Source organism: Rhinatrema bivittatum, chromosome 2, assembly GCF_901001135.1.
Source record: "Rhinatrema bivittatum chromosome 2, aRhiBiv1.1, whole genome shotgun sequence".
Taxonomy (NCBI): domain Eukaryota; kingdom Metazoa; phylum Chordata; class Amphibia; order Gymnophiona; family Rhinatrematidae; genus Rhinatrema; species Rhinatrema bivittatum.
This window is the reverse complement of record NC_042616.1, coordinates 679,902,421-679,974,509: the sequence shown is the minus strand read 5'-3', so window position 1 is coordinate 679,974,509 and position 72,089 is coordinate 679,902,421.

Here is a 72,089-nt window from a genome sequence, read left to right as displayed (position 1 = left end):
GAGAATGAGGGAAGGAGATTGGGTGAGTGACTGACAGGGGAGGGGAGGGCATGAATGATTGAAAGATGAGTGAGAGGGTAGAAGGGTGTGGGGGTGTTCCCCCCCCCCCCCCCCCCCACACACACACACTAATGCACTACTAACTTAAATATGGTGAGGGGAGATTTATATTCGTATTAGTTTATTTGGTATTTGATGTCTGCTGTTTTTGAAATATTTAATTGATTCTTGGGAAATGTTTATAATCTTTTTTATGCTTATTAAATATTATATATTTTCTGTTTTGAAATGTTTAGTATTTATTTTTTCTTGATTTTGTACTATGAGGAATGGGTATATTTCTATTTTTACCCTTATTACATTGGCTTGTATGGTTTCCAGTTTAGTTTGTCTGCACCTTTCTGTTTTATACTTTATGGCCTTTTGGTTCTTATTTGGTGAAAGTCTCTGTTCTGCACTTGTGACAGAGGTGATGTAGTCTGCTAGCCGTAAAAATGCCTTGTACCTCTTGGGCTGAATGTCTTGCTGATTTGCTAAAGGCTGGGATCCATGATCAAAGGGGCTCCTTGGGTGCTAAAATGATGTTTAAGCCTGCTGGATACTGAAATGCCTGTAGCAAGTGCTGGGGGTTTGATTGTCCTGTTGAGGAGGGACCCCTTCCCCCGGCCCTCGTTGCAGTTGATGATTTATAATGTGGCACCAGCACAAAAAAGTTTCCTCGCCCCTGGGTAAGAGATACAGCTTGAGTTGATAGCAAAAAATTTCAAGTGCAATTTGGTCCTACCTAGTAATGTAAAGTACATGAAGTGTAGAAATGAGGGGTTTTTAATAGTCTTATTGTACAAAGATAACCCGTTAATGGAAGGCAAGTCAGACTTAATTGTATCCTATTCCAGACTTTCTAAATTCTTTGTGAACCTAACAGAAAAGAGAAAATGGTTTAAAGAGATTTGAAAAGAGCAAGTAACTATGCAGAGTATCATAAACAGGAATATCACTAACCTGTTAAATGTTCTGAGGAAAAGCACCTGTAAAAAGAAATAAGTTCTTTGAGAAGTTATTGCATGAGAAACTCTCAAATTGATATTTTAACTTAACTGTTTTAAAGCACTAGTCACGTACTAATACAGTAAATAAAGACCAGCTGAGATTCTTCCACTTTTAAGTGGATGCACATATACATTCCCTTATGTAACCCAACATCAATTCCCCTCTATCTTTTGTCTGACCTCTCAACCATTTTCCTACCACAGCCTCCCATTTCTGTCCCAAACATGCCCAACATCTCTGCTAGTAGGCAATTTCAGAACTTTCCCTCTTCAACTTTGCTTTTTACAAGAGCAATATTTAATGTAGCATTCCTTAATCCTACACCCAGGCCCCCTCTGTCTTACCAAATTTTGTAATAACCTTACAGCCACTGAGGCTAGTAATAGTTGTAAAAAAAAAAAAAAAAAAAAAGGTTGGCCTCCCTATGCTCATCAAAGTTTAGGTTTTTATGGTCTCTCCATGCAGGTCACCCCAGCCTTCTTGTAAGCTCAAATCTGTCCTACCAGGATACCAGGCCCTGGCATTGTTTGGGCCGCAGCGATGGTATCCATTCTCGGACCTGGGCGCTCCAGTCTATTTTTGTTTTGTAGTGAATTTGGTGAGGCCTTCCACCATTGACTTCAGTGTAAAAACCAAAAATGAATGGAATGAACAAACAATATTTTTTGTTCCAAAACTAATGAAACGAACTGAAGTACCCACATAAAGAACCAATGAACTGAAACATTTTTTGAGGCTCTAATTCCTTAGGTACATTGCTAATGAAGAGTGTGGCTGACTTTGATTCCTTTCAGATTTTAGTCAGTCTAAAAATAAATATTCCCGATAGTGTTAAAATAGGAAAAAAGATTTCATTATTGGATAGGCAGTGGTCAAATATTTGGTTTACCTGATGAAAATATTTCATTTGCTCTTTAGTACGGAAAATAAACATCATTGGTACGAGATCTAACAATGTTTCTGAAAAAGCCTCCAAATTTTGAGTAATGCTAGCAAGAGGCTTTTAGGTAGAACAAAGCTGGTATGTCTGGTTCAAGCATGTTTTACAGTTCTGGTGAAGGAAACTAATCTTGTAAATAGTCAGTTGATGGCAGAGAGAGAATTTTGTCCATCTAAGCTGCCCAATTTTTCTTTTCTATACTAAAGCAATATGGCTTGTCCCAGAAATACTTAGTTCCATAGCAAAATAATTAAAACGATAGCATCCTTAAAAGAAAACTAGTGATACTAGATGCAAAAGGGGGGGGGGGAACATGTGAGGTCCTATAGCCAAGTGTAGGTAAGGTGGCTTAGAAACAAATGGCATACAGATTCATCACCTGTCTATTGGCAGTGTAAAAATAAATACATTTGCTTTGAAGTGCCTGAAAAGTGGAATGTAAATCAAAATAAATGAGATTTTAAAGTGTATGTGTTTTGCAGATTGAAATTAAGTAAAAGAGCAATAGAGGAGACCAGGCCTGCTTATGGGGTTTCTGCTACTCCTTTCTATGAAGACTTGCAGAAGTATTCAGAAGATACAGTAAAGCATCATTACATAAGCCCCAGCTGAAGAGCAGTTTGGTACTGAAGTATGGTGCAAAAAACTTGGCCATGTTTATTCAGGGTCACCAGAGTTCATTCAGGGACTTAGTTTTTTTTGTTTCATGTCACTGTTGAAATTGGATTTCTGTGCATGCTGCTATTTCCTATTTTGCACTGAGTTCTTGTTTCCATGCTAAAACATTTCCCGTGTAATCATTGAACTGACAGGAAGGTGGCAGCCTGACTCCTGCTGTGCTCTAAAATTTCTGGCAGCTAAAACTGAAAAGATTAACTTGCCATGTACCCCCAAAAAGGCCGATACAGAAAAAATGCGCGGGAGAGCGGGCGCGCGATTCAGGAAGGAGGCCTATGCAAATTAAGGCCTGCGGTAAAAGGAGGCGCTAGAGATACTAGCGTGTCCACCAGAGCGCACTGTACTGTATCAACCTGAAAGTGAGGCTTGGAATCCATATTTCTCCAGTTTCCACATTGTCTTGCTATTTGTCAGGAAGTTAGTTCCTTAATCTTTCAGTGGTTGTGTAGTAGTCTTAAAGTGACCCTGCCCTTAATTTTCCATAAATATCTCTGGGGGTGCAAAGGAGCCAGCTCTGTGCCGATGCCCTGCATATTATGAGGACAGTATTTTATGAACCTCCCCAGACACTGTTTTAAGTACAGAGAACTAACTGTATGAATCCTTGTTTTGCCTTTTGCTGTTTGCAAATCTTTTTTTTCTGTTCATTCTCCTTGCAATTTCTTAAATTCTTTAGTTTGTTAGCTCTGTTTTGTAATTGATCCCAGTATTTCTTCATATTTAATCTGTAAGTGCATTTCTAGGATGTGTGATGTGACGCTTGTGTAATGAGGGGTTTGTTACAGAAACCACCAGGAGATAGCTTGTGGGTGAGGTATTTGCACAGAGGCATGTGGGAACCTATGGAAAGTTGCCAGTGTAGGGGCATGTGCAGATGGGCCTGAACAGTGCTTATCAGTACCCTCCAGTGTCCACAGGGTTAACCCTGTATGTTATGTGACAGTGTCATACCTGCAACAAAGAAAATAATCTACTTATTCTGTGTCATCCTGATTATCTAACATGTAAAATATACAATGGGATAGAGCTCAGATCACTAACTCTAAGGGATTCAATATTCTTAAGTTCCATACATTTTTATGATTGTATATCATTTGGACTTTTTTTTTTCTTTATCAATAAGGTTAAACTCCTTTCAGAATATTGAGTCATATGGTCATTTCATCCTATTTCCATTTAAGTCACTTTTTTGTGCATAAGAGTGGTTTGGTTTGTAATAGCAGATTTATTGGAGAATACCACACATTTTGATTTTATAATGCTGAAAATCTTGCATACCTGAAATGCTTCATGCTGTGTTATCCTCATTGTCTGAATAAACTGATTTTGTTAGCCTAAGCTTGAAACTTGAGAACAATGATGCCGCTCCAAGTTAAAACTTGGATCGGCATGTTCGTGGTCCTCTGTTTTACTGTTGTGCCATACAAGAATATACTTTGGCTTTTTTTTAATGATTGCCTCTGTAGCTCCAGAACTTTGTCTCCTCTTGGAAAGTGTTCCCGTGACTGTATGGCCTATAGTAATTACAACATGGAATTGTTAATCGGACGATCCTGGTTCAGTTCCTTCATCTACCAAGCAATTGGTTGACTCCCTTTAAATCCCACTGAAGCTTAGATTATAAATTCTTGAAGCAGAAACTTTGGCTTGTACAACTCTGTGTAAATGGCTGTTATATGTACTTAACGTTATTGTGATTGAGTCACAGCATTTGTTTTAGGCACCCCAGTTGATACCATAACAGCACAAGAAATTCTGTACTGGGTCAAACCAATGGTCTGTCCAAGCCCAACAATCCTGTCTGTCATGGTGTCCAGGTCACTTGGGTGGCCCAGAAGTAAGAGGTGGAAACACTCGTCTTTGGCTATAACTGATTGTCCAAATTTTGTTTAAACTCTGCTATACTACTAGTGTTGACCCCTTTTTTTTCTGACAGTAAATTCCATTGTTCATAAGAACATATGCCATACTGGGTTAGACAAAAGGTCCATCAAACCCAGCATCCTGTTTCCAACAGTGGCCAATCCAAGTCACAAGTAGTTGGCAAATACCCAAACATTAAATAAATCGTAAGCTACTATTGCTTATTAACTATAATTTATAGATAGCTTATTAAGTTTATTGATTTTTCTCTAGGAACTTATCCAAACCCTTTTTTAAACCCATTTATACTAACTGCTGTAACCACATCCTCTGCCAATGAATTTCAGAGCTTAACTATGCGCCGAGTGAGAATTTTCTTTGATTTGTTTTAAATGAGCTTCTTGCTAACTTCATGGAGTGTCCCCTAGTCATTCTATTATCTGAGAGAGTAAATAACAGATTTACATTAACTTGTTCAAGTCCCTTTATGATTTTGTAGACTTCTATAATATCCCCTCTCAGTAGTCTCTTATCCAAACTGAACATCCCTAACTTCTTTAGCCTTTCCTCATAGGGCAGCCGTTCCATGCCCCTTATTTTGGTCACCCTTCTCTGCACTTTCTCCAGGGCAGCTATATCCTTTTTGAGATGCGGTGACCAGAATTGCACACAATATTCAAGGTGCAGTCTCACCATGGAATGATACAGAGGCATTGACGTCCTCCATTTTATTTGCCATTCCCTTCCTAATAATTCCTAACACTGTTTGCTTTGTTGATCGCCACAGCACACTGAGCCAACTATTTCAATGTATTATCCACTATGGCACCTAGATCTCTTTCCTGGGTGGGTGGGGTGTATACTGGGATAGCTAGGAACTATCAAAAAAAAAAAAAGAGAGAAGTAACAGGGCAAGGTAGTTGTGTAATAAACGAGACCAAAAGCAGTTTATAGCCTGCCCAAAGGTTAGTGTATCTAAGGGCCAAGTTTGATACAGAGCAGGCAAAGGTGTTTTTGATGCAGAAAAGGGCAGACAAACTGAGTTACCAGGTGAGGAAGCTTACAGGGACCAGGAAACCAGCAGCAAGAGATTACCTGCAGGTATTTGGGTTGATGGCAGCAACCATAGAGAGTCCCAATACAGAGAGCATTGCTCTGAAGATGGAACCCCCAGCACGCAAAGATATGGAGAGAGGCTCTGGCTACCACCAAGGCCAGAGCCAGCCTACTTTGGCTAGTGGAAAGCAGCTTATTAGCAGGGGGTCAATCTACTTCCACTGGACTGGGTGATGGGTGACAGATACCAGCAGGTTAAGCTGGGGAGTGCATTGCGAAGAACAGGTGGTGCAGGGCAGATCATCAGCCAAGGAGAGGGAGGCCTCAACCTATTGGAGTTGAGAGCATTAAGGTTGGCGCTCAAATACCTAAGCCCCAGGGTCAGAGTGAAGTCAGTAAGTCCTTTCCGACAGCACCACAGCAGTGTCCTATATAAACAGGCAAGGAGAGATGCAAAGTTTACAGTTACAGGAAGAAATGGAACTGCTAATGAGCTGGGCAGAAAATAACTTGGCTGAGTTAACAGCCAGTTACATAGCAGGGAAGGAGAACACACAAGCAGACTACCTCAGCAGCATGCGCTAGACCATGGAGAATGGGAATTGGTGGAAGAAGCATTTTCCAAGAGTGGTAGGGAGGTGTGGAAGGCCAGAATGGACTTGATGGCAACAGGAAGGAATGCCAAGGAAGAAATTCTTCAGCAGGCACCAGGAACAGGGTTCAAAAAGAGTGATGACCTAGTCCAACCATGGCTGGTGGACCTACTGTACATATTTCTGCCATGGCCCTTAATAGAGAGAATACTGAGGAAAGCAGATCACGGGGCTGGATCATTCTAGTGGCCCCAGACTGGCCCAGCAGGTCATAGTATGCAGGCCTAGTGAGACTGAGCAGGGATGCACCTCTAAGGCTAGGGAAAGCAGAGTCTGCTCAGGCAGGGCTCAGTCAAGTGAGGGAAGTCAGATTGTTATCTTACAGCCTGGCTCTTAAGAGGGACAGGTTAGAGAAAAAGACTATTCAAAGTCAGTAGTATCCACCTTAAGATCTAGGAGACACTCTGCCTTCCAGGTGTATGGTAGTATCTGGAAGGCTTTTGAGGCGTGGTGCAAGGGAAGAAAAGTTTCCCCAGAAACAGTGAAAACAAAGGAAATCTTGCAGTTCCTGCAGGATGGCCTAGAGCAGTGATTCCCAACCCTGTCCTGAAGACCCCCAGCCAGTCAGGTTTTCAGGATATCCACAATGAATATGCATGAGAGGAAATTTGCATATTATGGAGGCAGTGCAATCAAACTTTCTCTCAATCATATTCATTGTGGATATCCTGAAAACCTGACGGGGGTCCCCAGGACAGGGTTGGCCCAGAGAGAGTGTTAGCCCTAAACTCTCTAAGTGCAGGTGGCAGTATTAGCCTGTCTTAGGGGCCAGGTGCAGGGGGGGAGGGGGGCTTTCTAATGGCTCACCCTGACATACCATGTTTCTTGAGGGCAGTAAAACACATGCAGTCTCTGAAGCGCAAGGTAATACCCACGTGGGACCTTAATGTGGTCCTTAGGGCCTTGTCTAAGGCACCCTTTGAACCACCTACAGGAGCAACATTAAAGGACCTCACTTTGAAGGCAGTCTTTCTATTGGTAATATGCTCAGCCTGAAGGATCTCTGAGATCCAGGCTTTGTCCTGAAGGGAGCCCTACCTGTCTATTCACAAGGATAGAATAGTTGATCATCCTGTCCCATCCTTACCTAAGGTGCTGACTGTTTCACGCAAACCAGGAGATTTTTTTTTTTATCAGCTCTGAGGAGGACAGAAGGACAGGCAGGGGACAGCCCTCGTCTGATAGACTTCCGAAGGATGCTGCTACTAAAGGTTACTAATAAATTTAGGTCAGACAGATTGTTTGTCCTGTTAGAGGGCCAGAGAAGGGGCCAAGCAGCTTCTAAGCCCTTTTGCATGCTGGATTAGGGAAGTGATAGTGGCGGCATACGTTGTGCAGGGGAAGCAGGCCCCGAGGACCTTGTGTGCCCATTCTACTAGAGCTCAAGCAACCTTGTGGGTGGAAAGTAGAGCTGCAAAGTCACAGGATATTTGTAGGGCAGATGCATGTTTCTAATGAGGCTATTTTCCAAACCATTACAGGCTAGACCTGTAGGTAGAAGAGGATCTGAAGTTCAGCAAAGTAGTGTTTGGGGGCCTCTTAAGGCCTCAGCCCACTGGAATTAGTTACTGCTTGGGTATATCCCACAGGTGTGGACTGGTCTGCAGGATGAAAAGGAAGGTGGAATTTATACTTACCAGATAACTTCCTTTCCTTTAGTCCTAGCAGACCAGTCAGAGTACCCTCCCAATGGAGAGAAAAAAAAAAAAGGGGAGGGGTTTAAAAAGAAATGCAGGACATAAACCTAATAAGCTAGGGTAAGAGGCTACTGAGGAACCTCCCAGCTATCCCAGCATATATAGCATGAGTGACAAAAGCAAAAAAGAAAAAGTAGAATATGTTCTGTCTCCACCTACTGGCAAGCTGGGGAATACCGCAGGTGTGGACTGGTCTGCTAAGACTAAAGGAAAGGGAATTATCTGTTAAGTATAAATTCTACCTTATTCTCAGTCTCCAGCAGATGGTGGACAGGTATCTCCCTACTGGGGAATGCTTTAAGTTTTAGAAGGAGAAAAAGAAGGAAACTTAATTTGCCCTGCTCTCCTGTGGTGATACCACATGATCCCTCCTCTAGTTGAGAATTCCTGAGGTGATTTCTGTGGTCCCTCAGATGAGTGCCTTGGTCTGGTAGCTGGTTTTTCAGCTGGCATGGATAGAAACATGTTGAAACAGCTGAAAGGCAGTAGGTGCAGGAAGCAGAGCACGGCAGTAACTGTTTATTCCCTCTCCCCTCGCATCCGGAGACCAACTTTCTCCTCAGCCAAAATGGGCTGAGCTCAGGTAAAGCTTACACACAAAAAAAAGGAGTTTTTTGTAGAGCTTCCTCTTCTCTTCCCCCCCCCCCCCCCTCCTGTCTCTGTCCTCGGCTTGCTGATTCGATGTTTGTTCGTTCCAGCCCCTGAAGGAGTTTAAGGGACGTGGGCAGCCTGGCAGGTTGAGCAGCCTGTTTGGGCTGGGCCCCGCTCTTAGGCTTTTCTCTGTGCACCATGTGGTAGGCCGCGGTATCATTAGGCTGCCCTCTTCAGGACCGTTGGTTTGTGCGAGTGCATCCAGCTGTGCATCTAGATGGTGTCCAAAAACTGGGCGCACATAGTTGGACTTCTGCTTGGGCGTCCAGTTAGTAGCAGCATCTGATTTCGGCATGCATCTGCCTGCACGCTCAATGTTTGGGCACTCATAAAGTACAGAGTTGTGCATTTAGATTTTGGGATGCCTAAGCAGGGGCGGATTGAGGGAAAATAGTGGCCCGGGGGATTTTTCTCCATACTGGCCCATGGGGACCCAATTACATATACAATATAATTTCATATATATGTACACACCCCTATATTTCGGCATGGTCCTCCCGTATCAACACAGTACTCTTTGTCAAAACTCAAAGAATAATAACCCCACCTATGAAAAAGAATACCACAAATATTACACCAGAATCTAAAATATCAATACACCTATCAGGAAAACAGAACAGGCTAAGCTACTACTGATCCCTACAGAGAAATCACATGCTAAAAGAATGCTTCATCTCAGTCTTTGCATGCAGAACACAAACTCTCACCAAATACAGAATAAAGCCACATAAAGTATAAATAGAAATGTGCAGACAAAAACTAAACTGTAAAACGTATCACGCCAGACTCTATACAGTGCAACAATGGAAAAACACAAAAATGTCACCATTCTTCATGAAACAATCAATAAAATCAAGAGATAAATCATGAATCATAATTATAAAATCATACTAAAAATAATTTCAAAAGCTAATGAATAGAATATGCAATAATTAAAGACTCAAGCAAATTTTGAAACCTTTACCAAACACCAATAAAATATTTCAAAGAGCAGACACATCACATACTACCCAATAATTAAAATGGTAATCAGTCAAGAAAAATGAACTTAAAAAGCCCCTTTTACTTACCCTCTCCAGCAGTTCTCCTACTTCTTTCCCTTGCAGACCACACAAGAAGCAGCAGTAGCTGCTGAAGCTGTCCTCATGGTCCTCTTCCTTAAGGACCACAACCAGTCTCTCTCGATCTCTCTCTCGAGACCAGTTTCTGTCTCTGACACACCAATCATCTCCCCAACCAGTATCTCTCTCACACATACCACCAGTCATCTCCCTGATCAGTCTCTCTCAATCACACAGTGCTCTCGCTCCTCTTACTTACACAAAGGATTTCAATCACACACATGCTCTCGCTATTTCACTTACACAGAAGTTCAATCACACATGCCCTCTCTCTCACAGCCTCAAGCCAGCCAAAAACATGCTCCATCTCTCTCTCGCACACACGCATTGACTCACATACACCGCACACAAGCACTCTGCCGATCTAAGGCCCCCAGCTGAACAGCTGGTGTCCGGTGGCGGCTAGCAGCACCGGTTCACGTCTTTGGCCCCCGCTGCTTGGTCTCCAGCGGGGGCTGCCTGAGCGGCACCCATCTTCATTTTTTCAGCCCTCGCGGGCTTGGTCTCCCGCGGGGGCTGTCTGGGAGGCACCGGCCCATCTTCTTTTCTTCGGCCTCCGCCGGCCTCTATTTTAATTTCTCCAGCAGGGGCTGGCTGGGTACAAGAGACGATTAGCCACGCGGTTGAGAACACGTGACCAGCTAGCCCGGCCCACCGGGGGAAGCCCGATCCCCTGATAGGTCAATCCGCCCCTGTGCCTAAGTGCGGGACGCCTGTTAAGCGTACTGACTGATGGCACCTATAGCTAAGAAACCTAAACACCTTTCTCTCTGTGCTGCCTGTCATTTTTTGGCATCTCAGCCTGGCATCCCCTCTAACTTGTGTTAGTGCTGCTCAGGGAGCATTGCCTTAGTCTGATTTTTGCTAAGCCCAGTTCTTCCCAGCCTGATGAGGGCCTTGGGTAAAGATGTGTCAGAAAGAGCCCTTGGCTTTGGAACTCCCTTAGCTGGTTCATCAGCAGGGGAAGGTAGCTCAATGGGCACAGGACAAGTGCCTCCTGATTTTTGGCATGGATCCTTTTGCCTTTTAATGTAACTTTTTTTTTTTTTTTTCAAGGATAGCAATCCCTTCAGGCATAGTCCTCAGGCCGTGACCAATCTTGCCAAGTCAGACACAGGTAGTGACTTCCCACATGCCTGATGCTATGGTTAAGCACCATAATACACCTAGATTGGCAACTGGTTTTCCTGGTAGGGATCCGGATGGCATGGATGATTAAGCTGATCCTTACTCTCTGGAGGATGGGGAAATTCCTTCAGGACTGGAACCATTTAGGACTATGTTGTAGTCCTTTCATAGCGATGTTACCAGCTCTGATTTCCCAGACATTAAAGATGCTGGGAGTACCTGGCACTGATTCCATGTCTGAGCAAAAGAAGAATCCCATTTTGATTTCCTTGCATAAAGCCTCTTGTTTTTTTCCCAGTTATGGAGGCCATTCAAGAATTGATTGATCTTGAATGGGGTGCCACAGAGACTAATTTCAAAGGAGTCGAGTCTTGGAAGGCCTATACCCCCCGGATCCAGTAGCGAGTGGCTTTTCTGAAAGGTGACTGACTTGTGCTTGCCATTTCTAAGTGGATGATTATCTCTGTGAAGGGAGGAGTGGCCTTGAAAGATGCACATAAGATTGAGGCCATCCTTAAGCAAGCTTTTGAAGCAGTAGCAATGACCATGCAGATAGCTTCTTGTTCCCTGGTGGCTTGCTCCTGTTTACTTTGCTCTCAGGAGGTCGATGAATTTGAATTTGGAGTGAATTCCAGGGCAGTTATGGAGCCAGCAGCTGCATTTTTGGCCGATGCAGGCTGAAATTTGGTCCACACCTCAGCCAGAGGAGTGGCTTCAGTAATAGCGGCCAGGCATTAGTTATGGCTGAGAAATTGATCGGCTGATGTGACCTCCAAAGCTAACCTTACGAAGTTGCCCTTTGAAGGCTCGCTCTTGTTTGGGATTGAGTTGGAAAAAATGGCCAATAATTTGGGCGAGTCTTTAGTGCCTCGATTGCAAGAGGATAAGAAGCAGACACAGTGCTCCTTCAGAATGAGAGGTTGTGCTAGGGGATCAAAGTGTTTTTCGATCTACAGAACAACAACCTTTCAGAGGATTCGGCCTTTCTGGTAGTTCTGTCCTTTTTGTCCCAGGCTGTCCAGGTGGGGAGCAGGCTTGGGTAGCAGAACATTCTGAGCCTCCAAATGAAGGTGTGCCGACCCACCCCAGGGAACAGAAGATAGTTGCCTCTTTCTCTTAACAGGTGGATGCTGAGCCACCATTGCCTACTCAGGTTAGGGCTTATTCCACTAGGGCTCAGCCAGTTTCATGGGCAGAAGTTGTGACATGGTCCTCCTTACATACCATTTCCAGCTATTATCTTCTGGATGTGAAGGCCCAGGAGGACACAGCCTTTGCATGTGTGGTTTTTGATTGGACTGCGGATGGCCTCCTACCCTTCTCAGGAGTAGCTTGGGTACATCTCGCTGGTTCTGGATGTATCTATCTAGCTGCTAAGAAATGAGAAATTACTACTTACCTGATAATTTCCTTTTCTTTAGAATAGACAGATAAATCCAGCTTCCTACCCTTGGCTGCCAAATGATTGTGCTATGGTGGTTCTGTATAGCTACATGTTCTAGGGGTTACTTGTGTTAATCCAGTCCCTAAACTAGTATTAATAGATTTTGTCTGAGCTCAGTGTTTCCTGTTGACTGAGTGCTAGAATGGTTGTCTGTTAATCAAGTTTTTGTTAGTCTGTCCACAATTGGCTTTTATAGATACTGGCAGGCTGATGTCACTACAGGAGCATATATACCGTGATGTCAACTTTGCTCAGTCTCCATCTGCTGGTAGTGGTGCATGATCACTGGTTCTGGATTCATCTGTCTATTCTAAAGAAAAGAAAATTATCAGGTAAATAGTAATTTCTCATTAGTTATCTGGGTAACCTTACTTGGATAAGTTTTCTGCTCCCTAGTTCACTGAATATGGACCTCTGCTACTATGATGAGATTACACCTAGAGTAAATGTGTGCTGTGTATGTCTGCTAGTACTTCGGAAAGTAGTAGTTGTACTGGTAGTAGAGTATTGCGGTAATGGGGAGCTGCATACATCTCAAATGATATAGCGGAACAAGAAAAAATATGGAGAAGGGAACATTCTTAATATAGAGGCTTTTTTTTATTATATTATAGTTTTTTCTATTCCTTTCCAAATTCCTAGTTTTCAATTTTCTTTTTAGTGGCTCCTACACACTGATCTTTGGTTTTCAATGTTTTGTCTATAGTGACTCCAAGTTCCACTTGCTTAGTGATAAACGCCTAGCATGGAACTCTGCATTAGAGGTAATTTTCAAAGGAGTTACGCATGTAAATGTAACATACAATTGTAGCATTTTCAAAACTCATTTACCCCTTTAAGTGCATTTAACATGGGTAAAACTTATTGACAATTCAAAAACATATTGTAGCAATTTTCAAAAGCCCACTTACACTGTTCAAATGCATTTACACATGTAAAACCCAGTTTTAAGCATGTAAATCCTTCTGAAAATTACCCCTATGTTCATATAGTTGGGATTAATTTCCCTATGTGCATTGCTTTACACTTGTCTACATTAAATTTTCTGCCATTTAGATGCCTAACTACCCAGTCTCACAAGGTCCTCCTGTAATTCCTCACAATCAGTGTATGCTCTAACTAATTTGACTAATCGGTGTTGCAAATTTGATCATCTCCCTCATTGCTCCCTTTTCTAGATCATTAAATGTTAAATAATACTGGTTCTAATAGAGATCCCAGGGGGCATTCCATTACATTCATTTCCATATGGAAAACTGACCATATAGTCCTACTCCTGTTTATAATCTTTTAATCAGTTACCCATCCACAAGAGGACATTGCCTGTCCCATGACATTTTTAATTTCTTGAAGTCTTTCAATAGAGACTTTGTTAAATGCCTCTTAAAAATCCAGATACTGTATCAACTATATGTAGCCCACTCAATGTCACGGGTCTCTGCTAAATTCTATTACCTTTTTCACCACTGTAGATATGTTGTGAGAACCAGCACATTAAACTCCCAGCTATTCATATGCTTCTTGGTTTATTTCACTGTCCTTAAGGCACATTTTATGTATTCTAAAGAAACAGACTGTGTTCATTATTAGTCCATGATTATACATTTCTGATATTACATGCTTCTATGGCTATATGGCACTTTGAAGTATTTCTCATTGTGGTTGACTGTTGATTTGTAGTCATAAATACATTGTGTGTATATAATGAGTGAGTTATTAATTTTGAATGTATTTGTAGCTTTAACAACTTTTTCTTTGATCCTTAAGCAATTACTTTGTCTCCCTTCCCCCAGAAGCTGTGAATGCTGCCTGTGCAGCATCCACAGCTGACTCCAGAAGCGAACCGAATCTGCATGAGCCACTAGACTGGCATATTTGCACAAATTTTTAATACAATGTCTTCTGTTTGTATTCATGTCGTCTTAAGCTATTTTGATGAGTGGATGTGCACCTTTTATTGTCCCCTTTTGATAGGGCATGCCAATGGCAGTGTCAGTGGCAATGGATGCAGCTATGTCAGATTTTTTTTCACTTTTTTTTTTTTTTTTTTTCCCCCCTGAATTTGTCTGCCTTCTCATATTTTTGAAGGCCTTTGTAGAGTAGATGTTTCCTAGGTATTAAATGCAAGAACTACAAATGTTAAATCTCAGCTACAAACAATAGCTTGTGTTGTCAGCCAGAATTTGTGCTGTTTAATCAGTCTGTTATCCTGGTCCACTTTAACTTGTCTATACTCCTTTGAGATCTCTGCTGTAGCATCTTTCATGCTGATACACCTAGTGTCACATAAAACATTCCCTACTAAGCCAGATATAGTAGTTTATAGTTTTTTGCCTCTGAGCCAGTGTCTCTGATTATTTAACTGCCTAAGCATTAGCATAAGACTAATGAATCTTCCTTGAAGATTCTGTTGGAAACAGGGCCGCATTGGGATATTGATTACCTCTGCTCCATATTATAAAGATAAGTGCATAGACTAGAATTGTTTGGTGTTTTCAATATATTTTAGAAAAAAAAATCAATGACAAGATGACCATGTGTGGTTGTTTCTTCACTAAAAACGTTTCCAAAAAATTAACAAAAAATGTATGTGCAAAAGATAAAATAGGGTGGGAAGGTGGCTTTGATTAGAAAAAAGGCACCGTAACCAGGGTTGGTACAGATGGCCATATATGAAGTAGCCATCTACTTCTACTTCTTTAAAAAAAAATTTTTGTTTTGTACATTGTTTTGGGTCATAGTGTTAGCATGTTATGCTATTGCTTAGGGAATGTTTTTTGTGTGAGTGATATCTAGTACATTCCTGGTGTGGAAACACCTTCAGAGTCTGGCATTAATGTGTCTGTGATTCTATTCTGCATCCAAAAAACTTCAGCTACATTTTGGGTATGCTTTCTTGGGTGACTGGATAAGCAACATTTTTACATTGACAAATATTGATAAATTCACCTTTGAGAGTTGTCATGCAAGGCTTTTTACCTGCAAAGAAAAAATTAAAAAAAAAAAGATTTCCTTTCAACTCTTCCTTTCTATGGTAAAGGATTCTATAAATGTACTGTTTTAAGTTTGGACTATTGGTTCTTGTGGATCGAATGTACAGCACTAATTTTGGCTGATACAAGTAACTGGGACTACAAAGTATCCTATTACATTTTTTTATTTTGTATTGCTTTGTATATTTTATAGTGGGGCTGTTTTTCTTGCTTTATTTTTAGCTGTTAACTATAAACTTTACCAATACAAGAGTACAAAACAGGATTCCAAAAGCTACCAAACAAAACAAAATCCACCTAAAACTTTACCATAATTCTGCAATCATAAACAATGAAGGAGTTGAAAGACCATTATACTGGGCTACATAGAGCCACAATGTCTGAGTAAAGCCCTATATTTAATCCTAGGTCAGTATGTCCTATGTAACAAATCTTGGGTTTTGTTTTGTTTTTTTAATTTTCAGAAATTGCATTTAAAATGATACTTATCAATTCCAAGCAATGTTTGTGTCTTTTTTTTTTTTTTATTAGAAAGATCTACAATTTTATGCTTTCATAACTTATAATTCTCCTTTTATCTATATTAGTTTGTTCAGAAAACTTATTTTGCATGCACTGAGCAGACAAAACACACTTTGGAACATCTTGAACACCAAAATGTTGTGGGCTGTAATTGTCCAGCACAGCTTGAAATTGAATTACAATTTCACAGGATTATGGTGGCAAGGGTTGGAACATATCCCTCATTGGAGAAGTGGTGATTATATTGCCAAGCTCACTTAATCCAAATTTTTTTTTTTGTTCATGTTAGATATAGTTTGTCCTTTAGGACTCAATCAAGCTCTGATATTAGATTGGTTGATGGAGATTTAAAAGAATTGTGACTCTGGTTAGGGCATTTCTGGCTCAGGATTCAAGGCATTAGGAAGATACAGTGATCTTATTTGCAATTTTGTCTTTTGTTTCTTATTACAGATTCTTTTGAAATTTGAATAGTGTATCAGTACCTGATTCCATGCTTTTTCGTTTATGGTGCTACCAGAGATGTAGGAGTGAAGCAATTGCCCAGTCCCCCTGAGGAAGGATTTTTCTCAACAGTCCCATGTCGAGGATTGTTGGATATTGATGGGACTAACATTAGCAAGCTATTTTTTCTTGTAATTACTTAGCTGTAGATAAGTACTGTTTTAAATGCAATTCTTGAACATTAAAAATAGTAATAAATTGTTATGGTAATTATTATGGACCTATGATTACATATAGGGCTTTACTCAGACAGATATTGTGATTCTGTGTAGCCAAATATAATTGTTCAACTCATTGGTAGTATTTGATTGCAGAATTATGGATAGATTTTAGGTGGATTTTGTTCAATTGCCTAACTATAAACTTTAACACAGAAATAGGAGGCTTGCTGCTCTCCAATTTTTATCCACACACAAAGAGCAGAATAATCAGACAGTCCAGACTTTGTAATGTTGATAAATAAAATTCCTTATTTTATTTTTTCATTTCTTCAAAGCGGCTACTCCAAAAGCTCAAGCATTATACAATAGTTTTCAACCAGGTCCCCCGACACGGACTGTGTTTCGCTTAGAGCTGCCTCGGGAGGGACTGAACAGTGTATGATTTCAACCACTACAAACAAATAAAAGGTTGTATATTAGTAACAACTAAGGACTGTAAACATAGGGCAAAGTAACATGCTAATGCCGGGACACATACCTTAAGTCAAGTCCAACTTGGAATCAGAGGAGAGCGGGCAATGCTAACAGATACGCTCATTTAAAGGGATGTATTATGGCGCGAAACAAGGGGCCAATCAGAGAGCCCAAACACGGATGACATCAACCAATCAAAATAGCATGCATAAGGCAGTCAGAATACAGTCAGATAAAACGGAACCATTCTATTTCATTGTTAAGCCCCATCGGGGCCAAACAATTCAATCAAAAAATCCACTTTTGTTCCCTTGTTTTTGTGTTAAAATTTCTGCAAAGTTACCACCTCGTGATGGCAGGGGAATGATATCAATAATGAAAAACTTAAGGTCTGATTCAGAATGCATATGTAAGGACCAATGGGGTACCAAAGGGATATAGAATTTTATTTATCTACAGATCCTACTGCTGAATTACAGGCATTTATTAGGGATATTTTCCAACAAGCCCTTGAGTTCCATCAGATCACCCCCCACGAAGCTGATTTTCTACAAACTTGAGTTTCCTTGTATTCCTTCTTTTTATGTTCTTCCCAAAATACATAAATCCTTGCAGAATCCCCCAGGCCGTTCAATAGTTTCTGGAATAGGCTCAGTCCTAGAACCACTCTGTTTGTGGACCTATTCATACAACCCTTTGTGCCCCTCAGTAGATCTTATATTAAGGATTCTAATCATTTAATTACTCTTCTTCAAGATTTTCCTACATTTCCTGTTGGTTGTTTCCTGGTCACTTTAGATATAATCTCACTCTATTCGAATATCCCTCAGGATGAAGCCTTGACTGTGATTGAGGAAACCTTGAATCTTTGTGTTGCTCCTGCCCATTTCTCGACTGCTTTTTGTTGACATTAACACAAATAGCTTTGACAAAGAATTATTTTCAATTTGATTCTTCCTTTTTCCAACAGGTTAAAGGCACAGCTATGGGGGCCACTATGGCCCCCAGCTTGGCATGCCTTTGTCAACAAATTTAAGGAACTACTTATTTATTCTTCATCACAGACTCTTTATTTATTTTTGGAAACGTTACATCGATGACGTTCTATTGATTTTGACAGGTACTGATGTTCAATTTTACATGCTTTTGGATTGGTTAAACTCGTGTAATAAACATCTGCAATTCAACTTTAGTATCAGCCCCCACAGTACAGCATTTTTGGATATCACTATTTCAGTTTCATCAGGTAATTTTTCAACTTTGATTTTTAGTAAACCTACAGATCATAATACCCTGTTGAAATTTGATAGTCATCACCCATCTCATTTAAGAAGGAATATACCAGTGGGACAACTATTACGGCTTCTCCATCTTTGTTCATCAAGAACTGAGTTTGTTGAACAAGCTAAGCAGATGATCTCACTGTTTCAAGAGAGGGGGTACCCTCAGAGTTTTCAAAAGGCTTTCAAAGGCACACTTTTTGTTAATCGTGACCTTTTATTTTTGCCTCAATCCTGATCTTCAGATTGGTATATAAATTGCATTTTGCCTTGTTCCACTCATACTAGTGACCTCACAACTATCATTAGACATCACTGGAATATTTTATCATTACACGAGTGCTTAAATTTTCCTTTAAGATTTTCTTTGACGCAGACGAAACCTGAGGGATATTTTGGTACATTCAGTCTAATACTATTTCTAATTCTTTACATTCTGGCTTCACACCCTGTGGACATTGCTCAGTGTGTCCACATGCACTTTCTGGCACTACTTTTCAACATCCTGTTACTCAACATATATACAATTTGAAATTCTCTACTACATGCTCCTCGCTTGGGGGGTCATCTATGTTATGTGCCCTTGTCCCAAGCTGTATGTGGTCAAAACTATAAGGTCAATCCAAACCAGGATAATAGAAAATCGGTCTAATATTCGCACTAACCGTGAAACGGCCCCTTTGGTACCCCATTGGTCCTTACATATGCATTCTGAATTGGACCTTAAGTTTTTCATTATTGATATCATTCCCCCGCCATCACGAGGTGGCAACTTTGCAGAAATTTTAACATGTAGGGAACAAAAGTGGATTTTTCGATTGAATTGTTTGGCCCCAATGGGGCTTAACAATGAAATAGAATGGCTCCGTTTTTATCTGACTGTATTCTGTCTGCCTTATGCATGCAATTTTGATTAGTGGTTGTCATCTGTGTTTGGGCTCTTTGGCCCCCTTGTTTCGCGCCATAATACATCCCTTTAAATGAGTGTATCTGTTAGCATTGCCCGCTCTCCTCTGATTCCAAGTTGGACTTGACTTAAGGTATGTGTCCTGGCATTAGCATGTTACTTTGCCCTATGTTTACAGTCCTTAGTTGTTACAAATATATAACCTTTTATTTGTTTGTAGTGGTTGAAATCATACACTGTGTTCAGTCACTCCCGACGCAGCTCTAAGTGAAACATGGTCCGTGTCGGGGGACCTGGTTGAAAACTATTGTATAACGCTTGAGCTTTTGGAGTAGCCACATTGAAGAAATGAAAAAATAAAATAAGGAATTTTATTTATCAACATTACGAAGGCTGGACTGTCTGATTATTCTGCTCTCTTTCTTGTGTGTGGATAACTATAAACTTTAGCCATGATCTTTATCAACATTCAGTAAAGAAATGTGCCTATATAAATTAAGGTTATCTCATGTGGTGGTCTTCAAGTTGGGCAATATTCTATAAAATGTACTTAATTTTTGTTTTTGGAATACATAAAGAGTTTCTGGTCGGTAGAAAAAGGTGACATTGTCCCTGGTGAGACCCAATCTGAAATTGTGTAATAGTTCGCCTGCACCTTCAAAAGGATATAAACCAGTGGGAGTCAGTCCAGAGAGTGGCTACTTAAAATGGTCAGTGTACTATTTATAAAGCATTTAAGGACTGGCATAAAGATCTCAACATGTAAAGGAAATACGACAGACATTTAAATACCTAAGTAGTATCAACTTACATAAAGTTCCTTTCTTTCAGGGGAAAGGGGACTCTGGAAGGAGGGGTCAATGGATGAGGGTAAAAGGGGGTTAGACTGAAGTAATCTTAAGGAAGCATTTGTTTACGCAGAGGGTAGTGGCTTCATGGAACAACTATGGCCCATTTTGACTGCTTATCCATATAACTCTACAATCCCTACCTCTCCCTCAGAGATCCCCCTGTGCTGGTCTCATGCTTTCTTGAAATCAGATGTCCTCATCAGTTATAGGGCTTTGGGAAAGTAGTTAGTGCAGTATATGACATTAGCAAGTAATAGAATGAGATTATGTAAGCACCTTAGCAAAATGAGTGTGTGATTTGAGCATTGTTTCTTCTCAAAGCCAGTTTGAAAATGCTAATTGAGAAGAAATCTTTGTTTTGGAAACGTTGTTACTAGTACACTTCCTCTGCTCATGCATATTTACAGCCACCTACCAACATCTCTATAGGTAAGCACACTTGTTTCAACCTGTAGAAAGAGATGCTAGGTGGTGTCTCATGCAAAGTTTATTTCAAAATAGCACATGCATTTTATATTGCATAACTTGATAATGGTAGTACAATAGCATTAAAAATGAAACAATTCCCAGGTACTGAAATTTAATATTTGCCTCCTGACAACATTTTAATTATGAAATAACGTGTGCTGGCTAAATGTAAGTTTTAACAGTATACCTGAAATACATTAGTGTTTTCCCCATTCCCTCTAGTTCACAAAGATGAAAAATTAAATCAATGTGAAAATGGTAAAAATATTTAAAATACATTACAAATCACAATAAAGGAAAATAGGTCCCATTATAATACAAAATCTAATACATCTTAAATTTACATAATACAAAGCAATCTAAAGACCTGTACTAAAAAAGAAATCTATTTCCTCTAACACATTTAATAATCACATATATAAACCAGTAAAAACTGAAATAGGAATAGCAGGTACTACTAGTAAACTAAACCTTGCATAATATGGGTAGCCAGGACATACACTACTTCCACATCCGCCCTTTTTAGAAAGCTCCAATAAAACACAGACATCAAATTGGAATCAAACAAGGCTGCAGCTTCATTATATAATACAAACAGGTGCCAGAGTCCCCCAAATACATAAACTTGAACTCCCAGTAACCATCCCCGTCCACCCAGCAAGATGATCACCAGCCACCTGGCCAGCAAGTTCCTGTATGTCTTATGCTCCTCACAGCAAAGAGCCAAGCCAATAGACTCCCGCCACCACCAAGCAAGGAGTCCAATGTAGACAGTTGTACCCAGTGGTCCTCAAAAGTAGAGTCCATGATCAGTCAATTCAGCAGCAAATTGGGTAGACGTTGAACTCCAATCTGCTTGGGTCACCTGCCACAGGCACAGATATGAAATAATCTGTTTCCCCCTAAAGATGCAGCTGAGATTCTTAGCAAAACTTTTCCAAGGCCTCCTGAAATGAATTAAGTTATAGGTCTAAGCCAATAAACAATAAGTGGACCCTGTCTCCTCAGAAGAAACCTTGCTCTAAATCCCCAGACTATTCATGACTAATGTGATGACCTCTCAGAAGATTAAGCCAAGAGCTAATCTGCTAATTGGCTTTTGCTCGCCTCCTATGCCATATTAAGTTAGTTAATCTCAGCAGGCCTTGCAATAATGTCAGACCATTATATTACAGCAGCAGGTAACAGTATAGAGAGAAACATTAAATCTTTGAACATGGTGATGAATTTGCAGCCTGACATTTTACCCCAATCATTACCCCCTAAGTGAATAATCAACACTTGTGGTTGACCAAACTGCTCCAATGAGATCAATTCATCCCAAAGCATTCCCCTGCGACCCAGTTAACAAATGTGCACACCTCATTGAGTCAAGTTAAATTGAGACCCCTAAAGTTGTCTACATTTGTCTGTATGCCCAGACAATAGGAATTTCCAACAATCATGCAGAATCTAGAAAAAACCAATTAGATACAGCATATAAATTAGAGGTCCTTGATGGACATAACCCTTGAATGCATCAGACCTTCACCAGCCAGTCCTCTGAATTACCCCTCCAGATAGGCCTGCAGAGGTTGCAGCACCGATCCGAAACAAATGTGACCCAAACCTTTTCAACGTCTAGGCCCAAAGCTGCTAAAGAAGACCACAAAACCATTTCGAATTGATGTTTAGTCAGCGGACAACGGTCTGCATGAACCAGAAACTGAGCATTGCTCGGGTCATGAATCTGTTAAAAACCTTAAGGAATTAACTATTGAACACATGTGCAAACCAGACACCATCTGCAAAATCACTAAGCCTGCCTCCCTTGATCGTTTTTTGATCTAGGTATAAACAGTGTGATAGACTGCTTAGTCAAGGTCACATGATTGGCCAACAAGCCAGTGGAATCCACCCCATTGAACACTAGCTACAAGCTCACTAACTCTAAATGCTCTGAAAAAGACTAATACAAAGGTCACACGAAAGACAACATTCATAATGTGATGTGCAAATGCTTGCCAGTATATCCCATAACTTCAGAAGAATATCCTGTGTAATGGGTAAACGCTTATCAACAGTGTTCCATATCTCTGGACCATCCAACTAGCAAATGTCAAATCAAAAAACAGCCCAATGGAAAACCCCATCCATGAGCTCACATAAAGGAAAAATCTAACAACTGTTTACGTGTCGCAGCCTTGGTACAACCTTCCTTTCGAGGACGCTAGGGTCAAAAGACACCACCTTCTTGGCACCATTCACATAACCTGGCTGGGGCTAGTGATGCTCGCAGCAGCTTCCAGGCTTCCGGGAACCAAATTTTCAGAGGTACCGAAGCTCTGACTGGATCCACTTCTTGAACAAGCTTCCAAAACAGGACCCACTTGGAACAAGAGAGAATCAGCCAAACTATTAACACCTGGAACATGATGAGCCCAAAGAGTCACGTTTAATGACATACAGCAAAGAATAAGCTTTCACAGCAAATCTGATATCTTGCATTTTGCCAATCTTTTGTTAACTTCAACTACACCTAAATTGTCACACCAAAAAATGACTCTTATCCCACAGATGGGTGCCCCAAAGGAAGACTGTGACCACATTTGGGAATAGTTCCAGGAAAGTAATGTTTATAATACTGGATGATACCCAATCATCAGGCCAAATGGCTGTGCACCAGGAGCCTTGAAAATAAGCACCAAAACCAAGGGTTCCTGCTGCATCAGAATATAGTTCTAAATCCTGATTAGATAGCGCAGACTACCATAATGGAGCACCATTAAACTGATAAAAACTTATCCCAAATGTGCAAGTCTTCCCGCATCCTTGAGGTAATACGAATGTGATAACTTAGTGACACCAGACATTGTAAATGAAAGCCTACATAAAAATACCCTATTCGTTGGAATTACTCTGCTAGCAAAGTTTAGACTGCCCACTAAAGATTGCAATGTTGTAATGACAACTTCAGCAGACTCAAAGCTGCTCCAACTAAAGCCCGCATACATTCAATCTTATCCTCTGGCAGGTGAGAAATTATAGCAATAGAATCTAACTCTATTCTTAAAATACTAATTGTGTACATGGATTTTACCATGTGCCAAAGGGATATTGAATTTAGAGACTTCATGAAAACATTGCAGAAGAGTGGTAGTCATCCGAATCAACCTTACCCACAAACAAAAAAAATCTAAATTATCGTAGACTCTGAAAGTTGTTCCACCACTCAATGAATAAACATACTAAAAGCCTTAAAAGTAGGCACATGCTATTGAACATCCCATTGGCATACATTTATCAAAGTAAAAACTCATTGAATCTGAAACCTAGCAAATGAAAACTGTCCGGGAGAATCTGCAATAATCTAAAAGCTGACCCACCTTATTTCCACTGGATCTCTATTCTAGATAGAGATCCAGCTGCCCTTCAGTGTCCTTTATTTTTGCACTCATTGGGCCAGATTTTATAACATGCGCCTCGGGCATAGATTGTTTGCGCAACCCGGCACGAACAAATCTACGCTCTATTTTATAACATGCACGCGCAGCCTCCCGCATGTTATAAAATCCAGGGTCGGTGCGTGAGTACACAATTGTGCAACTTGTGCACGTCGAGCCGAGCAGCCTTCCTCCGTTCCCTCCCGAGGCCGCTCTGAAATCGGAGCAGCCTCGGAGGGAACTTTCCTTCTGCCCCCGACCTTTGTAGAAGAAGTTATGCCTGCCTCTGGGCAGGCATAACTTGCGCGCGCCAGCTCTCCATGCCCCGGAATGCCCATTTTTTCAAGCCCCGGGACTTACGTGCGCCGCCGAGCCTATGCAAGATAGCCTCGACACGCGCAGAGGGAGGCAGGGGTGGGTTTTCAGGGGTTACACGCGTATCCCTTTTAAAATCTACCCCATTTTGTGAAGCGAAGTAACTTTTCAGAAATGTAGCAGAAAGGATCAGAACTCCAATCCCTATTAAGTTGCCAAACTGGAAATTAGGAACGAGCTGTACCCCTCATGTTTTATACATTATGTACAAGGTTACAAATTAACTCTCATTCACTGGATCTCATTTGGCCATGGTAATTATATTGCTGTAAACAAAATTAATAAATCACCATGCACATAAATTATGTAGATAATGGATGAAAAGGTTATAAGATATCATACAATAATCTTTCAGTGCCACTAAAATGATTTGGCATTATCTGAACATAGTAATTCTATACCTTAAACATTTAAAATCTCTAATCAGTATGTCACTAATCTCATCCACAACTGCTTTAGTATAACTAAAATGAATCTTCATAATGCAAATTAAAGAGGCAATCAAATTTCAGCAGACACTAACCACTGTTTTGGCAAGTCAAAGTGCCTGCCTCAGGGGTACAGATCTTCAGAACACCCAATTAGTCATCAGTTTTTGTTCCCACGACTTTCAAAGTCTGTCTTCGAAGAGTGAAAAATACTTAATGTGTTAAACCCAAGGATATGCAAATTAGATACATTCCTCAAAACAACTCAGTACAGTTTGTAATACTTATGCAATGTCTAAACAGGAAATCCTTCCTTGTACATTTTGTGTACCAAAAATAACCTTCTGTATAAAGAATGTAGTAAAACCAAAACTGAATCATTAAACAAGGGCAAGACAAAAAGATTGAAAGTAAGTTGAGATTTAGCCCTCTCAAAAAGCCTCCACAGAAAAGTCTTAAATAGTTTAAAATATCATTGTGTACCTTTCTAAATGGTAAAACTCCAGCATCATTCTGGTGTCACCAATCTCAGCATCTGCAGCGGTCTAAAGCACACGCTGCTTAGGTAGCTGATTTTAAGCAGCTGTTTCTGCAGTCTTGATCCAAGCTGCAGTATGATAGGTCTGGATGCAAGGGTAGGTTTTTTTTTTAACTTTTTTTTTTTTTTGTAACAACCAATCATACTGCATTTTAGATGTCCTGGGAACAAGATGGATGATTAATTGGGTGTTCTGAATATCTGGGGCAGGCAGTTTGACTTGCTGAAATAGTGACCATTTTCAGATGAAGTTTGAATTCCTTTTTTTCTTCTTATATGTTCATTTTATGAGGAATCATTTTGTTATTCTTGGACAATTGTGAAGTGCATTCAGATGAGATTATTGACAAAATGTTTTTTGTGACTTAATCATTTTTAAGGGTAGATTACTGTATTTATGTAATATCAAATTTTAGGAAGATAATTGTCAAAAGGATGGATAAACATGGATTTGTGTGTAAATCTGCTTCTGAAATCAACTGTGGGGGGAGGAGCTGTGCTAGGAAAATTATGCTTGAAACATGATTTTAACCATACTTTTCCCACTCTTGTGGTAGGCATTCTGGGAGAGCAGAGTTGGGGTAGGGAAAGCATTTATATGTATTTTGAAAGCAAATGTAGCTTTGTGCATATATGGTGACACTGGTAATGTGTATACCCATGAATTTTCAAAGTGGACTTTAGCCTTATGTGGGTTGCTGAAAACATCCCTCTATGGAAAAAAATACTGTGGTATACCTATTTCTCTTTTTCATCCTTTTTTTTTTTAAATTTTTTTATTTATGCGATTTTACAAAATCTTATGACAGTAATTATACATGTCAATATTAAGGCATTCATAATGAATAATAGGAGTTCCAGCCTTCAGTATAACATGAATCTATACATTTGCCTTTTTTAAGGAATCTGAAAATCCTAGATACAATCAAACCAGGAGCAATTAAAGAAAAAATTACAATGAAATAGGTGGATTTAAATGTCATTTCCTATATGCCTATGATCAACCTGGATATAATATATCATATTATTTTTAACAATCTAGAGTCTAAGAATTTTCTAAGCTCAGATGGTTCTAAAAATATATATCGTTCACTTAGATGTTTTATAATACATTTAGATGGAAAATAAACCGTCATCTGGGCCCCTAGTTGTTTTACTTCTGGGCCCATCTGAATAAAGTGTCATCTCCTTATTTGGGTGTTTTTGGTAATGACTGGGTACATCCAGTTCTTTTCAGTAAGATATAACTATTCTCAGTTCCTTAAAAATAATTTTAAGATGTTATCCCTATCCTCCATTTTTTTTTTGAAACCTCACACAAAGTACCTCTTGACACAACTTGGTCTTCCATAGTTTCTTCTAAGTTGTGAGATTATCTAATTGTTGGGATTGATTTAATACATCACCATTTTAATAATACATCACCAATTTAATTGATTTAATACATCACCAGCCCCTCCCCTTAATGTCATCAGAGCGCGGGAACCAGGAAGTGAAGCACCAACCAGCGATTCAGACTCCAAAGAGGTAAAATTGTTGCAAGAAATTCACTATAGGATGGAAATTCTTTCCTTTTCAGTCTCTATCGCCTCTCACGCCCCCTTTTCATCCATTATTTATCAGTTTTGTGTATGGTGTAAGCTTTCTGTGTAGCTATGGGTACAATTTTTACTTTTGCTTTTTCTGTAGTTTTTATAAGTGTAACATCCCATAATGGAATCTAATGCATATGATAAATGTGTGGTGATCATACAAACATGGCAACTGCAAGTAGTTAAGATGCTTTAAAAATTTCTGGAATAATAATTTAACTGATACAACTTAACTATTAGTATTTAGCTCTGTGTACTTTTGAAATGCTGAACAGTATACAAACATGACTTTCTTTGAAAAATACACTTTGTATCCAGATTAAGCCACAAAAGTAAATTTTAACACTTGAGATATTTATGAAATTTAGGTTATGATGATCCTGGGTTCCCTTCATAGGGCTCTGCTCAGACAGACTGTTATGGAACCTATGGGGGAAAAGGTGATACAACCCCTGATATTTATGAATGGAGAAGACCGGAAGGCTCATCTGCATACTATTACCAGCATCCCCCGGGAGAGGACTCCAGAGGTCACAGCAAGCGATCCAGGTTTCAAACTCCACAGCCCCAGCTTCCAGAGGCCCCATACCCTTTGGAGTAGAAAAGGACTAGAAGCCTCGCAGTCATTTGAGTGAAGATCAAATTAATTTTGGTTGACAAGGATTGGTAAGTACAGTTTTGGAAATTCTTGAACTTAAAATGTTTGGAGAGAGCTTTAATAGTGGGATATATTCTTTAGAGTTTGTGTGTTTCTGAAATAATAAGCAAGCCAGAGGGAGTTAATTCTAGTGTCTCTTTCCCTACCTCAACCCTTGATTTTTAGGCAAGAGACACTTTCGATAAAAATCTTAGGTTCTTTTCTAATTCATACTATTGCACCAGCCCTTATTGAGAGTTTAATCATCCCCTTGTAAATCAGTAACAGATTAATTAGGGAATTCACCTATTCATTTAAAATACTCTAATTCCTACTCCCTTAGCAACCTAAACTTAACTAGGAACTCAACAAAATTAAGATGAGGGGGAGCTTTCCAGTCTTTTGCCTTGTGTGTCACATGTATGACTCTTTTACCTGCCGGTGAGAGATTGTATGTGTGCACCCAGTGCAAAGAGCTCCTGGCGCTCAGAGAACTAGTCCGATCTCTGGTGGCTAGAGTGGCAAACCTGGAGGAGCTGAGGGAGACCTTCAGGGACATAGTAACCAAGGCTCAAATCCCGTTTGGTGGCCCTGGTGCTGCCTTGGATCAGAAAGGTCTCCCAATAGGAGAGCATTACCCCGAAAAGCAGGAAGTGAGCCTGTAGCAAGGACCTGCTCTCCAGATGATGTATTGTCCTCTCGTATGGAGGATAATTCTATCCCAGGGCTAGTGCCCAGGAAGGAAGGGTTAGGTTGGCCATCATAGTTGGTGATTCGATTATTAGAAATATGGGTAGCTGGTGGACGGGAGGTCTGCCTGGTGTGAAGGTGGTGGACCTCACAAGTCACCTAGATAGGATTATAGACCGTGCTAGGGAGGAGCCAGCTGTCATGGTACATCTGGGCACAAACGACATAGGAAAACATGGGAGGGAGGTTCTGGAAGTCAAATTTAGGATTTTAGGTAGAAAGCTATGGATAAAGGTGAGCCAGTAGTTGTAGTGTATTTGGATTTTTAGAAGGCTTTTGACAAAGTCCCTCATGAGAGGCTTCTAAGGAAACTAAAATATCATGGGATAGGGGGTGGTGTCCTTTCATGGATTACAGACTGGTTGAAAGACAGAAAACAGAGTAGGATTAAATGGTCAATTTTCTCAGTGGAAAAGGGTAAACAGGAGTACCTCAGGGATCTGTACTTGGACCAGTACTTTTCAATATTTATAAATGATCTGGAAAGGAATACAAGCGAGGTAGTCAAATTTGCAGGTGATACAAAATTATTCAGAGTAGTTAAATCACAAGCCTATTGTGATAAATTGCAGGAGGACTTTGTGAGACTGGAAGATTAGGGATCCAAATGGCAGATGAAATTTAATGTGGACAAGTGCAAGATGATACTTATAGGGAAAAATAATTCATGCTGTAGTTACATATGTTAGTTTCCGTATTAGGAGCTACCACCCAGGAAAAAGATCTAGGCATCATAGTGGATAACACTTTGAAATCGTCAGTTCAGTGTGCTGCAGCAGTCAAAAAAGCAAACAATGTTAGGAATTATTAGGAAGGGAATGGTTAATAAAAACAGAATGTCATAATGCCTCTGTATTACACCTTGAATACTGTGTACAATGCTGGTCGCTGCATCTCAAAAAAGATATAGTTGCGATGGAGAAGGTACAGAGGAGGGCAACCAAAACGATAAAGGTGATGGAACAGCTCCCCTGTGAGGAAAGGCTGAAGAGGTTAGGGCTGTTCAGCTTGGAGAAGAGGCGGCTGAGGGGGGGATATGATAGAGGTCTTTAAGATCATGAGAGGTCTTGAACAAGTAGATGTGAAGCAGTTATTTACACTTTCGGATAATAGAAGGACATTCCATGAAGTTAGCAAGTTGCACATTTAAGACTAATCTGAGAAAATTCTTTTTCACTCCATGCACAATAAAGCTCTGGAATTTGTTGCTGGAGGATGTGGTTAGTGCAGTTTCTGTAGCTGGGTTCAAAATAGGTTTGGATAAGTTCCTAGAGGAGAAGTCAATTAACTGCTATTAATCAAGTTTACTTAGGGAATAGCCACTACTATTAATTGCATCAGTAGCATGGGATCTTCTTGGTGGTTGGGTAATTGCCAGGTTCTTGTGGCCTGGTTTGGCCTCTGTTGGAAACAGGATGTTGGGCTTGAGGGAACCTTGGTCTGACCCAGTATGGCATGTTATGTTCTGACTCTTAACATCCCCAGCTGGATCCCGCCCACAGAACTCTTTTTCTTCTGTGGGATTTAAGGTGGATCAGACATCTGTCCTGCATAGTTTAAGGAGGGGATCTTTGGCCATTCCTTCACACTGTGCCAAACTGACATTTCATCCTGTCTTACAGCTGGCTTTGATCCTTGTCTGTTCCATATACTCCCCTTTTGCTGCCCTTCTGTTCAGTCGCCATGATGTTAATCTATGTGATTATATATCCTAGCTACATCTATTGTAGTGAACAGCTTGTAGATTTTAGATAGGCAAGTTATTAATCAATAATTTTTGGGAATGTTGCTTAAGTCTCCCTTGGGAAAGAGAAATATCCTTCCTTATTACCATTGTCGTAGTAATTCTGGTTGTCTGGTCAACTTACTTTTGCACGTCTTGATGGAGAGATGTTAATAATTTGAGCCAAAATTTGATCATACCGCTGGTGCTTTTCTAGTTTAGGGGAGTATTACCTGGCATCCAGCTCTCATTAATTCAGGCCATGCCATAATTTGATGTCTGCCCTTTCCATATTCTCCTGTATGCTGGGTAGCAATTTTGCTTCTCCATTGTAGAGAGAATCCTCATAAATTTCTGAAAACGTTTCTGTTTTTAGTTGGTGTCTTGACTGTGCTTAAATATTTTCCCATTTCCTATATCTGTGAAACAAACAAGAATTCCTCCTCCTTTTTTTTTTTTTTTTTTTTTTTTTTATTAAAGAAACCTTCTTTGGTCCCATCTAATATTGGTTATCATTTACCTGTATCATATCTTCCATTCCTTAGTAAGCTTACTGAAAAAGCAGTTTATGAACTATATTTTCTTAAACCTAATGTTTTTCATCCAAGGTACTCATGGTTTTGTCACAATCATATTACAGAATCTGCTTTGGCTACCTCTTTTTAATGAATGAGGTTAAGATGAAAGCTAACAGGAAAAGATGCCTTGATGATTTTTGATACATCTGCGGTATATGATTGTATTGGCTATTCTGTTCTGTAAACCACATGGGCTGGAACTTAGGGGTGTGCATTCGTTTGCAACGCTTGGCAATCCGCAACGTATATGTCTATATTTGTGGGGTTGCAAAACGTATTGCGATTCCCCACAAATATAACATATCATCCATTCCATACGTTTGGCACCGCATGCTTTTCTTAGCCACCATTTGAAATTGGAGAATGCCATTTGGGTGTATCCATAGCCAAAAACCAGCCTTTTCCTGTGTGTCATCAGTGACCTCACAGCCCTGTCAGAGTAGGTCAGACAGGTTGGCAAGGAGACCAGAATGCAATGTATCAGCAATAAGAAGTTTTGCAATGCAGCCAATTGCGCTCACACTCAATGGTCGGCAATGCTTTTCCTGATGACCCAGCACTATATATACTTAAGCACGTGGCGTGCCATGCACTTTCTTTACAGGGGTGATCTGGGGAGGCCAGGGGTGGTCTGTCTCTGCAGAACATGGCTGCACTCAGAGCTAGTCTGAGTTCTCAAATCTGTATTCAATTGCTAGCTAGGCTAGTTACTTAGATAGAAAAAGATATTTGTTCTTTATTTGGCTGCAGTGCCAGCTAGCCCTGGTTTTGGCTTTTTTTTTTTTTTTTTTTTTAAGCACTTTTTTTTTAGTTGATCTGAGACTGTCTCTGTGCCAGGGAGAGAAGCTGCTATCAGTGGCATTTTGTCATTTAATTCACCCCCTGGGGTAGGTTGCAAGCACCATTTGGGTGTTGTGGGTGGGAGAAAGATATTTAATTTCTAGCTAGTTTGCTAGAAATTCCATTGAAAAATACTTCATTGATTTTTCCTGCTGTGCCAACAATTCCAGCATTTTTGTTAACTGCATTTGTTTAATTGAACTCACTCAGTCTCTCTGTGCACTGGGCATCAGTGCCAGTGGGCACTGGGTAGTTTAGCAGGCTCAAGTATATTGGGAGAGTGCTGCTTTCTGAAGCCAAATCCCCAGTGGGCCTCTTGTAGTTACAAGCTCAGTGTGTGCACACACATTACAGTAGTGCATATCAAGGCACTGTGCCCGTGGGTAGCCAGTAGGCACTAGGCAGTGACATTAAATCCATAATGTCAGGGAAAACTAGATGTGGTCGAGTGATTGGGACTGGCAGAGGAGGCACTTCAAAAGGCACTAATGCCTGTCCCCCCATTAAAGTTAAAAAGGGGACCTTTTGAAATCTAAACTCTTTGGAGGGGCAGGCATTTCCATCCAGACAAAAATGAAATCTAAACATAATGCATCGCCACCACCTGTTTCTGACCCTGTAGTTTTGGAGGTGAGGGAAGGGGAGGCTGAGTCATGCAAGACAAAATGGCGACACCCAAAAGCAGCAGTGGGACAGCAGTCTCGACTTAGCATTGACAATATAGCGCAGGCACTGTTTGCTTCTGATTCCGATGAGAATCATCTTGTGTGGGATTCTCATCAGAAATGGAAGAAGTAATAGATGACGATTGGTTAGTCCTGTCTTAGCCTCCACTTCAGTGCAGCAGGGGAGAGATGAAACATGAGGAGGTGGAAGAGCAGTCAGCGCAGGCGCAGAGTGTGACTGAGGCCCCTGGCATTGCTTCTCAGGGTGCACCCACTACTTCAGCTCTAGTGCCAGCATCCACCCCCAAGGCTATACGGAAGGGAGGATCACAAGACATCTGTGATCTGGAGCCACTTTAAAGTGATGGAAGACCCGTGTTTTTGCTCACTGTAATTACTGTGGCAGGGCTATTAGCAGAGGCAAGCAAATGGGACATCTATCCAATTTTGGCATGACGCATCATATGAAGAGGCAACACCCAACAAGAGTACTGCCATCTGGGGATGGTGGCAGTACCAGTCAGGGGATCCCTTCCAAGCAGCGTAAAGTGGTTGAAAAGGAGCAGTCACCCCACACCCTCAGCCCCTTCTAGCAGTCAGGTGGCAGGCCAGCAACCCCCTGACATGTGGCAGAAGCGACAACCCACCATGGAGGAAATGGGAGTGGAGTGCGGTAATGCTATCCCAGGGTAGGAGGCAGGCAGCCTCAAAAGTTGTAACCAGGAGCATTAGGGAAATGATTGCACTTGATGACCAGCCCTTGCAGTTAGTGGAGAATGTGGGTTTCAAGCACTTTCTGAAGGTTGTAGCTCCAAATTACAAAGTCCCCTCCAGAACCACATTTAGCAGAAAGGTCATCCCCAGCCTGTACAAGCAGTGTCACAGTCGCATCCAAGCGCTGCTAGCTAAGGCAGAGGGGAGTGTGCATTTCACCTGCAATATCTGGACCGCCATGAATGCTGCACACTCTTACCTCTCCCTGACAGCACACTGGTGGGACCTGGCAGGGGCAGGCAGCAGCTCTATTACTGAAGAAGTATCAGGGTAGAGGTGGGCTTTACTGCACACACACCTGATGGACTAGGCCCATACCGCAGCCAATATTCTAGCATGCATCAGACAGATGCTGGAGGGCTGACAACTACACCAGTGAGACAGGAATCCTCAGGCAGGGTTCTTTGTCACAGACAATGGTGCAAACATGGTTAAGGCAATAACAGAGAGGTGCTTTAAGAACATCCGATGTTCTGCACACACTCTGCACCTGGTAGTGAAGTCAGCTCTGGGGTTGGAGTCCAAGCACCAAGAGAATGGATACCTGCAGGACTTAATTCACAAGTGCAGGAACATAGCAGCACACTTCTACAGAAGTGTGAAGGCGGGGCAGGTTCTTCCACAAAAGCAGACTGATTTGGAGATGCCTCACAAGCGTCTCATTCAAGACATTGCCACCTGGAGGAATTCCACCTTTATGATGCTGCAGAGGAAAGTGGAGCTGCAGACACCCCTTCATGAACTTTCTGGTTCAATGGACATAGGTGTGCAGAATCCTCTAGGGCATCCCCTAGGGCAGTCATGATTCAGCTGGTAAACATCCTGCAGCCCTTCAAGGATGACACAGAGGAGCTGAGTTCTAGAAGTGCCACCTTGGCTGACATCATCCCTATAGTTAACTTCCTGGATGAAAATTTGGAGGCCTTTTAAACAGGAAGAGGGAATGCCAGTTGTGCTGCATTGTCTGGACATTTTGTAGCAGCAGGTGGAAGAGAGATTAAGGCCTTTAACAGAAGAGAACGCATACATGCTCGCCACAGTCTCTGATCCCCGTGTGAAAGGGAATCTCGCTCTACAGTACGATTCTCCTATTGGTGAAGGACCTGCTGTTAGCAAAAGTCCGTGAACAGGAGCGCCATAGGCAGAGACAGATTAGGCATGAAGCAAAGGAGGAAACAGCAGGCACTTCAGAGAGTTGTGCTAGCCCAAGCAGGAGCAGCACTCTGTCAGCAACAGCTAGTACCTCCTCCTCCACTTCAGAATGCCAAAGGCATGTTGCCCATAAAGATCTTTTGTGCTATGGGCTAGAGAGAAAGCAGCTGGCATGAGTGACTCTCCGCCCACCCAAGCAAAGGAGACACCAGCACGGCTGTCAATGACACGGTATCTCTCAGAGCCCACAGAGAACATGCAGACAGATCCATTGGCATATTGGGCACCCAAGTCCACTGTCTGGCCAAACCTAGCCAAAGTGGCTCAGCGATATGTCATGTCCACCAACCAGTGTACCCAGTGATCATGTCTTTTCAAAGGCAGGGGATATCATGAGCCCTCACCGCTCAAAGCTGGCACCAGAGTTGATGGAAATGCTAGTGTTTTTGAATGTTAACTTGCCTTTGCTTGGGTTTCCAAATTTTCCCTGTGAATGGCAAGATGAATAAAAGCAATCGAAAACTTTGCAGCAGCTTAAACTGCCTCCTATGTTCCAGATAATATAAGCACTGCAGCACATGTACCTGACCTGAAACGCTGTGCCTGTCTGTCCACTGGATATTCAAAAATAATCTCCAGCTCAGTTCTTGCTTCACAAATGGCAGTCTCTATTGCTCTAAAAGCATCCTCTGTTGAATTATCTTTCAGAAATGAAAAAGATGCCATTTTCTTCTGGCAGTGAACCAGTTCAGGAAGAAGTGACAGGTCAAACCAAAACATACCTGCACAAAGAAAATCCTCGAATGCTGTGCCTGTCCATCCAGGCCTTATGTCCCTACATGGGCTTGACCTCTGTCCTCAAATGCTGTGCCTGCCTGTCCGTCCAGACCTTATGTCCAGTCCTAATGGCTGAGCCCTCATTGCAAAGGGAAACCTCAGTCTTTGGCAATTCAAGCTAGTAATCCTTCACAGCATGGATCCTTAAAACAATTTTGTTTAGTTTCAGGTCAGAGAAGAGAACTTCCTCAGTCTTGTTATGAAGTCATGATCTGTTTGCAATTGCTTAAATCCTAACAATGTGTACCATTATACCCTCCAGGGGCCAACCCATTCCAGGGAGCCCTTTCCTGCTCAAAGGAGAGGGAACTCTCCCCGGATGTAGCAGCCTATCTCTTAGCACCTGTTGACCAATGTTCAGAACGAAAAAAGAGCTCCAAGGTACTTAGACTGTGGCAAACATAGTGAGACCCTGCTCGATGTCGCCACACTTTGAAGGCTCGTGCTCCATTCTGGGGAGCCCTTTCCTGCTCAAAGGAATGGGAACTCTCCCCAGGTGTAGCCAGCCTGTATCTACCCTCTGACCCATGTTAACCGCTGTTTACATGGAAACCTCCTCTGCCTTGGCCTTGAAAATTCTTGTTTGTATATCTGCTAACTCCACCAGACTTTAAGACCAGAGAGAACTCACTAGAGGACAATGGAAACATCCCACTCTAGGGGCAAACCCATTCTAGGGAGCCCTTTCCTGCACAAAGGAAAGGGAACTCTCCCCGGGTGTAGCCAGCCTGTATCTACCCTCTGCCACTCTGCCTTGCTGCCATACACCAGATGACTCACTCAACTCCTTGTGGTGTTCTTGCCACTATCATGGTTCCTCAGTGTGTTGGTGCTAGTCTTTCTGCTTGCTATGTTCCCCCTTCATTGTGCTGTAGGATGTTGATGCCACTTGTCTTGCTGCTTTGCCTGTCGTGCTGCCTTTGATGGTTCATGCATCTGTTATTGGTGCTCTCTTTTGAAAGTGTGGTTTGTTTTTGACACTGTCGCTGCTGCTTTGCACCTCTGTTAAAGCATTCTTGCCACTCCTGGTACCCCTTTGCCCCTTTAAAATACATTAGGCTATTCATGCCACTTTGCCACAGTCTAAGTACCTTGGAGCTCTTTCTTGTTCTGATGATTGCTCCCCAGACGTTTCATCAAAATTGATAAGAAAACCCCAATACTTCCCCCATTGACTTTAATGGGCACCAGAAAACAAATGAAACATATCAACGGATCGGAGCAGCCATTGAACGAATGCAACGTATTTGGCCCCCGATGAATTCGAATACCGAATCGGACGAATCCGTACCTTCTGCACATCCCTACTGGAACTTCTTTTCCGCTGTCGTGTTGATCAGTGGCTGTGGCTTAGGCTTTGGGGTTTCCTATTCGTCACAAAAGGGAGATTCACCAGATGTACAGCCCAATAAGAATTTACATTTGTAAATAACAGACTTTGTTTACAAAATACTTTATTTAAAGAAATATTTTTAAAGCTTGCAGAAAGACTGGTTATTTCTCAAAAGCAATATTATCTTATAAAACTTTCTGTAAACTTATGTAACCGCAATAAAAGTTTAAATGCTCTACTATTTTAAATACCACACACTATGGGGGTCATTTTCTAAAGCTATCGCACATGTGCGATAGCTAGCTCGGGGCGGAGTCTTCCCCGGAAGAGGAGGAGTCAGGGCAGCACCGGGGCTGACTCTGCGAAGATTTCCCAGACAGTGAAAAGTACGCATGCTTTTCGCTGTCACTTTCACCCTGAATAACTACAACTTTTATGGTGTAGTTATTTGGCGCGATGCTGGCAGCGATCACATCGCCGCGGTACGATTGCTGCCGGCTAGCGCAGTACCCCCCCCCCCCATTACCGCGGGATTCACTATGCCTTGCAGCATTAGTGAATCTAGCCCTATATAAATATTTTAGGGCCTAATTTACTTTTTTCCCATTCTGCATCTTGGGAAAATGCTTATTAAATGAGGCCCTTAGTTATCTCCTTAAACCAGAAACTTATACAAAAGGTATCTGTGATGTTATATCAAACTGTTTTCTTTTATTTTCTCCTTAGAACTATACAATCCTAGAACCAGTTTCCATGTGATATGACCATATCAGATAAGTAAATGGAATTACTCTTTACTAACTTAAATTATTCCAGCTGAGATGTAATTTTTAAGATTTGATTCTTTGGGTCTTTTCTTATTTTACAGAAACTTCAAAATGCCACGAAATGAACCAACTTTTTTTACTTTCTCACAGGTAAGTATTAAACCTCTCTAGCTCTGTTTCTTTGTGTGAACTTATCTTTTCTTTGTAGCTTTTCTCGCTTTTTCTGAAATTTGTGATTGTTTTCGTGTGTACTTCGTATGTAACTAAAATTGCTTGTGGATGAGGCTTGCAATCGCAGATATTACTTTTATAGTGAGATGGATTCTTTGGTGGCTGGTGTTCATAGATTGTGAACTGAGGCTTGGGTTCACTGACTGGAACTCTCCATTTTAACAGTATTCACTTGTTTATGGAATTCAACCTACTTATTACCTACTCTTTAATCAATAATGCTTCCTTCCTTTTACCACAAATCTTCTAAAAACTAAGATTTCCCTCACTGTATGCCATGCTAGCTTATTGTACTGTGGCAGCTAACTAGACAAAAGGATAATTGGAATAACCCTACTCCTAGATGATAGACAAGACAATAGAACTTACGAAAGATGAAATAGAGGGTAAGCTGGATAATGAGATGAGAAATAGGAGTGATAAGTCACTTCAGACAGTCATTCACTCCCCTCACTCTGACTTTCTACAGGCTTAAATTTGTGTTTTCTTTTCCCCTCTTAAGATCTAGCATTTCAAGGGTAACTTGGCTTGTGGTTTCCTGTTACAAGCAGATACTATTTGTGGGTATATCTCTATCAACTCGCTGTTTCAGTGACAGCTGCTCCAAAGGTGTGTTGGTGAAGCTTTGAGATAAACTAGTCAAAACTTTATTTTTTTCCTCAGTTTCATTCACTTAATTTTTGGAGAATGTCTGAGTTTTTTTTCAGAGCTAAGTTAATATTGGTTAAAACTAATATGTTCCAAAATAAGAGGCTAAAGTTTTAAGTTCAGTCACCACCATGACATACACTGGCTATTAAATGGCAAGATCTTCCATCCTTTTTCACCAACACTCACCTTGAGAGAGAATGTTGCCTTTTTCACTTCTTCTGCTGAGCTAAATAGACCTTGTTTCCTCAGGGTTTTTAAAGGGAAAACCCAGACCAGACTACTTAAAATTAACTGGGGCAGAATTAAATATTAACAAACTATTAACCTTATTAAAACTCAAATGTTCCCAGAACTACAAAAGATCATCCAATACCATTGACCCCCAATCTGAGTTAATACAAATACCTACAAAATCCCAAAAATTGATGCTCAAATTGAAACATTACTATATTTATACCTCTAAACAGGGATCCCAGCTCTTCTAGTGCTTCCAATACTTTAAGTTATTCTGTGTGATGTTTGTTTTTATTGCCAAAAATGCTCCATTGAAAATAGGGTGATTTTTTTTGCTTTTGAACATATTTTTACCATAAAGTAGAGGTTTACAAAGACTCCTAGCCTCTTCCCACCTGCTCCATGTATTTATTTTTATTAAATCTTGCTTTTTTTTTTTTAATCATTTTTTTAATCTTTTTTTTTTTTTTTTCTTTTAGCCAGGACCAACACTGCTGCTGACATCGATATTACCCAATCATGGTCTTCAACTTTTCCTGGTGCTGGGGGCTTTCTCAGGTTCTAAACTACCTTCAAAAGGCAATCGCCACTTCTCGAAAGTGGCTACTGCTGCTGCAAAGTAAAACAACCTATGGGCCAGATTTTTAAACTTATGCGCGGGCGTAGATTTGTTTGCGCAACCCAGTGCGAACAAATCTATGCCCGATTTTATAACATGCACACGCCAAAGCATTAGAGTTAAGATTTTGTTTAACTTTGAAACCCCTTCATAGAACACAAATGAAATATTTGTGAAAGGTTTTAACGCCTTATTTACCTTCAAGGCTTACTCATTCTTCTCAGCAATTGTTTATAAAGATTCCTTCCCTGTTGAGATTTGTAGAGCAATAATCAGTCTTTAAAATTTATCAAGCCCTCTTATTTTGGAATTCTTACCCTTTGATATTAGGGTTTAGACTAATTATTCCAAAATTAGGAAAACCATTAAAACTTGGCTTTTAAGCAAGCTTTTAGTTCTTGATCATTTAAGCAAACCTGAATAATGGGAGTCATGATAATTAGGTTTAGGATTTTACTTTATTTTAAATTTGTTAAAAATTGTTTTATAAGATTATTTTTCTTGTATTTTAAATTTGATTGTGTTTTGCTTTTGTATTTTAAATTCTCCACTTTAGTTAACTAAACTAAACTGCCAAGTCCCTTTTTCCCCCGAGCATTCTCTAGCCTTTTTTCCTCTGCTACTGGAGGTTCCTTAGCTTACTTTCATCCTCATATGATACATCATTCCCATTCACGGATATCTGCTCATTAAACATAGAAATGACGGCAGAAGAAGACCAAACTGCCCATCCAGTCTGCCCAGCAAGCTTCACACATTTTTCTCATACTTATCTGTTTCTCTTAGCTCTTGGTTCTATTTCCCTTCCACCCCCACCATTGATGTAGAGAGCAGTGATGGAGCTGCATCCAAGTGAAATATCAAGCTTGATTAGTTAGGGGTAGTAACCGCCGCAATAAGCAAGCTACACCCATGCTTATTTGTTTTACCCAGACTATGTTATTCAGCCCTTATTGGTTGTTTTTCTTCTCTCCTGCCGTTGTAGCAGAGAGCTCTGCTGGATATGCATTGAAAGTGAAGTATCAGGCTTATTTGGTTTGGGGTAGTAACCGCTGTAACAAGTCAGCTACTCCCCGCTTTGTGAGTGCAAATCCTTTTTTCCACATTTCCTCTTGCTGTTGAAGCTTAGAGCGATGTTGGAGTCACAGTAAGCATGTGTATGTTTATTGAATAAGGGTATTATCTCCAGGCAGTAGCCGTCATTCTGGCGAGCCACCCACTCTTCATTGATGGCCTCTTGACTTTATGGATCCATAGTGTTTATCCCACACCCCTTTAAAGTCCTTCACAGTTCTGGTCTTCACTACTTCCTCCGGAAGGGCATTCCAGGTATCTATCACCCTCTCCGTGAAGAAATACTTCCTGACATTGGGTCTGAATCTTCCTCCCTGGAGCTTCAAATCGTGACCCCTGGTTCTGCTGATTTTTTTTTCCTACGGAAAAGGTTTGTCGTTGTCTTTGGATCATTAAAACCTTTCAAGTATCTGAAAGTCTGTATCATATCACCTCTGCTCCTCCTTTCCTCCAGGGTGTACATATTTAGATTCTTCAATCTCTCCTCATAAGTCATTTGAAGACCTTCCACCTTTTTGGTCGCCCTTCTCTGGACCGCCTCCATCTTGTCTCTGTCTCTTTGGAGATACGTTCTCCAGAACTGAACACAATACTCCAGGTGAGGTCTCACCAAGGACCTGTACAAGGGGATAATCACTTCCCTTTTCTTACTCTATATTCCTCTCTCTATGCAGCCCAGCATTCTTCTGGCTTTAGCTATCGCCTTGTCACATTGTTTCGCCGACTTCAGATCATTAGACACCATCACCCCAAGGTCTCTCTCCTGCTCCGTGCACATCAGCCTTTCTCCCCCCATCGAATACAGTTCATTCGGATTTCCACTCCCCATATGCATGACTCTGCACTACCTGGCATTGAATCTCAGCTGCCATATCTTCGACCACTCTTCCAGCTTCCTTAAATCCCGTCTCATTCTCTCGACTTCTTCCGGCGTGTCCACTCTGTTGCAGATCTTAGTGTCATTTGCAAAAAGACATACCTTACCTTCTATCCCTTCCGCAATGTCGCTCACAAAGATATTGAAAAAGACCGGTCCCAACACCGATCCCTGCGGTACACTGCTTAAAACCGCTCTCTCATCAGAGAGAGTTCCATTTACCATCACACATTGTCTTCTGTCCGTCAACCAGTTTGCAATCCAGGCCACCACCTCTGCACTCACTCCTAAGCTTCTCATTTTATTCACCAGTCTCCTGTGCGGGACAGTGTCAAAAGCTTTGCTGAAATCCAAGTAGATGACATCGAGTGCTCCTCCTTGATCCAATTCCTTGTTTACCCAGTCAAAGTCAATCAGATTTGTCTGGCAGGATCTTCCAATGGTGAATCCATGCTGCCTCTGGTCCAGCAATTCTCCCGACTGTATATAGTTCACGATTCTCTCTTTCAACAGTGACTCCATTACTTTTCCCACCACCGAAGTGAGGCTAACCAGTCTGTAGTTACCAGCCTCTTCTCTGTTCCCACTCTTGTGAAGCGGGACCACCACCGCTCTCCTCCAATCACTCTGCACCACTCCCGTTTCTAGGGATCTATTGAACAGGTCACACAGTGGACCCGCCAGCACATCTCTGAGCTCCCTCAGTATTCTGGGATGAACTTCATCAGGCCCCATGGCTTTGTCCACTTTCAGTTTCACCAGCTCTTCCCATACATTTTCTACTGTAAATGGAGTTACATCTACTCCAGTCCCCTCCAGCTTCTGGTTAACTAGTGACTGTCCTTCTCCAGGGTCCTCTTTAGTGAACACAGAACTGAAGTATTCATTTAATATTTCTGCCATTTCTTCATCTCTCTCCACACATTGATCCTTTCCACCTTTCAATTTCAATATACCACTTTGAACTTTTCTCTTTTCACTGATGTATCTGAAAAATGTTTTGTTACCACTCTTTACCTCCTTGGCAATCCTCTCTTCCGCTTGACTTTTTGCCATCTTGATTAATTTCTTTGTCTCCCTCAGTTCTACCAGATATTCTTTTGTGCTCCTCCTTTTGGGATCTTTTATATTTCTTGAACGCTGTTCTTTTAGCCTTTATTTTGTCAGCCACCTCCTTTGAGAACCAAATAGGTTTCATTTTTCTTTTGCTTTTCTTTACTTTTCTAACATATAGATTAGTTGCCTTGGTAATTGCTCCTTTTAGATTGGTCCACTGTTGATCCACATCTCTCTCTTTCTCCCAGCCTTTTAGTTCTTCCTCCAGGTACCTCCCCATTTCATCAAAGTCTGTGTTTTTGAACAGCAAAACTTGGGTTTTTGTGCTTTTCCGTGTCCTTTTTGTGATATTAAACCATACCGTTTGATCACTGGTGCTGAGGTGGGCGCCCACCTGGACGTCTGAGACATTATCTCCATTAGTGAGCACTAAGTCGAGTATAGTTCCTTCTCTCGTGGGTTCCATTACCATTTGTTTGAACAAAGCTACTTGCAGGGCATCTACTATTTCTCTACTATTAGATTCTGCAGATGGGATTCTCCAGTCTACATCTGGCATATTAAAGTCTCCAACGATCACCACTTCTCCTTTCTTTCCTATCCTGTGGATGTCTTCAACCAGATCTCTGTCCAGCTCTTCCTTTTGGTTTGGAGGCCTGTAAACCACTCCAATAAAAATGGATGTCCCATCTTTTTTTAAGTCTGCTCATAGTGCTTCTTCATTGCCCCATCTTCCTTGCAGCTCAGATGCTTGGATATTGTTTCTGACATAAAGAGCCACTCCTCCCCCTTTCCTATCCTCTCTGTCCTTCCTTAACAAGTTATAGCCTGGTATTGCCGTATCCCAGTCATGAGATTCCGTAAACCACGTTTCCGTGACAGCAACAATGTCCAAGTCCGCCTCCACCATTAGGGCTTGCAGATCTGGGATTTTTTTACCCAAACTACGAGCATTTGTGCTCATAGCTTTCCAGCTTTCTTCGTTCAGGTTACTGCTGTTCCTGGACTCCTTTTGTGACCTATTTAGTTGAGTTTTGTTATCCACTTTTCTCTTTGCATTTGTGCAAGGGAAGAGATTATTGCCTCTGACAGTCATCCATCACCGTGAGCTTTTTTCTTTGGTTTCTGATCTGGAATTTCTGTATGCATTGGGTTTTTTCTCTCTTTTCCGATAACACTTCAATCTTTTTTTCAAGGACTTCTTCAGAATTTAATACAGAGAAGGCATTTTGTACTTGTTGCACTTGATACAGCCAGTGTGTGTCTCCGGAACACAGGTCTTATTCTACCAGAGCCCACTGTAATACTTTTTAAGTTCCTTAATGTCCTGTGTGAGTGGGAGGATAGAGTTGTGGGCTGCACAGCTTTCAATAATGGGTGTCTGTGGGTTGCAGGTCTTATCCTACCTGAGGCCACAGTAAATCTCTTTTTTCTTGAGTTTTGGTTATTCAGTGGTAAGGGGAAATTATTTCCTGAATAATGTACAGTGGCTGAGACTCTCTTTATTGAAGCTAATTCAGCTTTAAAGTCATCCAGCTCCTTTTCCAAGGTAGAGAGTTTTGAACAAAAGGGGCAAGCCTTAAGTTTCCATATGATTACCCTCAATATAAAGGCTCCACAGCAGTTGCATTGAATAGTTCTCATTTAGGTAAGTTATTTGATTGGTACACCTAAGGAATAATCAATTTACTAATTTATCTTGTTGCCAATTATGAAGTTAGGATGACTACATTAGAAATACAAACCTAGGGGTGGGAGGGAGTTAAACAGTTTACACCTAGGTCAAGCTGGGTAGGGCAAGACACTTTCTGAAAGTTTACTTGTCCTTTAGCTAGTAAATAATCCCACAGCACTTATATCCCAATATGAAACAGATTATAATGACAGCTATACAATAAGAGAGATACTGGGATTTATTTTTTTTTGTGGGTTTTTTGAATCTTACAGCAATCTAATATCAAGAAACCAAACAGATTAGTATACAATATAATCAAGAAACCAAACAGATTAGTATACAATACTAGAATAAAAAGGGATTATGAAACACAGAGCAGTTTTCCAAACAAGTATCTTATCTGCACTGGAACAGTTGGCTCCTCTCCTGGGCTGTGCACAGTCTGTATTTCTGCTGGCTCAAGTTAACTACCTCTAGCCACTGAGTGAGCCACACCCAATCTGGCTATACCTGGACTCTTCTGGAACTGGTCCTCTAGCTAGTAAATGTAAAAGATCCCACAGCACTTCCTCCAATTTTCTGTTTGCTTCAACACCTCTTCTATAGCTCCTTTGCTGTCCTGCATTTTCTTATGCTCTTTGGCAACTCCAGCACCTTTCTTATGACATTTCTCTTCAAATATCCTTTCACTTTCTTTTTCTGCATCAGACCTTGATTTAAAATGTTATCACGTACATACTATTCTTTAATTTTTAAAGATCTTAAATTTTGGTTAATTGCAGCTTTTTCTTTCATTATGGTGTGCTCTTTGTAAATTCTCTTGATTTCAATGTAGGGTTTGTGGCATAAGTAGAGTAGCAGTACACATCCCACCTATCTCTTCCTTAGATTCTATGATGTCTTCTATACAGTGGGTCCTTGAACAGGGTCACCATGGCATATAGCTATACCATAGATGTTGCCTTCTCCCAAAGAGTCTGCATTATAACTTCTACTATCATTAGGTCTTAGTGCTGAATCTAAGAGTGGGCACATTTGTATCCTAAAACATTGGAATCTTGACAGCAGAAAAAGACCTAATTTGTCCATCTACAGAACTGCTAGTTCTACAATCCCTATCATTCCCTCAAACAATAAAAACATGCAGCCAGTATTTTTTTTTTCTTTAGCTTCCTTTCATACTTAATCTCAGCAAAGGGTGGCTATTACTTTAGTGTAGGCTGCTGTAGGTGCCTTTTGTACCTATTGTAAGAAATGAGAAAAACCCACTAAAGGCCCTGGTGGAAATAATCAAAATTTTCATTATCCCTCAGATAATCCTTCCATGTACCCTGACTTGCGCAAGATAATGCCGATACTGGTTGTCTCTGCTTCGGGTTGGAGTTTTATTAGGGTACCTACTTTCTCACAGGACAAGCAGGATGGTAGTCCTCACATATGGGTGACATCAGTGGAAGGAGCCCTGTCATGGGAAACTTTTCTGTGAAAGTTTCTAGAAAGCTTTGACTGACACTGGCGCACTGAGCATGCTCAGCATGCCATTATCCCTGTGACCACAGGTGTCTCCCTTCAGTCATCTTTTTTCCAAGCTGCCGTTAGCATCGCGGTCAGGAGCTCTCTGAGAAATTCTCACAACTTTTCCTCACGGAAACACTTGAAGTTTCACTTCACAAATAATTTTTCCCTACACGGGTCTCCCTTCACGTACATTTAATCAATGCTCGGTGAGTACTATGCCCTGTTTTTCGGTCTGTTCCTGTCACCTCACTGTTTCCCTGGCCTACCAACCGAATTGTGGCCTTCCCTCTCCCTATGTTTTCATCCTTAGTTAACCCCACAAAGCCTGCGAGTGTCCTACGATCCTACCCCTGGTTATTAGGGCTAGTGGGATAGGGACATCCATGGTTACCATTGCCACCAAGGCCGCTGTCTAATCCATACCTCAATCGATTCCCTCGGTACCTCTGTGCAGTCAATCTCATCGATACCGCCATCCATGCCCCCCCCCCCTGTCCATCTATGCCATCAATCCCCGCATCGATTCTCAGTGCCATCAATGTTTACATCCATGACACTGATCTCTCCATGAAGTTCTTTGATGCCCAGGTCAGTTCCATCAATGCAGACTATGGCAGTGTCCGTGCCATCATCTATGCCCTTGTCGATGCCATCGCTGTCTCTTCGATTCTTCGATACCACATGGTTTCCATCAATACCTATGCTGATGCTGTTGGTGCTTCCGTCAATGTTATCGGTACTCTACCCAGGCCATCGACGCTTTCAACGATACCCTCGAGGCCGCCTTCAGTGCCGCCAAAACTGCCATAGCACCTAAACACAATGCTCCATACTTCGGGTTCTTAACCAAAGCCCCATATCATCCTAGGGCACTACATAGTGCCAGGAGCAGTGCAGGCATGCTGACATTTCGTCACCATCCAAGGCAGCGAGGGCATCCACCTCTGCGCTGGGGAAAGACCGGGCTGAGCACCGTGGCAATAATCATCACAGGCACGGTGACCGTCCACCACAGACGCAATCCAGAACATCGGTGCTATCATACTTTGTGCTGGAGAATGACCGGGCTGAGCTCCGAGGGATACCTATTCCACACCGGCGTCAATGTATATTGAGCCAGTTGCGAAGCGGGCCCAGGTTCACGAGTCATGTGCTCCTCTGCACCCGAGGCATCGAGGCATTCCCCACTGACACTGGTGCAGGGTTCTGAGCCACCAGTCTCCTCTACTAGCCTGTCTCCTCTGTAGCTGCACTACCATACCAGATTACAGAGTTGAGTCTGACATTTACGTCCTTCAGGCTGTCTTCAGTGCCTCCCCGAAATCCACGGAGCCATCGATATTCACAGACTCATCCTTCTGCGATCCACCACGAAAGACGGTAAGTACTCTAATTCCGCTTCAGCAACATTCCCATTGAGACCTGGTTGCTAAATCGGGCCACATGGTTTCAAAAGGTTATTGGTCGTGTTATCTTCCAAGAACCATATTTGTGTCATATATTGCTATTGCCAGCTATGTCTGATACAACACCAAGAGAACCTCTCTACCAATAATTTGGGATTGCATCGAGACATCCTCCCTTTGTCAGCAACGGGACTCTGTATTCTATAATACTCTGGCTTCTGAGTCCTAATTAAGGCCCGGAATCCCAGATGCATTAGCTGATCTGCTAGACACAAGATTCAGCAAACACTGCCTCAATTGCAAGCCCACCTCGGGCCTGGTGACAGCTCTCGACGTTTTCTTGCACAGCAGACAGAGATGCAGGTAAGACTTACCATTCACGCTCCAGCGGGAGATTAGTTGATATCCAGATTACATCAGCTCCGCCAGCTGGACACCTCCTGGTCTCTCAACTTGCCGGATATCAGAGCAGCCACCCCACTTAGTACCAGGGTTCAGGGCACAGTCCCCTGGATGCTACAAAGCATGGGGGGGGGCGGGAGTTCTTAATCTCACTATTCTTTCTTTCAACAGAAAGCAGATGCTCTCCGCCCATCCTGAACCTCAAGAAATGTCAACTTTCTTCAGCAGGGACAGGTAAAATGGTGTCTCTTGTCACCATGCTTCCCTTACCGCAGTAAGTGGGTTGCCTCTCTCCTCTAGTCTTTCTATGTGCTTCATAGTCAACAATATTACATTCCCAAGTTCTGCCGGTTGCACTAGCTTTGACAATTTGGGTATTTCACCAAAATCAATAGCAGTGACTGCCATTTCTCTACAGAGTAAAACATCATTCACGCTTTTCCTTACATAGACAACGGCCTAACAGCAGTCAATCCAAGCAAGGAGCTCTATCTTCTCAAAGACTCACTATAAATATATTACCTGGGATTGCTGTTTAACTACCATAAATCTCATATGGAACAGTTCTGGACACTACAGTCACAATGAACTTCCTGACCAACAACCGCGACAAATTCCTACACATCTCTGCGCGCATGCAACATAACCTCAGCCCCTCAATTTTTTCATTGATGTGCCACAGGGTTTTTTTACTATCCACTTTACTCATATGTCCAAATTGGCTATGAGTAAGATTCAGTGGAATTTTCAATTATCAGTGGATCTAAGCTGTTCAACCACTTTCGTCCCTGATCCATATTACTGATCTAGAACCAAGTCCTCAGCTGGTCCTGCTCACAATCGCATTTACTTAGGGTTGAAGAGTTCAAATCCACATCTTTCCAACCCATGATGCATCTATTCTGCTCCATACAGAGTTTCAAATCAACCTCCTGGAGCTTTGAGCCACGAGTTATGCCTTTTATGCCTTAAAATACTACCTCTGCATAGTGGTAATGTTGTATTCCAACACACAAGCTCGCACAACCTCTTAGCTGCTCTGCTAGGAAGCTGCGCAGCTCTAGCCTTTGGCCCTTGCACTCCATGCTGAATGCACTAGCAGACCTTCTCCATAGATGTTTCCATCCTCTTGAATGGTCTCTGACTACATGTGTAGCGAGCAAAATCTTCTAGCGCTGAGATCAGCCGACCTTGCCCTCTGTGTCCGAATCGAACCATTCGGTGGACAGATTCTACGACCTACACATGTCTCATATTGCGTTCCCATGGACGCCTTTGCACGTTCTGCAACAAAGGCCTCTTATATGTCTCTTTCGACGCCTCTCATAGCCAGGACTCCCATTATGCTGCACCAGGATCAGGTTCACTGTTTCTCAGACCCACGTCCTGACAGCAACAAGTATGCTTTTCCCATACTTCTTTTCCCATACAAGGCATTATCACTCATCCACAAAGCCCTCTACAATCCAGAAATGAATTGGCTCTCTAACTCTTTACAATTTCATACTTCTAACAGACCAACTAGAAATCCATACATAGCCACTTTTTGCAAACCCCCCTCACCAAAAATATTTAAATATGCATCCACTAAAGCCCGTGGCCTCTCCCTAGCTGGCCCCATGTTATGGAACTCCATGCCTACTGAATTAAGTCTTGAACTGTCCCCTAAGATATTCAAACAAAAACTCAAGACATGGTTATTCACTCAAGCCTGCACATGATCCCTATATGCTCCTCTTTAGCCTTCTTCTACCCATCCTCTCATTCATAATAAACATTATATTTTATGTGTCGCCTCTCACCCTCATTTGTTCTACCCTTGTAATCCTAGATATTCCTGTATATAATCGCTATTCCTGTATATAATCGCTACTTGGCTTTATTGATGACTTTTACTTCGCTCTCGTGCCTTTTCTAAGATTCAACGCCATTTATAGCCTCGCATTTCCAATTCTTACTCTTTCACTCCTCCCGCCCAACCTCCTCAGATTTCCCCATCAATTTAAGTTATTATTGTTACCTTTAAGTTTTGCCCTGTTATACCTTGTTACTATCTTTAGTTGTTTTATGTACTGGCTATACCTAGATACTATTATGTACTTAAGTTATACCTTGTTACTGTCATCAACTATTTTCATGTACTCATTTTCAACTATTATCTTGTTTTATGTATAACGCTACGGCGTATGTTATGATGTTTTCTGTACACCGACGTGATATCTCTGAGCGGCGGTATATAAAAACCAATAAATAATAAATACTTCTCAATCTATCACACCAGTAACCAATTCGCCTTCTCACAGGTCAGTCTCATATCACAGACTCACTGTTCTCAGGTACTGGTAGCGTCACAACAGCCTTCCATACATAAATATTACCATTCGAAATGGCATGATTTACCACATGGCACAACCAAAAGGGTATTACCCCCTTTTTTTCTATACCATTTTTTTTTTCTCTTATTCCCTCGGATTCTGCTCCCCAGACATTCTCCACATGGGTATACCTCTGTCCCAATTTGGCGTAACATTTGGCAGTGGGGATACCTGATTAATGGTTCAATCCCTTCTGAGTCAGCTTACCATGGGTCATCCACTGATTAAGCCGCCCTATTTTCACTGGTTACGGAATGGGGCCTACATTTAGTGCTTACAAGACTCATACGTTCCCTATTCGAACCTTTACATTCCTATCACTTAACAGTCTGGCATGGAAACTTCTATCCCTCGTAGTCATCACTTCTGCCAACAGGGTCAGTGAGTAACACACCTTGTTACATACTCACCCGACCCTGCGTTCCTCCGTGACCGAGTTGTCCTACGTACTCAGCCTCATATCCTTCTTAAGGTAGACGCAGCATCTCACCTTACTCAGCATGTACTCTGCCCACTTTTTCCCAACCACCTCTCTCACCAGGGCGAGAGGGTTTTCCACTCCTTGGACTGTAAGAGTGCACTTGCATTCTATCTAGACCGCACTACACTCCATATGAATTACACCTAACTCTTTCCTTCTTTGGCAAAAGACAAGCTGCGCATTCCAGTGGGCAAACAGACCTTTCCTCCTGGTTGGCGGACCATATCTCCTTTTGCTACCAGCAAGCAGGCATTCCGCCACAAGACCGTGTGAAAGCACACTCTGTTAGGGCCGTGCCAACCTCGGTGGCTCACCTTCGATTGGTGCCACTTGTTCATATTTGTAAGGCCGCAACCTGGAGCTCTTTCCATACCTTCGCAGCCCATTATTGCTTAGATAAGGCTGGCCAGCAAGTTTCTGTTTTTGGCCAGTCTGTTTTATGCAATTTGTTTTCAGTCAACTACCTAACATCCTTCCACCAACTCGTTCAGGGTTTCAGGATGCCCTCCTTACCAAATTCCACCCCTGTTGTTGTGCCTGTTGCACGACTTTGGGTGCATTTGGTACATTGCTCGGGTATCCTCAGCTCGGTACTCACCCATATGTGAGGACTACCATTCTGCTTGTCCTGTGAAAAAGCAGAATTGCTTACCTGTAACAGGTGTCCTCATGAAACCCACCTGCCACCCTGCGGAATTGGGTCTATATACGTTTTTTTATTTTTCGCTTGCACTTTTTACTATACACAAGACTGAAGGGAGACACCTGTGGTCACAGGGATAATGGCATGCTGAGCATGCTCAGTATGCCAGTGTCAGTCAAAGCTTTCTAGAAACTAACATCCTGCTGTCCTGTGAGAACACCTGTTACAGGTAAGCAACTTGGCTTAACCTTTTCTCCCCTCACCATCTCCATTATCCTTAGTTAATAATTAATAAATCTGTCTCCACCTCCCCCCTCCACATCCTAGTTTAACCAACCCAAGTGATTTTTATGCATGGAATTATTTGAGGGAATGAAGGTGCAAGCTAAGTATGGAAGGGGGGTTAAGCCAAAAGTGACACTTCGACAAATCACACCTATTCCCCACAGCATGATCTCATACCTAAATTGGCCATGAAACATGACGGCAGAAAAAGACCATATGGCCCATCTAGTCTGCCCAAGCAACAAATTTATCAAGCCTTTACAATTCCCTTCACTTCCTCGGAGATCCCTTTATTTATCCCATGCTTTCTTGAAATCCAGATACCGTTTTTTTTTTGTCTCCCATCGTCGCTTGGAGGCCACTCCATACATTCACTATTCTGTCTGTAAAAAAATATTTCCTAAAATTACTCCTGAGACTACCCTCTTTCAATCTCATCCCATGACCCCTTGTTCTAGAGCCGCCTTTCCCTTGAAAGAGGCTAGCTTCCTATGCATACAGACCTTTGAGATATTTAAATGTCTATCGTATCTCACCTTTCCTCTAGGGTATATATGTTTAGATCTTTGTTTATCCTCATGCTTTAGAACGAAGACCACCATTTTAGTAGCCACCCTCTGGACTGACTCCAATTGGTTTATGTCCTTTTGTGAAGGTATGGTCTCTAGAACAGTACACAAAATTCCAAACGAGTTCTCACCAGGGATCTATACAGGGGCAAAATTACCTTTTCTCTGCTGACTGTTCCTCTTCCTGTGCAGCCCGTTTCTAGCTTTTGCCATTGTAGTTGATGAATTGATTATTATGAAGGTAGATAGCTGGGTGAGTGGACATGAGAATCATTTGGAAGCTTGCCTTCCTGGTGCAAAATTGATGGGCCTTGTGTATCACACAGGATTAGATAGTGCTGGGGAAGAGCCAGCTGCCTTGGTACGTGTGGGTACCAGTGACATAGGAAAGTGCAGGAGGGGAGGTTCTGGAAACCAAATTTAGGTTTTTAGGTAGTGTTGAAATCCAGAACCTCCAGGATAGCCTTCTCAGAAATGCTCCCTGTTAAACATGCATGACCCATAAGTAGACAGCTCCAGAGTCTGAAAGCATGGATGAGATGATGGTGCAGAGACGGATGAGGCAATAGTTTGTTAGAAACGGCATCATCTTGCAGCAGGGGGACCTTTCCAAAAGGATGAGTAATAGAGGTATTATGACTTCCTCCATTTTTATGTGCCATTCCCTTCCTAATTCCTAACATTCTTTTGCTTTTTTTGACTGACACAGTGCACTGAGCAGACTATTTCAATGTAATTTCAAATGACGCCAATCTCTTTCCAGGGTGATAACTCCTAAAATGGAACCTAACCCATGCTGTAGCTACACAATGTTATTTTTCCCTAAATGCATTACCTTGCTCTTGTCCACATTATATTTCATCTGCCCAGATGGATGCCCAGTCTTCCAGTCTCGCAAGGTGGTCCTGCAATTTATCACAGTGCGCTTGTGATTTAACTACTCTGAATAAATTGTCATCTACAAATTTGATCACCTCACTCATTGTACCTTTTCCATATCATTTATAAATATATTAAGCACTGGTCCAAGTACAGATCCATGAGGCACTCTACTGTTTTACCTTTTCTACTGTGAAAACTGACCATTCAATCCTATTCTTTCCTGTCTTTTTTAACCAGTTTCCAATCCACAAAAGGACATCTCTTCCTATCCCATGACTTTTTTTTAATTTTTCTTAGAAACCTCTCATGAAGGACTTTGGATTTTCAGAAGGTGTTTGACAAATATACCACATCTACCAGTTCACCTTTATCCACGTGCTTATTCACCCCCTTCAAAAAAAAAAAAAAAAAAGTAACAGATTTGAGGCAAGACTTCCCTTGGGTAAATCTTATGCTGGCTGTGTCCCATTAAATCAAGTCTATATGTTCTGTAATTGTATTCTTTGTAACAGTTTCCATGATAAGAACATAAGAACATGCCATACTGGGTCAGACCAAGGGTCCATGAAGCCCAGCATCCTGTTTCCAATAGTGGCCAATCCAGGCCATAAGAACCTGGCAAGTACCCCAAAAACTAAGTCTATTCCATGTTACAGTTGCTAATAGTAGCGGTGGTTATTATCTAAGTCAACTTAATAGCAGGTAATGGACTTCTCCTCCATGAGCTTATCCAATCCTTTTTTAAACACAGCTATACTAACTGCACTAACCACATCTTCTGGCAACAAATTCCAGAGTTTAATTGTGCGTTGAGTGAAAGAACTTTCTCCGATTAGTTTTAAATGTGCCCCATGCTAACTTCATGGAGTGACCCCTAATCTTTCTATTATCTGAAAGAGTAAAAAACTGATTCACATCTACCCGTTCTAGACCTCTCATGATTTTAAACACCTCTATCATATCCCCCCTCAGCCGTCTCTTCTCCAAGCTGAAAAGTCCTAACCTCTTTAGTCTTTCCTCATAGGGGAGCTGTTCCATTCCCCTTATCATTTGGTAGCCCTTCTCTGTACCTTCTCCATTGCAATTATATCTTTTTTGAGATGCGGCGACCAGAATTGTACACAGTATTCAAGGTGCGGTCTCCCCATGGAGCGATAAGAGGCATTATGACATTTTCCGTTTTATTCACCATTCCCTTTCTAATAATTCCCAACATTGTTTGCTTTTTTGACTGCCGCAGCACACTGAACCGACTATTCCAATGATGCCTAGATCTCTTTCTTGGGTAGTAGCACCTAATATGGAACCTAACATTGTGTAACTATAGCAAGGGTTATTTTTTCCCTATATGCATCACCTTGCACTTATCCACATTAAATTTCATCTGCCCTTTTGATGCCCAATTTTCCAGCCTCACAAGGTCTTCCTGCAATTTATCACAATCTGCACTTGATTTAACTACTCTGAACAGTTTTATATCATCCGCAAATTTGATTTCCTCACTTGTCGTATTTCTTTCCAGATCATTTATAAATATATTGAAAAATAAGGGTCCCAATACAGATCACTGAGGCACTCCACTGCCCACTCCTTTCCACTGAGAAAATTGTCCATTTAATCCTACTGTTTCCTGTCTTTTAGCCAGTTTGTAATCCATGAAAGGACATCGCCACATCCCATGACTTTTTTTTTATTTTTCCTTGAAGCCTCTCATGAGGAATTTGGTCAAATGCCTTCTGAAAAATCCAAGTACACTACATATACCGGTTCACCTTTATCCACATGTTTATTAACTTCTTCAAAAAAGTGAAGCAGATTTGTGAGGCAAGACTTGCCTTGGGTAAAGCCATGCTGACTTTGTTCCATTAAACCATGTCTTTCTATATGTTCTGTGATTTTGATGTTTAGAACACTTTCCACTGGGGGGAGAGAGAGAGGAGAGAGAACCCGAGGATACTCGCACAATATGGCACCTGTTTGTTCCAGCTAACGGAGGGAGAGGTCTTGACCCGCCTGACCGGAGTCTGCCGCTGACGTCATCTGAAGGGGACAGTAGGCTATAAAACCGCCCCTTCCTGGGGCGCGCGGCTTTGTCCCGAAGCAGGATTGAGTATATCTTCTTTTTCCCTTTTATTCTTGGATTTTTGTAAGTATAAAGATTTCTTAACCTCTCCTACTCTCCAATACCCCCGTGAGGCAACTCCTACAGTTTTATGTTAAATAGTCCCAGAGATATATGAAGAAGTTCCCCAAACCTTCATCAAGTACCTATGCCGCATTCTAAGAGAAAAGCGAGGATTAGGGAGCTGGAAACCGGTACCCCTACCTCAGATATGTCACAATTGAAGATTGAGGGGTTCATGCTTCCGGTAGGTGCCACTGTGACTCCGTGGCAGTCCTTGGCGACCAATCCAGAGGAGCAACTGGAATGCTCGCCGGACACACAAGTCACCTTGAGTCCCGGAGCTCCGTCTACCCCCCCCCCTTTCCCTCAGAAGTGTTATTCCCGGAGTCCGGAGCAGTGGGATTCACGGAGGGCTTGGCACAGGGGGAAGTAACAACAACTCCCCTTGTAGTAAAAGCCTCTACTCCTAGAGTGAAAGAAATAACATCAGGGGAATTAAGAAGTCTCATTGAGAGCCAAGGATTGGAGCAAAAATTGTTACGCCCTGCTATTCCAAAGCCTACTGCGGTCACAATGGACTCTATATGGACTGCAATAATGGTTTTAGAAAAATCTGTGTCCTCCTCCTTGGTAGATGTTACTTCTAGTTTGGTGGGGAAAAATCAGCCTATGGAATCTAATATTTCTTCAAATACGGAAAATATAGCAAAATTAGATCAGAAAGTTACTATTTTGCAAAATACTCAATTACAATTGATTAAATCTGATACGATTCATCAAAGAAAATTGGAAAATATAGAAAATTCTATTAGATATTTAAATCTTCGTATTCTTAATTTTCCATGTTATGAAAAAATAACTCCTCTAGAAATGTTTAAAAAATACTTAATGGAAGTGTTAAAAATTCCTAAGGAATTGATGCCTACATTAGCTAAAATCTATATGATTAAGGTTGCCCCTGTAATACCTATTGAAAATGAACCTGAACCAGAGCTAGATTTAACTCAATTTCTTGAAACCTCAATGGAATTAAAGATAAACAAGAGAGGAACTTTGTTTATACAATGTGTATTTGCTCAGGATAGAGAAATGATATTAAAAGCCTTTTTCCGTAATAGGAAATCACTTTTTCTGGGGCAGTCCATATGGATTTTCCCAGATATTACACGTTCCACTCAGGAACGAAGGAAAAAGTTTCTTTTGAGAGACGAAGTAGTAAGTATGGGAGCTAAGTTTAGTCTTAAGTTCCCATGCCAATGCTTAGTGAATAGGCAGGGTGTTAAAAATGTATATTTTGAACCTGACCAATTACGTAATTTTTTAGACTCTAGACCCTTGTGAATTCAATTAGAAACTATCTTGATTACGGTATAAGTAAAAGATAGGTGACATCATTATCTCTGGTCCTATTTATTTTCATTAGAATAATTATTTGTGATTTCTTTAAATTATGCTCATTAGGAATTGTCTGTCGTTGCATTAATATTACATAGTAACTTTGCAGAGTAGGCAGAAATTTTTCCTCTGTACTAAAATTTTCTTTCTTGTGCCATGTATGGTTAATTTGACATGTTGATACTGCAAATTTACTTGTATTTTTCCTAAAATGATGTACCTGAATTGTTGGTCAAATTCTATAAATAAAAAATTAAAAAAAAAAAACACTTTCCACTATTTTTCCTGGCACTGAAGTCAGGCTAACCAGTCTGTAGTTTCCCGGGTCACCCCTGGAGCCCTTTTTAAATATGGGGGTTATATTAGCTATCCTCCAGTCTTCAGGTACAATGGATGATTATAATGATGGTTACAAATTTTTACTAATAAGTCTGAAACTTCATTTTTTTTTAGTTCCTTCAGAACTCTGGGGTGTATACCATCCGGTCCAGGTGATTTACTACTCTTCAGTTTGTCAATCAGGTCTACCACATCTTCTAGGTTCACTGTGATTTGGTTCAGTCCATCTGAATCATTACCCATGAAAGCCTTCTCCAGTACGGGTACCTCCCCAACATCCTCTTCAGTAAACACCGAAGCAAAGAAATCATTTAATCTTTCCGCAATGGCCTTAACTTCTCTAAGTGCCCCTTTAACCCCTCGATCATCTAACGGTCCAACTGACTCCCTCACAGGCTTTCTACTTTGGATATATTTTAAAAACTTTTACTGTGAGTTATTGCCTCTACGGCCAACTTCTTTTCAAATTCTCTCTTAGACTGTCTGGCATTGGCACTGAAGTTAGGCTTACCGGTCTAGTTTCCTGGATCATCTCTGGAGCCCTTTTTAAATATCAGGGTTACATTGGCCACTCTCCAGTCTTCAGGTATTCAGGTACAATACATAATTTTAATAGGTTACAAATTTACTTGTAATAGGTCTGAAATTTCATTTTTGCGTTTTTAGAACCCTGGAATGTATACCATCCGGTTCAGGTGATTTGCCACTCTTCAGTTTGTCAATCTGGCCTACTACATCTTACAGGTTCACAGTGATTTGGGTCTGTTAATCTGAATCATCACCCTTGAAAACTGTCTCTGGAATCCTCCCCACATCCTCCTCAGTAAACACTGATGCAAAGAATTAATTTAGTCTTTCCATGATGGTGTTATCTTCCCTAAGTGTTCCTTTAACCCCTTGTTCATCTAATGGTCCAACTGACTCCCTTGCAAGAGTTTTTGCCTCTAAGGCCAACTCCTTTTCAAATTCTTTTAGCCTGTCTTATCAATGTTTTTACATCTAACTTGAAAAATTACAATCCAACCCTTTTTTTTTGTGTATGAATAATATTTGCTATTTGCACACCAAATAAATGATATTTGTAAAATATGAGGATCTTATGAGGACCTTATGTGAAGCTAGATCTTCACAAAGCTCATAGATGCAACTAGCACTTTGCTATGCCTACAAGTCAATCATTGGTCTATATTTATTTTTATAAAATTTTCAAATGTATTTAAAAACATTTTATATGCTTATTTAACTTCTTTAATGTCCCGATCTTATAACTGTTGCTATATACAGACTCCAAAGATCTAGATGAATCTTTGTTATTACTGTTACTTGCTGACCCTCTCCAAGCACCCTATTTACTCCAGGTTTCAGAAGACAAACTTCCTTCGTGAGAGAATTGTTCTCTGGTTCATTAGCATCTGATGTCATGAAGATGGCTAAAATTGGAGTGGCTGAAGTTCGTATTCTCCTTGGGATTTTAACTTTTCTACATCCATCCATATGAGTGCATGACAGAGCTCAAAACACCCAACTTGATCAATAGTCCAGAATGTCATTACAAAAACAGATCTATATCATGTTAATCAACCTTGTGGTTAGATCAACAAATACCATTCTATTTCTGTATACAATCCCCTGGGTTGTGCCGTCTCTAAAAAGAATATCCAGGATTGCTCACCAATTTTAATTTAGCCTCCTTATTACCACCTCGAAAATGTGCAGGAATATGTTCAATGACTGTCCACTTAAGATACATGAAGGTATGAGAAAAGTCTAGATGATGTTGCACAAGTGGGACCATGACTTTTTCTGTAGTAACACAACTCTAGTGCTCACTTAATCTGACCTTAATCATTTTTTGTGCGCCCCATATAAATGAGATTACATAGGTAAATTAATGCATATACCACCCATTTAGATGTATAATCATTGGAAAACCAGTCTGTCACAAACCTTCCCTGGAAGACACCATATTGCTCCCTCGATTGTTTGTTTGAGGGCAATGTATATTCCCCAGAGCTGGAATGCCCACAAGTTATATCTATCTGCACTGAGAGAGGTAAAGCCACTTGGGTTACAATTTCTCTAATTTGTCAATGCTTATGCCTTTTCCTATTTCATCAGATGGATCCTTCTTCCAATTTTTGAAATACGATCTTTTGGCTAAAATAGCCTCTCACTTCACTTTTTTTTTAATTTATTCTTTATTATAGTTTTCAATATCAAAACAAAGTATCCACTTTGTACAGAAATATGGTATTCACATTGCAAATAATATGAAACAAAGGAAAATATAATATCTGGAAACATTCTCTTCTATTTGACTACTCATTAGACCACAATACAAAGGGGGAGGAAGCATTAGGCAAAATAAGGAGATAAAACAGGAAAAACCAGAAAATAGTAATAGCCTGACTCTGTACTACTGCAATTACATATGATGAACTTCACTAGCACTGCTGGCTTCCAGCAGAACTTTCTTAGATTCAACAAAACCTTTTAACTGTTCTGGTAAAAAGAAAATATTATTATCTCTATTATATTTTATGATGCATTTACACAGGAACCTTAAAGTCGCTCCCAGGCCAAAGTTACTTGGCGCAATGCCAAAAAACCTTTCCTTTTCAACTGTGTGGATTGTCAAATCAGGAAAAATCCTAATTTTAGAACCCATAAAGAATATTGGATTTCTTGAAATAGGCCCTCATAACATCACCCTGATCTTTCTCATTGAAAAAAGATATCAGCAGGGTTGATCTTTCCACAATTTCATAATTAGATGATTCAAGAAAACCGGTTAAGCTCTCTAGGGGCTGCTTGCGTTTTGTGTATTGACTCGAGTAGGCAAAAAATACTTTTTCCAGGGGGGAGCTGAATCAAATGTACATTTTAATACTTCAAGGAAATATCTCCTAATGGTAATATGAGGAATTTCTCCCACGACCCTGGGAAAATTTAATACTCGAAGGTTTAAATGCTTCAATGCATTTTCAATAGATTCTATCTTTCTATTTATAACCCCACAGTCTTGAATAATGGTAGACTGCACAGGTTTTACATGAAGTAGGTCCCTTTCCATATTTTTAAATTTGTCCATAGTTTCCTGCTGATATAGATTATTCTTATTCAATATATCCATTTGCTGTGATAGAGAGTTAATATTCATAGAACAGTCCGAAAAAGTTTTAACCATAGCTGACGTGAGATCCCAAAGGGAATCCAATGTTACCACCACAGGTTTCTGTGTTATCAAACTTATTCCGGGAGAGGAAGGGAAATCATATTCAGGCCTCTCACCTCCTCCAATTGCCTGATCTTCAGCCCCTACCAGTTCAAAAACTCCAGAGACGCCATCGGCACAGCTCCCTCCTTTGTAGCATGGATTCCAATTTCAGGGTTCCAGCCCAAGCGCGGTGTCGAGGCTTCCTGCGCAGCCGGGGGTGGTCGTTCATTGAGGGGGCTGAGAGAAGCTTCCTCTGAGGTCGGGGCGTACTCTCCTCTGTGCGTCCCAACAGCCGGATCTCTCGCCCCTGACTTAACAGTAATACCAGCACACTGCAGGATCGTCTTTTTCCCAGCATAGATCGTAGGGGTTGAAGGGTAAAACCTTACTCTCCTTTTCTTCAGAGGCATTGCGAACAAGTTGTAGGAAAAAGCAATTCAAGAAAACGCAGGAGCGGGCCACGCAGTGCTGCTGCTCAGGTCGCCATCTTCTCTCACTTCGCTTTTTAACCATATCGACAATCTTTTGGCCTGCCTTCCACCTTTCTTAATGCGTGGAATACATCTGGACTGTGCTTCCGTGATGGTATTTTTAACAATGTTCATGTCTGTTGTACACTCATAACCTTTTGTAGCTGCACATTTCAGGGTTTTTTCTATTTTTTCTATTTCTCTCATTTTATCAAAGTTTCTCCATTGAAAGTTTAGTGCTAGAGCCGTGAATTTTACTGATTGTCCTCTTCTAGTCATTAATTCAAATTATCATATTATGATCTCTATTGCCAAGTGGCCCCACCACAGTTACCTCTCTCATCAAATCCTGTGCTTCACTGAGATCTAGATCTAAAATTGCTCCCTCTCTCATCTGTTCCTGAACCAATTATTCTGTAAAGCTGTTTATTCCATCCAGGAACTTTCTCTCTAGCGTGTCCTGATGTTACATTTACCCAGACAATATTGGGGTAATTGAAATCTCCCATTATTACTGCACTACCAATTTGGTTAGCTTCCCTAATTTCTCTTAGCATTTCATAGTCTCTCACCATTTTGGCCAGATGGACCGTAGTATACTCCCTTTTTACTATACTGTTCCGACACATGGTATATTTCTACCCATAAAGATCATATTGTGCATTTAGTCTCTTGCAGGATCCATACCTTATTAGACTCTATGCCATTCTGGACATAAAGTGCCAAACCCCCCACCACCACCAAATGTTTCTTCCCTATCATTGTTATATAGTTTGTACCCTGGTATGCTACTATCCCATAGATTATCCTTTTTCCACCATGTCTTGAGATGCCTATTAAGTTCCTCATCACTCACTGCTATATGCTCTAATTCTCTCATCTTACTATTTAGACTTCTGGCATTGGCATACAGACACTTCAAAGTGTGTTTTGCCTTAGCAGCCTGCTTTTCAGTTGATGGGGAAAATTTGGAGTCTCTTTGTTCAGGTGATTGTTTACTTTTAGGCACCTCATCATACAAAATAAAATTGTAAAATTCTGGTATCACTTCAGCATCTTAAGTCTAAACAAATTAGTTTTATGTTTATTTAGTTAAAAACTTTTCTATACCATCGCTAAGTTATATACCATCGCAACTGTTTACAAATAGGCACATAACCTACATTTACTTACCTTAGTCTATCGTACATTCTAACAGGTGCCAATAAAGTTCGGTTACAATTTCATAAATAAAATAATATTGGTCAAGTAAAGTAATATTGGTCAAGTCCAGGTATATTATTGCGTTACTATCGCTTTGAAATATTACTTCTTAAAAGTAGGATTGATTAAATTCATTCTCATCTGCATTACCTTGTACTTTCATTCTCCTACCCTCCACACTCTTTAGTGAAGGCTTTTTTAAAGAGCCATGTTTTGAGATTATTCTGTAATCTGAGTTCGGGTGGCATCGTGTTCCATAGTATGGGCCCAGCCAATGATAAAGCCCTTTCTCTCACTTGGGTTAATTTTGCTGACTTTACTGAAGGGATTGTTAGTAGTGCTTTGTTTGCTGAGTGGAGGTTTCTTTGTGGAACGTGTACTCGTAAGGCTGTGTTTAGCCAGTCTGCTTCTTTATCATATATTAGTTTGTGTATGGTGCATAAGGCTTTGTATTTTATCCTGTATTCGATGGGTAACCAATGTAAGTCTGCTAGAGTTTCGGTTATATGGTCCCTCCTCTTTTTTCCCGTTAGTATTCTGGCTGCAGTATTTTGAAGTATCTGGAGTGGTCTTGTATATTTAAGCTTTCCTAAACTGCTCCAACACTACACCTCTAATTGAAAGAATCAATGATTAAGAGCTAGGAGTTGTAAGTCGAGCCAAAAGTTTGTAGGTAATTATAGATTCAACTCTCTCACTTTTGTTCCCCAAACGAAAGCAATGATCAAGGCCAGCTTCTTTAAGCTGCAGGTTCAGAATTTAAAACCACTTGCACAACTGAGTGGAATGTGGCAGGCTGTGAAAGTACTATTGCTCCCAACAATTGATTACAGTAATACCATCTAATTGGGTTTATCAACATTAAAAGCCCTGCATTTTCTACAGAATCTGCTGCGACTGTTATGGTAGGCTGCAAGATGAGACCACACAATTTTTGCCTTGGCTTCCCATCCAGCAAAGAACTGAATATGCCTGCCCGTGAATAAATGCATTACTAAAGATTTGCAGGCTCACTTGGACTTCTGCGTCCTATGGATTGTGGCATACTTGAAATTTGGTCTATAAAATATGCCCGCCTTTGTATCATGATAGCGCATTTTCTGTGGCTGCACCTCAGTTGGGGAGTTCCTTGACCCAGGATTTGCAGTTAGAAAATTGCACAAAGATTTTTCTTAAGCAATGAGTTGCTTGCAGTCCTCTCTTCTGAGCAATAGTTGTCCTATAAATGTTATGTCATTATCAGTATTCCGTTATGCATGTTTTATGTATGCCACTTAAAGCCTTGGAATAAGATGATTATAAATAAATGAAATGTGCACCGTGACTGCCAGGTCCTTCTCAAACCCAGCCAGTAATCTGTTTATCAGTGTGATAGGCTAAACATGAGAGCCCAGAAGATAATGGTTCTTATCGGAGTTATATTGCTCTATTGATTTCCACCACTGTCTCTTTGATCCTCCTGATTTCTTTTGTTCTGCCTCCTTTCTCCCCCATGTATGTAACTCACAGCCTCCAGTGTCCTTGCACCTAGCATGCAGTCCCCTCAATTTTGTCCTAGTCATGATGTAATTTTTTTTGAGGATGTCAGTATCCAGTGGGCAAACTTTTTTTTTTTTTTTTTTTTATGCTGTGGAAGTGGTGAACATATAAAAAGAAAAGGTCTTAAAGATTATCTATCTCTCCTTATTTAGCTAGGGTGGATTATCTATCTCTCCTTATTTAGCTAGGGTGGTGATTAGGATTATGGTGTTACAAATGTCAATAGAATTGCAATATGATAAGGTATTTGTCAATTATTTATGGTGAGGTGAGGAAGACATTTTATAGATATAAAATTTACAACATTGTTAAATATATTTGACATTTTAAGTTACTTTTTCTAGATATTTTCAGTTTCCAGATTAACTGTTTACATTGTTTCTCAAATGATTTTTAAAGAGTATAAGATATTTTCAAAAACTGTCTTTGAGATTTAAAAATACTCCAGTCCTATTGCAAAACCAGGAGTGGTTTGCTATGTTAGGGTGTCTATAATCAATTTCCCTGTCTGCTTAAGAGTATTTTTCCAGGATTTCATTTTGTCAGTATCACACAACTTGTTCAGTATGTTTAAGAAATATGCTTTTATATCTGACCAAATGATTCTGCATGTAGGAAACCTTCCTTGGAATTTTTCAAGTTCTGACAGGCTGTCTAAATGAAGTTGGATATCTGCTGCTTTACCAAGACTATTATGTTTTACAATGGGTAAGTTAGGGAGATTATACAATATCATGCAACAGAAAAATTGTATACTCACTTCCAGGTCATTCTTCTCTCTTCCAACTATTCTGCAGCCCAGAATTGAGATATTTGAATTTCTCAATTTGCTAAAGCCAGTGAATCCAAGAATCGCCCACATCTGCTTCTGACATCCTCTGTGGTTCTCTGACCTCAAAAGCAGCTGTTTTTACTAATTAGGAATCTGTTTATACTTTTCAAATTTTAAGAATCGTGGATCTGGACTAAGAAAAAAGCAGCTTATGCCATTTGGTTGGGGAGATTTGAAATATATTATCTTTCTGGAACATAAGTATTGCAAACCATTTTAGACAAAGGGTCCATTTAGCCTATTTGTAACTGTGGCAAGCAGTAGGTATTTGAAGGAAATGTGTAAGAAATAGAGCATCTGTATAGTTATCCATGCATTGTCATACTCTGTTTCCAGCAGAGATGATTTAGGGATTCATTGAACCTGGGGTGACATCTTCACTTCTTGGTTAAATAGTTTTTAATTGAACTATGTACCATAAATTTGTATATCCCTTTCTAAAACTCAGTTATGCTGTTTGCAACAGGACAATGTGGCAAAGAGTTCTGTAGGTTGACTATGCTGTATAATGTCTTCTGTTTTAAATCTGCCTAATTCTTTCATTGGGTATCCTTTAGAGCGTGTGTTATGAAATACAGAGGTAGTAAGACTTAGCAATGCAAGCTAAGACCATTTAGTATGCATAAGTGCTATTCACTTAATACCCTAATGTGTATGCTAAAAGGGCCCCATGATGTTGGCACATAGGATTATTTTTTCTTAACTATAGGTAAATGATGCTGGGTTGGTTCTTTATTAGGAATCACCACTCAGAAAGAGGATCTTGGAGTCATTGTGGACAATACATTGAAATCCTTAGCTCAGTATGTGGCAACTATCAACAAGAAAATAAAATGTTGGGAGTTAGAGAGAATGAAACTGTACAGATCCACAGTGCAATCATACTTTAAATATTGTGAGCAGTTCTGGTCTTCCCATCTCAAGAAAGATATAGCAGAACTAGAAAAGGTACAGAGGACAACAAAAATAAAGATGATGTAACAGCTCTCTTAAGAAGAAAGGCTAAACAGGTTGGGGCTGTTCAGCATGGAGAAGAGATGGGATATGTCAAAGGTTCATAAAATCATGAGTAGTGTGGGGATAGCTATTTGCCCTTTTTGAATAGGATGCGGTTACTCCTTGAAACTAGCAGGTGTTTTTTTCACTTAGCAAGCAATTAGGCTGTAGAGTTTACCAGATGTAGTCAAGGCATCTAGCATAGCTGGGTTTGAAACTAGTCTGGAAGAGTTCTGGAGGGAAAGTCCTTAAACATTTATTAGCCAGATAGGCTTAGGAAAGCCACTCCTTATCCCTGGGAGTCACAATAGGGATATGGGAGCTTGGGATCTGCTGGGTGCTTGTCACCTGGATTGGCCACTATTGGAGACAGGATGCTGGGCTCGATAGATTGTTGGTCTGACCCAGCATGGCACATGTTATATGTAAAATGAATGCATATCTGCAATTAAATGAAGACATGTAGGCTAATTTAGGTTTTAGTGGGCACACAGATATAACTTGGTATGCTTTCCTACAAAAGCCAAAAATGTATCACCTGACAAGGACCAGGTTTTAAATATTTTACTGTGCATTCTGCTTCTGAGTCCCCCTGCTAATTAACCCAAAGTGAATAGACCTAGTTAGCATAAATTATTTCATCCCTTGACCCAACCATCAAAGGAGTTCCTTGCCCTGATTGCCCTTAACCCTATTTAGATGCAGCAAAATCATGGCAGGGGTTCAAAGGCCTGACAGAATTCCCTCCCTTCTATGAGCCATAGATCAAGGAGCCTCTAGTGCCCGATAGATATCTCCCTCCCCCATTTCTTCCTTGCAGGTTTCACATCTCCCAACCCTTCCACATCACTTCCAATAAGGACCTCAAAAGATTGGGGACAAAATGTGAGCTCCAGGTTTCTGCCCCATTCATATTGACTGTCAAAATGGTGTTGACCACCTGCATGTGCTATTTTTGCTCCACCCATGTGCCATGCAAAGTAGCACACCAGTTACTACCATTTTTCTAGTCGTTGAGAACTAAATGGGAGCCTGGAATTCACGTTACTGCCCCAATATTAGAAAGAGCTTATCAGAAAGGGAGAGGGAGTCTAATGTTGAGGGTCTTCCAGTCTCTGTTGGGGGAGTGCAACCTGGGACACCTTGGGCTTTTGTAACTTGTGTATCAGTGGGGTAGAAGGCTATTGAAGCATGGATTTCCTGTAGACCATTTTTGTCATGTATATTTTTCTTGATTAGATTGTAAGCTCCATGAAACAGGGACTGGGTCTTGTGTGTCTCTATAATACTGCTATAGAAATTTAGTAGTATGGAAGCCCATTTATTGGGTTGGGGAGGGGGGGGGAATAAAATCCCCTGTGTTAACCAGTCCTTTCACTTAGCGCACAGGATTTCATGAGGCAGTATGTAGGTGGTACACTTCATGTTCTTGCTAATACTATCCACGTGCTAGAGTGTGACCTTTAGTGTGCACTCACTAAAAGTTAGTGCATCACACACATGACATTTTACCATGGTAAATTTTTACTGCATGCATGTAAAAAGTGCTTTGCACAAGTGCTAGTACATACACTCCATAGTGAACAATAGTTCCCATTCACTTGCTTCACAACTTTTACAGTTTTATATGTATTACATTTTCCGACACATGTCTCTTTACCAAATTGAATTACTCTAGTATTTTGAGACTTTCCTCATAGATAAACTGTTCCATACCCCTCTTTAAGAAGGGGCTGAGCAGCACTGCACACACCACAATTATGTTTGTAATTTAATATCTAGTTTTATTTTTTTAGGTGATTACATATTTATAAAGTGTATTGGTCAAAATGTGCTATGCTTAATGCTATTTAATTCTCAATAACTCACTATTATATTTTCCAAGCTGCATCATGTTATAGTGTGAACAAATGTAACGAATTCTGTTTGCATGCCAACAGGTTAATGATAGCTTCTCTTAAAATTCATTTTATGAAGAAAATGAATATACTGTGTTTATTGAGATTATAATAGAAAGAACTCAAAAATGAAATTTCAGACCTATCATTAAAATCATCCATTGTACCTGAAAACTGGAGGATAGCTAATGTAACTCCAATATTTAAAAAGGGCTCCAGGGGCGATCCAGGAAACTACAGACCGGTTAGCCTGACTTAAGTGCCAGGAAAAATAGTGGAAAGTGTTCTAAATATCAAAATCACAGAACATATAGAAAGACATGGTTTAATGGAACAAAGTCAGCATGGCTTTACCCAAGGCAAGTCTTGCCTCACAAATCTTTCACTTTTTTGAAGGAGTTAAACATGTGGATAAAGGTGAACTGGTAGATGTAGTGTATTTGAATTTTCAGAAGGTGTTTGTCAAAGTTCCTCATGAGAGGCTTCTAGGAAAAGTAAAGAGTCATGGGATAGGTGGCAATGTCCTTTCGTGGATTACAAACTGGCTAAAAGACAGGAAACAGAGTAGGATTAAATGGACAGTTTTCTCAATGGAAGGGAGTGGGCAGTGGAGTGCCTCAGGGATCTGTATTGGGACCCATACTTTTCAATATATTTATAAATGATCTGGAAAGAAATAAGAGTAAGGTAATCAAATTTGCAGATACAAAATTGTTCAGAGTAGTTAAATCACAAGCAGATAGTGACAAATGGCAGACAAAATTTAATGTGAATAAGTGCAAGGTGGTGTATATAGGGGAAAAATAACCCATGCTATAGTTACACAATATTGGGTTCCATATTAGGAGCTACCACTCAGAGATCTGGGTGTCATAGTGGATAACACATTGAAATCATCTGTTCAGTGTGCTTCTGTAGTCAAAAGCAAACAATGTTGGGAATTATTAGAAAGGGAATGGTGAATAAAACAGAAAATGTCCTAATGCCTCTGTATCACTCCATGGTGAGACCACACCTCGAATACTGTACAATTCTGGCCGCCGCATCTCAAAGATATAGTTGTGATGGAGAAGGGCGACCAAAATAATAAAGGGAATGGAACAGGTCCCCTATGAGGAAAGACTAAAGAGGTTAGGACTTTTCAGCTTGGAGAAGAGACGGCTGAAGGGGGATATGATAGAGGGGTTTAAAATTGAGAGATCTAGAACGGGTTAATGTGAAAGTTACTTACTCTTTTGGATAATAGAAAGACTAGAGGGCACTCCATGAAGTTAGCATGTGGCACATTTTAAAACTAATTGGAGAAAGTTCTTTTTCACTCAACTCACAATTAAACTGGAATTTGTTGCCAGCAGCTGTGGCTACTGCAGTTAGTATAGCTGTGTTTAAAAAAGGATTGGATATGTTCTTGCAGGAGAAGTTGACTTCAAAAATAGCCACTGCTATTACTAGCAACAGTAGAATGGAATAGACAGGTTGGGTACTTGCCAGGTTCTTAATGCCTGGATTGGCCACTGTTGGAAACAGGATGCTGGGCTTGATGGACCCTTGGTCTGACCCAGTATGGCATGTTCTTATACCACTTTTATGTTTCTTTTTTTGCCTGTTTTCTCCTGCTCTTTTGGGCTTCCAAATTTTAGATGCTGCTTCTACTAAAGTTGTAATATAACTATAAAAAAAACCATGTAGATGAACACAAATTGCAAATAAATTCACCTTATATTAATGGGAGACATAACCAAGATGACCTTCATATAGGCAGTCACTGTTTACACTCATTAGTAGAGTGTTAGTCTAAAACTGGACTGCATCTGTAAATTGTAATAACTGGTCATCTACAGAGTTTTTATAAATTTCTTATTGCATTTAAAATCAGTTATCTTATTGTGGATAAGATAAATGATTTTAAATGCAATAAGAAAAATGTATAAAGAAATCTATAGAGATTACAAGTGACTGCAATTTATAGGCATGTTCCAGTTTTAGGCCAACACTCTACTAATGAGTATAAACAGTGGTTCTACCTATATGAAGGTCATCTTATCTACTAAAGTTGCAGCATCAGGAGCCTTCATTCACAACCACCCAAGGATTTTTTTCTCCCATTTTTCCCTCCCCTCATCTTCCTTCTATCTACATCAACCATTGTATTTACAATCTGTTGGTAAGGAGCCACACATCATGACTCCCTCTGGAATCCGATGCATGTATACTAGGTCTCAGTATTTTGTATGTGACAGACTATTTCACTCTTCCCCTCTCCTTCCACTGCATTCATGACTGGCATAAGAAGCAGAAGGCAGGCTTGGAATCAAATAGGTCTGAGGCATGGCTGCACACAGCTTGGCAACTGAAACATCTGGTGTGGCGTTTCTGTAGCTTACGGTTACTATGCTATAGAATAATGTACAGTTTAAGTGAAGGACTTGCAAAACCTATACAATTTTTTTTTAATGCTGTAACTTTAAGGATATTGATAGCAGAGACAAACAAATTGTGATTCACATTTCTAATCTGAAGCTTTGTCCATTATGCGGTTAATTCTAAGATAGTTTTCTTAAGTGTAAAGCCTGCAGGCACTTTTTTTTTCCTGCATCTCTGCACTAATTTTCAAAGTGAAAATACAGTTGTGCTCGTAAGTTTACATACCCCTGGCAGAATTTGTAAGATGTGAAGCTTTAAAAAAAAAAAAAAAAAAAAAAAAAGTCATCAGACAAAACATCTTATTTTTAATGTTTCGTTTTAAACTATTATGCATCTCAGAATAGCACAACCATTAGCCACAAAAGAAAATAATAAAATGGTCCTGTTCAAAAGTTTGCATAATCCTTAGTTCGTAATATCGGCTATTGCCTCCTTTTGCATCAGTCCCTGACCTGTGGCTGATCCAGGAGCCAGTGTCCCAGGGGTGCAGGGGAGAGAGAGAGGAAGTCAAATCCCACTTTGGTTGCTTGTGGCACTGAGAGTCTGAAGATGCTTCACACCAGGAAAAGGAGTGGCTCCACGTCTCACTTTCATGCCTAGGCTTAGAAGTCTTACCCAATGGGTGCATTCCATCAGACAGCGGTGAAGGAAGACATTTTTAAATTTGAACTCAAGGTAAACAACAAGGCCAAAACATTTGAGGGAAACTGGGAAACACGGCCAAGCAGTAGCTTGGATGAAGAAAGACTAAGGTGCTAATGCGACAGTGCGTACATATCAGAAACCCCACACATGTTCAGAAAGACATTGACTGACTAAGCTCTAAGAGCTGGGTCAATGATGCTGCCAGTGAATGACATCGGCTATGCATTATGGTAGATTCATGCCTGCTTGTCAGAGAATTTCTGTACATGTGCATATGTATCCTTACCATCCAGAAAACGTAGCCAGCCCCTTTAGTTTCCAAGAAGAAAAATGGTGCTCAGGGAACTAGTTATGAATTTCTCTTTTTAGAAAAGTCTCTTCAAGGCCCTTTTGATTAGGATGGGACAGTACTGGCCAGTTTTCTTGGGTAGAACCCATGTCCTCTCCCATGCTGTGATACAAAATCAATCTCCTTGGTCTATAAGAGGGAGGAGAGCTCCATTTCGGGCTATTACTGGTGCCCTTAAAAAGGACAATTTGGCAAGATTCTCAAATTCTTTGGGAGGATCCACCCTATCTGAAGTTACTAGTGGCCAACAATTAACATGAAACTTCATCCTTTCTCCAACAAATAGATCCTCTAACACAGAGATTAGGATTCTGGCTATGTCCCATAGAACTAGTCTAAAAGTCATCCTCTGTTGTGACAGGGTTGCTGAATGGGGTTCAGAGCTTCTGCTGTTGAACGGGTGAAACTTTGAGCTCTGCTGTTGGTGAGAGAGTGTATTGAGAATAATGCTATTAAGGAGGAAATGCCGAATGCACTCTTTTCACTTTGAAAATTATTCCAGGAAAAGTGTCCACAAGTGCACCTGCAGATTTTTGTGTAGGTACTGTTCACAGCAAAAACTACACTTGTACATTTTGAAATTCAAAAGTGTGCCCATAACTCCAAACCCACCTCTCACCCCTTCTCTCAGCTGGGGGTAAAAGTATGAGGAGAGAGGCCCTACATGCATACTTGTGCCTGCATTATAAGTTGGGCAGTTTTCAAAAAGCCCATTTCCACAAGGTAAAGCACACTTTTACCTGCAGAAATGGCTTAAGTTCTCTAGTCTATATGGTTATTACCAATCTGGCCCAGTTTGCTTGGATGCAATTCTGGACCAAATATAGGGCCAGATTCATTAAGACTTTTCTCCCATTTTGTATCAACGGGAAAAACCCTTAGAGGTAGGTTTTTAAGAGCCTTGCGCACGCAAAAGTGGCCACATGTGTGCCGGGCGGGAGCTAAGAGAATTTGAAATAGCCAGGAAGGACGCGCACACATTCATGTACGTGCACCCAGAAAGAAAGATGGAAAAGAGGCGAGGCAGGGCACGGGCATTCCAGAGACTGGGCCAGCACAGACTCGCTTAGCTCCTAATCTTCCTCAGCCCATGTGCATATGGTATGCATGGAACTTTGCTACAGCTCCTCATTAGGCACAGGAGTCCAGTGAATGGGGGGGGGGGGGGGAGAGAGACTCTTTTATAAAGCTCAGTCTGATACTCTATATATGGACCATTGTAAGAGGGCACTTTTATTCGGGGTGAATTTTTGGGAAGTGGGTGTTAGGCACAGAGGTATTCATTGTAAAATCATCATTAAAGCATTTTAGACCTTTGTAAGTGATGAAAAGGAGTTGATGTGTATAATGCAGCTAGCAGAGACTGCAGTGTACAAATCAACTCCTCTTGTTAGAATTGCTCACTTATAAGGTCTAACACTCTTTAATGATATTTTTACAATTAATACCTCTGAATGTGTCTATAACACCCCCCTTAACCCCCAACCCACCTCCCAAAAGCTCACTCCAAATCAAATTGCCCCCTTTCAATGGTCTTTACCAATACTAGAGTTAATAATCTAATGTTGCTGAAAACTATTTGCACGGAAGAAAAGACCTCAGCATGCACTGTTCATTTCAAACGCAAAACATGCTATTGGGTAACAATATCACGGATCAAAAAAATATCCATAACCACCCACATTTTATTGAACATCATGCTTTTTAATCCATTTGTCCTTTTATGTTTTAAAATAAAATGGACTTATTTCATATTTTTGTGCTCTTGAATATGAAGACCAAAGCTGCAGATGGCGAACATTAAATACTAAAATACTCTTCACATGTGTAAAGGCACATGAAGAGTATTTTAGAACCTATGCACATACTTAAGTGCTATTTTATTGTCTCTGCAAACACTGAGATACATGCGTCCCTTTTAAAATCTACCTGTTAGGATCCAGGTCTGTGTCAAAATATCCATTTTCCTGAAATATCGATGCACCTGATTCACTATGTTGGTACCAGGACAGTTTACATTAACAGTTCAGTGAGACTTGCCTATCCATGTAGGCTTTCATATTGACTTGTTTAGGCCTATAGGCACTAGCTTTGTCGCTTGGACTTAATGCATCCCTGTATCTCTGTCCTGCTATGCTACTCAATTAGGAAGAGTTTAAACATAGCGGGTTTGCTTAAAAAAAAAAATTTAGATCACTTTGACAAAGAAAACTAGACACACAGTAAACAAAACATAACTTTGGACATTTTGTGAAAATTAATGCTGAATTGAAAAACAGGAAAGAAGCAATATGTTGAGCAAAAGATTAATAAAGCACTTAACATATGGTATGTCTGTCAATTAGAAAAACTGAGCATGAAAAAATGTCAGATGGAAGTTATAAATGGTTCTTGAGCGACTCTTGTGTAAATCATTTTCTTCATTTACCTTAAACTACAGTAGGGAGTTACTGCCAAAATGAAGAGAAAAATTGATGTTCAAACAGAATACATGAGTAGCTGCTATTTATGCAATTTCATAAAAATAAATATGTGTATTTTCACTTTCGCACGCACATATAGGGGCAGTCTGAGGGCATGCTAGGACAGGGTCAACTATGCACAAGTGTCTGTTTTGGCAATTGTACAATTGGGTCTTAACTTACTAACATTTTTATACTTAATTATCTAGGATATGTGATATTAAATGTTTGTGTCACACTGATTGGGTGGGAGGTCTGGACGAACTGGGGAGTTCAGGCTGAAGAATTAGGAAGGTCTTGACCTGGAGAAGGAGTGGGCAAATTGATAGGCTAATTGGTAAACTGGTTATTTTCATTTACGTGCA